Source organism: Ananas comosus, linkage group 2 (assembly GCF_001540865.1).
Source record: "Ananas comosus cultivar F153 linkage group 2, ASM154086v1, whole genome shotgun sequence".
Taxonomy (NCBI): Eukaryota; Viridiplantae; Streptophyta; class Magnoliopsida; order Poales; family Bromeliaceae; genus Ananas; species Ananas comosus.
Window position 1 is genome coordinate 13,446,187 of NC_033622.1, and position 56,425 is coordinate 13,502,611.

Here is a 56,425-nt window from a genome sequence, read left to right on the forward strand (position 1 = left end):
AAACACATGTTTTTTTTTTTTTTTTTTGGGTAAATGAAGTTTCTAATATTGCTGCAAAATTAACGGAGCATTAAAATAAATGTTACCTAGGCCATTCCATAAATGCAATAGCAAATGCGACAGAGGGCCTTCTTCTTATAATCGTGCCAATACGATAAGGAAATTAGCTTGAATTTGGTAATTAATTAATAATTAATGAGGTAACAGTGGGGGCCAAAATTTCCTATCGCTTTTTAAAGTTTAAAAATAATAATGGGGAGAAAAATAAAATTAAAAAAAAAAGAAAAAACAAAGGCCCAATGAAAGAAGAGCAATGCTAATTAATCACCCCAAGATTAGGGATAAATTTTACGTTTCATTCACTAAAAAGGCCATTTTTTTACTGTTACTTTTATAAACGTTTCCAACTTTTTTTAAAATTTTTTTCATCAATATTTACTTCTTTTTCTTTTTTTTTTGTTCCTCCCTTGAGGCCTAAGTGCTTCGGCTTATAACCCAGTTTATCCTCTCAAATAATGGAATAGTAATATGCTACCTTATTCACAGAAAAAAAAAAGAAGAAGAAGAAGAAGAAGAAAAGTTGTTTCTTTTTACTAGAAATCATTTAGAGTTTTGTAAACCGCTTAAATTTCATAAGTTGTAGAGTTTAAGCTTGTATATAAATATACACACCGTAGTTTCTATGAAAGAAGGCCGGCTAACATTATACAGTACAGAATGAATGCTCCAATCCCGTGATCAAAACTAAAAAAAAGTTAAAATGTGTGGGGTTCAAGTCATTTCAAGAGCTTGAACTTGTATCGAATATAGATAGAAGAGAGAGAGAGAGAGAGAGAGAGAGAGAGAGAGAGAGAGTGTGTGTGTGTGTGTGAAGGAAGAGGAGGACCTGGAGGAAGGTTCGGGAGAGGGCGACAAGGAAGGTGGCGGCGGCCCAGAGGAAGGCGCCGAGGGCGATGACGTGGGCGCGGTTGTGGCGGGAGGCCATGTAGGCGGCGAGCGGGTAGCATGCGGCCTGCACGATGGAGCGGAGCAGCGTCAGCGACCCCAACCCCGTCGGCGTCGCCTGCAGCGCCGCCCCCACCTCCTTGTACACCGCCGGCAGCAGCGCCTCGTCCGCCCGCTCCATTATCGACGCCGCGTTCACCACCCACAGCGTCCTCCATCCCCCACCCCTCCCCACCCCCATTTCTCCTCCTCCGACCACCACTCCTCAAAAAACTCGGAGGATCGATCCAGGACTTTATTTATTCTTCTCGTTCGTGGAGGAAGGAAGAGGGGGACCGGGAAGTGTACTTCCAATACGGACCTAGCCAATTGAAGAGCCCGGTTTGATCAATTGGGGCCCACTTTTTTTTTTTTTTTTTTCTTTGTTTTTCTCCTTTGTAGTCGGTGCGTTTTGGCGTGGAAATGAGGGCGGGTTTAATCGGATTTTCCAGTTCCTACAAGACCGGAGCCTGTGTGGGTCAGTCCCCTCTCTCTCTCTCTCTCTCTCTCTCTCTCTCTCTCTCACTTTTCTTTCGGGAAAAAAGAAGAGCGCACTAATAATTCGAGGAAAAATAGGAAGTGGATTTTATAAGGAAGTTGATATCCATGAGATATGTATTTATGTTCTGTTTTTTTGGACGGTTATTTGGAAGGATATGTTAGCTAATAAGATTATTTTTGTAGCTTTTTACGCCGACTATACAAATTGGTTGGTTAATTGATAAAATATTAAATAGGCTGTTGCGTACCTTATCACTAAAAGGGTTGACCCGCTTGTCTCGATATAACTGATCCAATTAGCTTATGACATACATCTATGAGGAAAAGAGTGATTATTATATTATTATTATTATTATTATTATTATTATTATTATTTCAACACTGGTGCCACATGGAATGGATCACAAACTGGCGATGCAAGATTGTTTAGAATTACTTAGGTTGGAGGATCAAGGAAATTATAATAATTCTAAACACATAAGACGACAAAGAAAATAAAATTATTGTTGTTAATTATAATAACGTCGTTTGAGGGAATTGCATGTGACTATGATTCAGCACGCCTAACGTGGACATTATTACATAGGAAACTTTTAATGATAGATTCCTAAAATTAAAAACAATCCTATGTATAAACATAATAACGCTAAGGGCCTGTTTGGATACACAGTAAAATATCTCCACGGAATTTTTAAACTGTGGTTTCGGTCTAGATAAAATAAAGAATCCTGCAATTCTAAAAAATTCCACGGATTCAATTTTTAAACTGTTTGGATACGCATTGTACAATTTTACAGAATTTTTCTAAATTTTAAGATTAAAAGTTAAAATTTAAAATTTCAAAAAAAATTTTAAATTTAAAATTTGATATGTGAAATGTGAAATTTTGAATTTTGAATTTTCAAATTTGAAATTTACAAATTTAAAATTTAAAATTTAAAATTTAAAATTTAAAATTTAAAATTTAAAATTTAAAATTTAAAATCTATGTTGAAATTGAAAATTTTATGTTGAAATTTAAAAGTTAGAACTTGATGCATTTTTTTTAATAAGGGAGCTCACGAATGGTGGAATTTTTTTTCCTTTGATTAGAGTGGATTATACTTTTACTCTATTTTTTGGAGTATAGTTTAACTATACTCCAAAAATTACGTTACTTTTTTTCCTCCCAAACACTTCATAGAATATTTTTCCTACCGCCGTAGTATAGTTTAACTATGCTACGTTTTCAGAAGTATCCAAACGGGGCCTAAGTCTTTTAAATCAGGATCTGGATGATAAGGATGAGACGAATCTCATATCACTTGTTGCTTATAAGTATGGGCATAAAGAAAAGAGGAATATGACACTTCCTGAAAGTAGGGTGTCATATCTAGAGTCTTTTATTTTATGAGAAAGTCCTCAGGCTTATTCAATGCACGTCAGGACTCTATTTGAATACGCTAATATTTTATTTGGTTTATCTTTTTCAACTTACTTTAAAAACTTATATTATTTAATAGATAAAAAATATAATCAAATATTTAGAAAGAATATTATAGTCGATCTTTAAGTTATTTTTTAGGACTAAAATAAATTATTTCATAATTAATTTTAGAAAAAACTTCAAAAACCCCCTCTGTGGTTCCACACTTTTTCATTTTAGTACCCTGTGGTTTAAAGTGTATCAAGTTAGTACCCTGTGGTTTTGCACTTTATCACTTTAGTACCCTGTGGTTTCACACTTTATCACTTTAGTACCCTATAGTTTAAAAAACCACAGGGTACTAATTTGATACAAAATCAAAACCACAGGGTACTAAAGTGATAAAGTGAGAAACCACAATGTACTAACTTGATACATTTTAAACCACATGGTACTAAAGTGAAAAAAATTGAGACCACAAGGGGGGTTTTTGAAGTTTTCCCTTAATTTTAGTTATCCTACCAACTTTAAGGAATAAAAATCAAACTACTAACTTTCAATCATACAAAAATATTTTTACAATAAATAAATTATTATTGAATATTTTATTTTGTCATCCAAGTAGAACTTAAGTAAGGAGTCCGACTACTATACTCTTATGAGTATAGACCTTTTTATACTCAAATATTTTCGGCCGTTAGATTTATCCCTTTGACCATACTATTAAACCAACCAACCACTCAATCCTAATGAACCACTATCATTCTAACCACACATCTTTTTATTTAACGGTCGAAAATTTATAAGTATAAAAAGATCTATACTCATAAGAGTATAGTAGCTCTAGCCCTTAAGTGAGATCTAAGTTTACAACAAGTCCTTTAGAAGGGAGGTGCCTTACCATCCAGAATACCAATTGAGGTGCGAGTTAGTCGTTGATCCCTCCTTGGGCTACATCGGGTATGAGTGCCCAAATCCTGTTTCCGTATCCGAAAAGCCCAACACGAGAGACAGCTCGGCCTTCTATAGACGTACTAAATGGGCCCCAATTTATCTCGGACATAATTGGCTTTTCCTGGACCAAAACACGTTAGCCCACGGCCCGTGCTTGATGCGTCCATTTACTTCTCTAAAACGGCACAGTTGAGCATGCTAGGCTTGAGAGCAATGCATGTGTGTGTGCTTGGACAAGGTTCAGTGGGCCGAACCAGAAACACTTCTCTGTTTTAAACTTGTTTGGCGCGCAAGAAGATCATATTAGAGATTCCTAGATTAACATGCAGGTTTTCAGTTTTATATTCATAAAACTATAATGCGGTTAGCTAGAAATTTTATTTAAATCTAACACACGCAGATAGAAAATCATTCTGAATACGGAGAACATAATTGTTGCATCCTTCTGCAGTAATTTTCTACGCGCACGAATGATCGATGAAATATTATGGTGCGCAAAAGTTTCACAGCGGAGGCCAGACTGTAATGGACGAACCGCGTCGGAGAGTACGACGAAGGTGGTGGAGGGGCGCGTGGGCGTGAAGTTCGGTCTTGGGATGGTTTGTTTTCAGACTCCGTACGGATGCTGTAGCCTGCAGGTAATGAAGGGCGCAACGCAGCGGCCACGACACTGTGACGTTGACTTCACCGACCCCGTTACACTGAACGGGTGTTGGAACGGAATCGTTCCGCGCCCGGCCACATCATAACAAAGCACACGTGTACACTTTCGGCCGCAATTTTCGCCAATCTTCCTGCGGGCCGCAACAAGACAAAACGGGCTGACAATATGGGCCCACCAATCTTTACCCCCTGGTCTCGTCACTCTTATGCTTTCGTAATGTCATCGTTCACTACCGCGCTTTATTCATTAAAAATATAAATCAGACATTAGCGCCAACGTAAAAAATTTTCTATGAAAAAAAAAAAGTTCAACCGAAAAAAAGATGTTTAAACGCGAGAATTATCTTCCACTAGGATGCCAACTGTCTGATTTTTACCATCGGCGACAGAGGGTTCGCAATAGACTTTCTAAATTTTTCCTTTTTTACTAATATTTTTAATAGATTGTTAATTAATTTCATACCACATCTTAAATTTTATACGTAAACAAATCAAAACTCTTCATGTTATTTATGTCGACTTATTTATAATTTATAAAGTAGTATTTTAGCTTTGGATATCCACAGCGATACTCCACGTCGTGCGGGGAGACTAAATTGCACCAAAGACATAGAACGCACAAGAGTCCAATCAGACTCGACGGTCACACACATTATACTTATTTAAAGCATGTTTAGGTGTTGGGACGAGTTATTCCGTAATTATTTTTGTATGGCACATATCAAAACACTTTTGTGACTATAGTTAAAATTTTGATTTAATTTGTCTGTTGCAAAAATCATATAATCTTGATTCATTAGAATTTTTACTTTATGTGAGAAAATAAGTGATCTCATGAGAAATACAGTAAAAAGATCATTATTTATAACTAACACATTTTCAAACCAGGTATCTAGGATACCAATTATCAAACTCTTAGCCAACTACACTTGATGAAGTCGGCATTAGGAATCTATTTGAGCCTTCTAATAATTTTCATATGACAACATCAGTAATTAATTAAGATTTCTTCATCCAGCAGTAGGCTAGGGAGACACTACATGACTCATTGTGATCCTCCACATATTATTCAGATGTGAAGCACAGTAGCTTCTTGGAAAGAAGCTAACAAGTTTGTATTGCCTTTAGAGGACATGCAAGGATCGAGGTCCAAAGCTCATGAACACATACTTTGTCATACCCTTAATAGAAGCAATAAGGCAACAACAAGGTAACATGCATGTTATAGAATTGATTGGTGGTATATATATAGCCTAGCTCACTGGAGCATGTATAGAGGAAATTAAGAGGCACATTTAATGGGATGAGACATGCACGTACCCCCTCCCCTATGATTTCCTCTTCTTGACTAGTTGGTGACTTAATGGAAGCTTTGTTGGAAGCTATCTAAGCTCTGTTTCCTTTTCCTCAGATAATATTTGCTTGCTATTAAAGTTTATTCAGAAACATATAATTAAAGTGTTTTCACTTTTGAGACTTAAAACTGATCTTATGTATCGTAATTGGGTAAAAATTTGATGGTTGATTTTCGAAATCTTAAGTTTGATAAGTTTAAAGCCTAGTAGCCCGAACTATCTTTCTCTTCCTCTCTTTCTCAAAAAAAAAAAAAAAAGAAAAAAAAGAGAAGAGATATTCAAAATTCTATTTTTTTTTTTTTTACTGTAATAGTAGCTAGAGATTTTTTGTTTATTGCAAAGTAAAAAAGATCACTCTATATACATAGAGAGAGAGAGAGAGAGAGAGAGAGAGAGAGAGAGTAGGCAATTAGAATGAAAGAGTAATTGCCAAGAAAAGTAAATAATTAAGATCCTTATAAGTGTGATTAACAATATATCAGAGAGGAGCACTGGGAGTCAACACAACACCTCAATGTTCACGCTTACAAATTGTTTGATGAAATGTCCTCCAATGAGAAGTGTCGGGTAGTTGGGTAACTACCGTGTTGGACAAAGTCAAGTCAAAAGTAAGACCAATTTAATTTACGGTGCATTAAATAAGCCAATATTAATTGCTTCCGTAGTCTATCTACAATAGCACTACTATTAATTTTGGAGAGAGAATTTCTTTACCGGTTACTAGAAGGATCGATACAGATTTGTTTGATTTGGTAGTAGTGGAAAAAGATAATTTTGATTTTGCCTAAAATTTTAAAATCTAATTTTATTTATAGGTAGAAATATTTAGTCTTACCCAATGGATCGATAATCCTAGCATATTAAACCTTCGGAGCCGTTAAACTTATTTTTTCTAGTATCAAACGAGGCACGTCGCATATTTACTCTCTGTAATATATATAGATACTGGGGCCGTACCTAGCGCAGTTGAGTACAAATTTCATAAGTCATAAATCTGAAATCTAACTTCTTCATATTCCTAGATGAGTTTATTTCTAACAAAATAAATAAAAAAAATAGCATGCTACTTTTCTCTCTCTCTCTCTCTAAAAAAAAAAAAAAAAAGAGTAAGATCGATTAGCACTTTGGAGAGAAAGATGTGGATTTCTGACGCGACCTAATTTGAGTAGTGTGAATTATTTATCCCTTAAATTAGGTTGTAAATTTCTCGCACATTAAGTTACCTAACTCCCGCAAGATTGGGATGTTAAAGATGAAGACCAAATTCATTTAACTAAATGGAAAGATAGCGTAACGATGTAAGGTGATAGAGTGAAATATGAGAATTAATGTAGGTAATGATCCATTGCTATACCCCTCTACTCGTAATATTTTTTCAAAAAAGGTTAAACTCCTTTCTAATACAGCATGATCTAAGTATGCATAAGTTTTGGTTCATTATGAACACAAGAGCAAATTGTACTATATAGTTTCATTCCCCTCTAAATTAGAGATATTCCTTGTACATATAATTCTATACATAATTTGCTTTTCTCTCGTGTACATTAATTATTGTAGTATCTAGAGAAAATTTTCGATGGATTCTCAATGAATGGGTTGTATCTGAGAACAAATCTAAAATTTTCATTCTGTTCATCTCTCGCCTAGAATTGCACCAAATCCTATCTCGAATTCATCCGAATTCCGAAGCAATTGCACCAAAAACTCGAGTTCCTTTTAAAATTAGAGGACCTCTCTGAATTTGCTTCTGTTGCTTTCCATTATTCTATAAATTTCCCAAAACCTTTAATTACTTTTTTGTCAAGTTCAACTAACCAAATTTTCTGAGTTAGAACCTTTCCTAGAGCACACTAGCTAGCATATACGACCATATATTCCATTATTCAATGAGAATATAAATATGCTAGAAGAATATTTTTTAAATTCTGACGCTGTGGTTTCGAAACGCTCAGTGTACGTACGTCCAAAACTAGTTATGTATGGAACCATGGCCGCACGTAGTTTTTGAACTCATCGAATTGTTCTTTCCACTACTGCAGAAGAATAGCATCATTATTTTGCTTATTCTTTTTCTAAAGAGAAGATGAATAGCATGCAATATCCTTCGTTTGTTACTGTACAATTCTTTCTAGAAGTATAACTGATCACTAAAAAAAAAGTTTATGCAGTAGACTAGGAATAAAAGCAGATTATGCCCATCACATAGAAGAATCTTAAAAATTAAATTTGACAAGACAAAGTGCCATTTTTAATCTTTAGAGGGGTAGTAAGATATATATCATTTTTTGAGATGTATAGATAGCATAGCTCCTTTTAGCTAGAAATTTATATTTGTACATGCTAAAAGGAGGATGTAGATTTTACATACCTCATCGTGAAGTTCATAAAATTCAATAGATTCTTAGCATTGAGGAAAAAAAAAAAAAAAAAAAAGACAAAATAAGGAGTCATTCATATCCCTTGAATGAGGGAGTGTTTAGAAAATTTTACATGTACTTACATTTCCTACTCGTATAGAGTTTACAAAATTCACTAAATTTTTAGTTTAAAAAATAAATTAAAAAGAATAACTTTGACAAGATATGAAATTATTGAGATTGGAAGGAGTGTAAGACATACATTTTGTTTTGAAATGCATAGGTGGCAAAGCTCTTTTCAATAATGACAGCTTGAGTACAGATCTACATCAAAACAATCAATATTGATTGATCAAGAAGCTAGAGAACATGCCCCCTAAACCCGTACTTATACATCACATTTTGAGTTGCTATCAATGAGATGTCATATGATTTTTTCATTTACCCTAGTAAAATACTAATTTTTTATAAAGCAATGCGCGCCCCTGCCTGTTCATATATACTGTAGGTGTAAATCTTACACTCTAGTCCGTCCATGACTATTATCTCTTGCCTCATCTTTTTTTTTTGATAAAAAGTTTAAATAAACTTAGCCGGAAATAAACTTTTTTTTTGGTAAAAAGTTTAAACTCTAGCATGCTAACTGCTTCGTTATTATAAATAAACTTAGCTGAAAATGTGAATCAATTAGAATTCGAACTTAGATCTCGAGTACCAACCATCAAGCTTTTTGCCGCTCTAGAGACGGTTGGTTTTACAGGTGTAAAATTTAAATTTAATTTGTATGGAGTGTAAGGATAGCCTTTTTTATTATTGTTATTATATCGCATGCCATAAATTAAGAGACTAGGTCGTATCATTGCACCATACACTGGTGAAAATCACTAGTGAGCAATAATACCTTCAGCGTGTTGTCGCCATAAGGAGCTAATCCATAATTTGTATGTTGCAGTTCAGCGAAAGGGAACAGTGATGGATCACATAAGACTTCACGAAAAAGTCATTGTGCATCAAATTTATTAAATCTGATAAAATTCATTAGCTTCTTAAGTGATAGCACTCTCCTCTTCGAATTAAAAGTGTGGTGATGCAAACGTTACTGATTTAACGATAAATATGTTTATTGATCAGTTTAGTTACTAGTTGCTAAACATAACACTAATGCTCACTCTTAACCCTACTCCTAGCTCCGAACCCCAAATTAGTCGACTCATTTATGACCGTAAAATATTGGAATTAAAAAGCTATATTTCAAATTACTTATATCATGTAGTACAGAATAATAAAAATATAATTAAAATAACGTTATAAATTTAATTAAAATATATGTAATTAAATATTATTATTTTATTATAGAATAATTATCACAGGGAAAACTTCCTCCGCATGCTGTGTGTGGTCCACGGCACGAGAGAACCTTCTCCGCGGGGCCCACACCCTCACCGTGGTTGACTGGTCAACGGGATTTTCCCTGGGTCGGGTCAACCACATCGCTGTTCGGTCCAAGTCACACTAACGCACGGGTTCGAATCTTCTTTCATGGACCTGGGCGCGTCAGGGTACGGGTCTCATTTTCATCACAGCTTACGTTTAGCTTACCACATAACACTAGCTTCTAGAAACGGCTTATTAAATTCCATCGATTAATTTACTTAATTGATTGATTAGAAGGAAATTAAACCACAAACCTCGCTGTACCTTTCAACGCTGCATAAGTTGACGAATGGCTTCGATCTTAAAATAATTCAGCTCACAATTCGGGGTCCAACTGTTCTATTCTGCACCCATACTATATGACACATACATATATAACATTGGTGGGACATCAATCCATTAATTGTTTTTAAATTTGCAAAACATGTACGTGTCTATTCTAAAACCCCATGAAAGAGAAAACTTGAAGGCCTAATAAGCCTGGAACATAATTTTGAACGCTGCTGCTGCTGTTGCTTTCGCCACTGATTGAGACACCATTAAAAGGTTTTATTAAATTTTTCTAAGAACTTCTTAACCGTAAAAACATAAGCCCCATAATAAGACTCTTAACTTTTTAGGCTTAGAATTTCATTTTAGTTTTTCGAGACATGGCTAAACATCTGAATTTTTCAAAGAGAGATGCTATGATAAATTGACCAAAACTATATACGTGACTAGTATTCACACAATAGCGTTATCAATAACAATTAATGACCACTCTGGTAGTCTGTGTGTACACACACATAGAGATGTCAACGGATCGGATTCGGGGCGGATTTTTAAAAACCCGACTCGAAACCCGAGACCCGAACCCGAATCGGAACCCGACGGATTTTAAAAATCCATATCCAAACCCGAACCCGACCAAAAATCCGAAATCCGAACCCGAACCCGAACCCGAACCCGAAACAAATATTTTTTTTTTCAATATTTCCAAATATATTATATTAAATCTAAATTTTTAAAATACAAATTCAAATATAACATCAAATTTTTATATATATATTATATATAATACAAAATAAATTCGGATTCAGATCGGGTTCGGGTTCGAATTGGATACAATCAAAATCCATATCCGAATCTATATCCGTCGGGTTTCTATTTTTGATATCCATATCCGAATCCACATTCATATCCATCGAATATATCCGTTTTATTCGGATTCAAATTCGAATTCAAATAAAATTTCGGATATTCATATCCATTGACATCCCTGCACACACACAAAAAGGTGCAGGTAATTAACATACATTTCATTTGGAGCAATGGTCTATGGGTATGTAGCTTTGATGGGAATCCTCTGATCTAAATCTAGTGGACATGATAATGGGACAGGAGAAGAGACAACCCCCCATCTGCTTGTCAGTCTGGTTGCAGACATTATGCCCACTTGACTTTAGTTGGTGGGCTGCTTTTGGTTGCACCAAACCATCTCTCATCTCTTTATCTCTCGATCTCTCTATCTCTCTACTATCTCTCACCATGGTGCATACAAGTCACACCCCAAGAAAATGAAAAATAAATAAACAAACAAAATAAAACTAATTTTCCAGAGAAACTGTTTCCTGCACAAGGCGCATTTATGCAACCGTGCACCGCACTGTTGTTCAGTGGTACGTGTCTCGTTATTTACATTAATTGCTATTTAATTTGTAACTACAAAATACTACATTGATAATAATTGCAATGAAAAAAAAAGATACAGGACTCATGGAAGTGCAAACTGTGCAGTGTCCAGATGCATGGGTACGACGGTGCGGGCGTTAGTTTCTGCATTTGTAGATTCCTAATATAAAACGTTTTAATCATGAATTTTATATGGGTAATGTCCGAAACACTACTAGATGATTTTTATCAATATACATACATCAACATTATTATTGGGAACTGAAGTAGTTAGTACTCTACTTTCCCACTCCGCAAGTGAAAATGTCACTTTTTGTGAAGAGAAAAGCTTTCAATCTTTTTGGATTTGGCTCGGAATTATAGGTACTCAATTATGTAAATAATAATAATGATAATAATACTAATAATAATAATAAGAGTAGGGGAGGCCCCAGGCCTTTCTCTTTTGTGTAGCTACTCCTAAGCAGTCTCCTTCACATGACCCCGAGAGGGAAGGGAAATTAAAGTCATGATGGCTAGAGAACGGATTATTCCATTTCCCTACCACAGGTGATCATGATTCTAATTTTTCCCCAATAAAAAGAGTCACATGAGACACATAAAGGGGCCAATTATTCACTAAAATCTTATACCCAATAACCCTACCCTTGTAGAACCAATCAAATTTGAAAAATTACCAGGCTTTCTTTTAAAAGAAAAGCAAAACCTTTTTACCATCTTTTGCTCACTATCCTACGTACAAACCTATTGGTAATGATATACAAGATCATTCTAAAAAGCAGGAACTTAGAAGGGAGAGAAAGTGTGCAAATACCAAAAAGAATCGTATATTATTAATCAAATCTCTTTTTGTACATAAATAAAGCAATCTCTCTCTCTCTCTTCTCTCTTTTTTATTGGTTTGGTTGTGATTTAAGTAAGTTTAAGTGCCCATTGAAAAAAATTTTTGCTAAAATATTATTTGAACGTAGCTATCTAAAAGTATTATAATATTACATAACTATCTACCCTAGAAGCTAATTTCAGCCTTTTCATTTGGATTTTTTTTCTTACAAAAATTTATTCAGTTTTACTGTTTTTCGAAATAGGAAAAAAAAAATTAAAATGCCATCGAGCTATGTAAAAAAAGGCCATAATTAACACTCATTGTAACAAACCTTAATTAGATTTGTTGAATGAGTTGTGTGATGATCCAAAGGGCAAGATTGCTGCCACATGCAAGCATTTGTATCACACGCTGCTAATCCCAGGGTCCTTATTGCACCTCATTTTATTTATCATTCTTTGCTGAAAAAAGTGTATCAAAAGCACAAGATATTTTCCTTTATTTTATACCTTGTTCTGAAGATATGGGTTCTTCTACTTTTGTATGTTATAGGGTTTAGTGCATTCTAGGGAAACATTCATGTGGAGCAGTTAGAAGCCACGAAGAAGGGGTTTTCCCTTCGTGGGGTCTTGCGCTTTTTATATCATCTTCTACGGCCGGGGGAAGCAGCAGCAGCAGCAGCAGCAGAAGCAGCTGCAGAAGCAGCAGCTATATATTCATTCCAGTTCCAAAATTTAAAGCTTTTTGGCGGCTATCGATCCCCCAAATCTCGCCACCAATCACTCCCCCTCACAATGAGCCAAAGGAATAAAAATTATTAATAAATGAAGCATTAAAAGAGAATCACATGAAACTAACAAATCGATCCCACCTTACCTATTGACTCACTACTAGTACACCACCACCACCACCACCACCAAACTATTCGTGAATCTAGATCACACCCTCCCTCTCTCTCTCTCTCTCTCTCTCTCTCTCTCTCTCATCAACCATATATTGCATGGTTCATAAATTCTATGCAGAATTAAGAGTACAAAAAATTTCTGCACACTAATAATTTAACACCGTCCATTCAAAATATAGAGCGCAACTCAACTGTTGACGGTGATCTTATAGCCGGCCTAGCGAGTGATCGAGATGCGCATGATATTGACCTGATCTGATCTGATCAGCGGACAAAATTTTTTTGCACACTGGTCCGAACGCAATACAAAATATTGGCACATGAAAACAAAGCAATGGGACGCACTGAATACGAAGACAAAGACACGAGGACTGTTATCGAAATTTGTCTTAGATTGTATAGTAGTAAGAAGAGTCACGAAGAGAAGAAACCATATATATATATGTACGTCCAAATAGAAAGAAGAGCAGAAGAGTATGAAAGTATAACACTAACTGCTAGTCAACGACGTCGTGTATCCTTCTCTTCCATGATCTTCTTCCTCCTCTACAGCCGCTAATCTAACTAATCTCCTAATGATCACGACGAGACGAACAAATCCAAGAATCCACCGTACCTTCGCCTATCGTCGTCGTCGTCGTCGTCGTCGTCGCCGCCGCCGCCGCCGCCGCCGACCCCGCCGCGGCATTCTCAGACCCCTTCTCTGCATTGAACTGATCCGGCGCCGACGACCCCGCCGCCGAGGAGTAGTTCACCTTGCAGCTGCTTCCCCTCTGCTGCGGCGCCGACCCGGCGGCGTAATTTGGACCGGCGGGTCTCGATTGGCTTGCGGCGTTCCCTCCGGCCCAACCGGATAAGTCCTCGGACCCAATTAGCCCCGGAGGAAGCCCCACGTCGCCCGAGCCGTACTGGGTCGACGAGACCGTGAAATGAGGCGGCCTCGTGGAGAAGGTGAGCATGTTGGGCATGGCGTAGTTGGAAGGAGGCTGGGATTGGAGGAGAGATTGGAAGCTGAGAATGGGGTGCTGGGTATTGAGAAGAGAGTGCTGAGGAGAAGGTAGTTGGTAGTTAGTATTCGTTGGAGTAGTTAAATTACTACTACCGCTACTACTACTACAAGTAGTTAAAGTAGCTGTTATGGGGCTGGTATTAATAGCAGTCGAAGTAGAGGCGGTGGCGGTGGTGGTGGCCGCGGTATTAGCGGAAGTGGGACAAGAGGGAGAGGGCAAGGGGAGGAAAGGTTGGAGCTTTTGGGCGAAGGGGCGGAGGAGGTACGGGGGCTGCTGCGGCTGCGCGGCGGGGTCGGCGGCGGCGGCCGCGGAGGAGGAGGATGCGCCGCCGCCGCTGAAGAGGTGGCCGCCGAAGCGCGCGGAGGAGCGGTACTGGAGGGTGGTCGCTGCCGCCGCCGCCGCGGCGAAGGGCGGGGAGGGGATGCCGGTGAACTCCTGCACCATGGCGCGGAAGTTGGTGGTGTCGGTGGTCAGCACCGTCGTGGGCGCGCGCCGCGACGCGCGCGTGCGCTTCCGCGAGCTCCGCTGCTGCCCGGGCCCCGCCGGCGCGCTCGCCCCGGACGCCGCGGCGGCCGAAGCGGGAGCAGCGGGTCCGTGAGAGGAGGAGAGGAAGGGGCGAGAGGGGTTAGGGTTTGTTGGGGGGGGGGGCGGCGCGGGGGCGGGGGCGGGGGCGAGAAGGGAGGAGAAGGGAGGAGGGAAGTAGTATGGAGAAGGAGTCGACAGGGTGGGATGAGGCCGGGCCTCGGTGGAACAAGGCGGAGAGAGCATCGGGGCGAGAGTCGAGCTGCGTCCGTCGCCGGCCCCGCGCCGCGCGCATAGAAATTGAACTCCCGCTCGGGCGAGTCCATGGCTTGTGCGAAAAAAGAGAGCGAGACGAGAGAGAGAGAGCGAGAGCAGAGAGAGAAGAGAGGTGGAATTTCATGTAATAAATTAATTAATTTAATTAACTAATAATTATTAATTAATTAATTGACTTAAGCGAGGAGAAAGGGAAATGGGGAGATCATACTAGAAGATTGGAGAGTAATACGAGGGAGTGGAAATAAGCAGGAAAGATGAGAGTGTTTGTTTGTAGGGAGCGTGGATTTTATTATGGCACATGGGGGGGGAGAAGGAGGAAAACTTTATGAAGAGAGTGGGGTAGTTTTAATTTCGCTACTGGGAACAAAGAGGAGAAAGATCTAATAATAAGGGATGGAGAAGAAGTGGGAGATGGAGAAGGGCGAGGAACAAAATAAACAAAGGTGCTTCTTTCGACTTCTGATGAAAGAGAGTGAAAGAGAAACGGAGGCGGCTTCGACTCACGTTCCAATTACAGGATCCTCCAGATATCGCATTGGTGTTGGCCCACCTACTATTTTATTGCCGCGCGCCTGCTGCCTCCTATTTCTATCTACCATATATTGCTTCATCGCCCCTCTAAATTATTGTATATTATATATATATATATATATATATATATATATATATATATATATATATGTTATTTCATCTTTAAAAATTATTTATTTAGATATACATTTTTTTTTCAAATCCAAAGGTTTAAACAATAAGACAAGAAAAGGTAAAAAAAAAAAAAAAATCTAGTTATAGAGATATTAGGGTGTAATATTTATCCCTATAGCATATAGGTGTACATGTAGCATTGCTTTAGAATTTTTGTTCAGTGAGTTATTATTATCTTTTTTTGTTCCATAAAATAATAAATTAAGAAAAGATGTACATACACCTCAACTGTGGGCTTCCCAACTTTTATTTATTTTGTTTGGACTAACATTACTTTTTAGGTTTTATTTACTCTATTTTAAATATTTTGGTTAATTGCATTAGGAATTTGCTTTTATTTAATAATAAATTTCACATTTCTGAAACATAATAAGTATCACAGTTTATATAGAACTTGTTAATTTAACAAAACCTTTGATTTTATTATTTGAAAATTCTAAGTTAAAATTAATAAAGAGAATAAAGGGTGATGATGCATCAATAAAAGGAAAAAAAAATATTCAGAAGCCTATTTGTAAGTAGTCATATTATGAGATAAAATTTAACGGATAAAAATAATACACAAATTTATCGATTTATGCGGGACGAGCGATAATTCTTCTTTAGAGTTGAAAAGATTGTATTGAATCACAGTCAGTCAAAATAAAAAAAAGAGAAAATATTATTCAGCATTCATTGCATCCGCACATTTATGAACCGATTATCCTCTCACCTTTTTATTCCCCGTTATAATACATATTATTATAAATTTGATATTAAATTAATTAGGTTAAAAATTTGAGCTAGAGCACAGGTGATCGATGACCCAATGGGTAGCAATAGCATGTACTAATGCACGGAGTTCACGCAATAATTTCTCCATAGGGAGCCAAAGGGGGCTATAATTGGAAAGCGAGGAGTAATTGTAGATGAGTAGTACGTGTGAAAGAGGCTGTGAAAAGTGTTAATAAGTCGCAAGAGTATGGGATTAAAATAACCCACCCAAAAAGAAAAAAGAAAAAGAAAAAAAGAAGACGTGTAGAAGTGTAGAGGGCAAATATATGTTCCAGAAGAAAGCTAATGTGTAGCACCCTATAATTTTATCTCGATCCTCTAATATTTTGGTTTCTAAACATTAAATTATTATAATTTTTAACTTAAAATTTTTAAATTACTAATTTCATAATTTAATTTAGTTAATTAAATATTAACGTATTTCTGATATAAAAATAATATGATATTTTTAATTATTATGGAATTATAAATTATAATACTGCTATATTTTTTTTATCAGCTAAATTGCAATTGTATGGCTTAATTATAACAATTTTAAAAATTTAAATTAAAAATTATAATAAATTAAAATTTGAGAACTAAAATATCACGTGTCTAATAGTTTAAGGACCAAAAGTGTAGGTTTTCTTTTATGAGTGCAAAATCGTAAATGAAAAAAATAGAAAGGGTTAGTAGTGCAAGTTATTATCCTATTATAATTTTCTTTTTCGTTAAGTTGACCTTCTCATTACCACAACCAGTAGTAGCTATCCCATGGAGAAGTAGACGTAATGGGTTATTGTTGGAGCTTAAACCAGTTTTAACAATGTTACTTAACATGGGTTGGAAATTTGTTTAATTGATATGACCGAATTATATTAAGTTAAGTACATTTAGCTACCGCTGTTTAATATTGAAAGCGGAAGAAAAAAAGTTAAGATAGGGTACAACTACTATTCTTTTAAGAGGACGGGGGCTTTCATCTTTTCGAGTCGCTTTAAATGATAGAAATTTCGAATTGATAATCAAACCGTTAAAATTGATTTAAAATATTTACAATATTTAGAAATTAAATTTTATAAATTTTAAAATCCGTTATCAAATTTATTAAAGAGCTAAGAAATGAACAATCAAAATCGAATAATCTTATAAAATAGATGTTAGATCTTTTCAATTCATGATCAGAATTAATTATCAAACGTTATCTAAATAGCATAAAGAATTTTCTATAAAAAATATAAACTATATATATAAAGAGAGATATTTCTATATTTTTAGATAAAATTATAAATTTACATTGGAATTGAACCGTTATGGTATACAAAATGTGGTAAATTTTTTTAAAATAAATAAAATATTTTTTTTATCATATTTTCTAGGGAAAACTTCAAAACCCCCCCTGTGGTTTCACACTTTTTCATTTTAGTACTCTGTGGTTTGAAGTGTATCAAGTTAGTACCCTGTGGTTTCTCACTTTATCACTTTAGTACCCTGTGGTTTAAAATGTATCAAGCTAGTACCCTGTGGTTTTGCACTTTATCACTTTAGTACCCTGTGGTTTCACACTTTATCACTTTAGTACCTTGTGATTTAAAAAACTATAGGGTACTAACTTGATACAAAATTAAAACCACAGGGTACTAAAGTGATAAAGTGCAAAACCACAGGGTACTAACTTGATACACTTTAAACCACAGGGTACTTAAGTGATAAAGTGAGAAACCACGGGGTACTAACTTGATACATTTTAAACCACAGGGTATTAAAGTGAAAAAAATTGAAACCACGAGGGGGGTTTTTGAAGTTTTCCCATTTTCTTAAAAAATATTAATTATCTGCTCGTTAGCTGAGCGGGGCATTTGTATAAGTACTATTTACGAAAAACTTAAAATAATAATAATAATAATAATAATAATAATAATAATTTTTTATTATTATTATAGAATAACTTTTCTAATAGTAGAAGTAGCAGCGCCCACGATATTAGATTTTTTTTTACTAAGAGCTCGCTTGATTGGCGTAATTATAAATACGGTGCAGTTGAAGATACATATAGTTAAAAATATAGTAATTATAATTATATTTTTTTTATTTGGTTGGATACAGTAGATAGCACTGTAGGTTGGTTAGATACAGTAGATAGCACTGTAGGTATAAAAATTTTATTTGATTACATGCGATTGAAAAATACATTTACGAATTTTATCATTTTATACATGAGATCGTAACATTATCCCTTAGGTAGGAAAGAGAAAGAAAAAATATCAATTAAAATGGTTATTAGAGAGAAAACTTATCTTTGTTTGGAATTATTCTTTCCAAATGTTGCAGTTGAAACTACGATTAATTCTGACGTAGTTTTGACTACATAAGCTGAATTTAAATACATAAAAAAAATATCAAATTTGAATATGTATATAATTACAATTTAACCATATGCAACGAAACAATTCCTAAATATCTTCAGAGCACAGAGAAATTAGAGTGCAAATTGACAGGCTGTAAATGCAAGCTGTGTGGAAATTAATCAAGCTTTAATTATTTTTGTAAAACAAAAAATAAAAAAGTTACGGGCTTGTACTCGAGGCTATATATTAAACCGCTAACAAATGTACTTTCCAACGCAATTGATTCATGTAAGTTCATTTGGGATGGTGTTAGTAGCTAGATAGTAGTACCCTCATTGAAATCACAACTAATGAATCAGGCTTTTTATTGTCGTGGTAATTGCCCGATCTCAATTCGATCAAAATAATATAGAGTATATCACAGTACACACATCTTGGACCTTCTCGCACTTTAATTATCTTTTAATTGGATTTGATTCATTCTTAATTGCTCAGTTTGGTGGAGACATCTGCACCAAACTTGCCCCCACCTCCATGGCTCTTGACCCGGTCGCAAAACCCTAACTTTAAAACAGATGTTACTTTCGCTGCAATCTTAATTTATTCTTTCTTCTGTTCAGATGAACCGCATTGAATTCGACAGTGAAAGAGTCTGATTCACCGCCTTCTTAAGCTGCTTTAAGATTCGAGCGCTGCATTCGATTCTTGTTGCGTGCAGTTTATGGGTCTAAGCAGCCTCTTAATCCGAGCTCTTTAGTTTATCGTCATTGCGGAATTCGTTTTGGTATTTGAGAGGTCCTTTTCTACAAGGGGGACCTATTGAAAGGGTCGTGTGGAATATTGACCGGTCAAAATGAATTTGTGCAAAAATGTGAGGTGGAAATGAATTGAATTCGCTTCATTATGAGGTTGGAGTGTTCAAATTACGGTCCTGAGTTAGTCGCTGCGTTATTTGTACCTTCCCTACTAAAATCAAGCACCAACTCAGCATTTAATAAATTTTACAATAACTTACAAACATTTAATTCGAGATTGAAATCTAATCATTAAATTGTATAGTTTGTAAAGTGCTGAGAAATTTGTTGGAAAGAAAAAACATTTTCAGGCGGAGGAGGTCATGTGGATAAATATAGCCAGCTCGTACTAGACTGGGGCCCTCTTATTTAAATATTTGAGTACCTTATTCATCGACAGCAAAGTTAAATATTGGTGCCTGTGGAGAAATTATTGCCCATACTAAGTGCATTATGTTGATTGTGGATTGTCGAGAATCTGAGAGTAAACAACTTCCAATGACAAGAATAATCTTAACGCGCGTACCTACTCGTGTGCATGATAGATATCTCATAAGTTATGCTAATTAAAGAACTCTTGGAACGAAGGAGGTTTAGGACTGACATTCAATCTTTTAATTTTCAAGATTTCGAAATTCATTTTAACTTCATATCATTACATAATTCAAATACAAACAGCTGCTGCTTAAAACAAAAAAGTATTATAATAATGAGATGGCCAAATAAGCACTAAACTGGAATCTCTTTTTTAAGGTTTTGTAAATGTAATGGTCATTGCAGCTCTAATTAATTCCCTCAGGAGAAGGAAAAAGGAAAGATGGATTATGTTTTTGTAGTCAAACTTGGAAAGGGAGTTTTACGGTGAAAGCAACTCACGAACCTTCACCACAAAACCCTTGCTTCTTTTATCCTCTTTTAGGGTGTTCTTTTGTTAGGTTTGACATCTTCTTAAGCAACCATTGTTGGCTCAATCCAGGTATTTTCTCAGGATGGGTGGTAAATTGGTGAAACCATCTATCCGTCCTCGGCTTATTCGACAACTAGATTAGTTTGATCAATTTGAAATTACTCTAAAAAAATTCATAAGTTGATTTGACATTCCTAAGAAAACATCCTATTAATTATCATGCCGTGTCATATTCAGATCGTGTTGTATTGATTTTACGTGCAATTATAATAACTGCACGTGAATCCCGAACTTTATTGGACCGGGCCTAGTAATTGAGCCCATTATTAATGTGCCGTAGTGGATTTTATTGCTCTTTTCAAGAACGGGCCATGGGCTTATTTTAATGGGCCTTACTAGAAAAAATTGGGCCGAGCCTCTCTTGCGGAGCAAGTATCACATTTAGCTGGGCGGAGACCGCTCGAGCTCTTCTTCTCAAACCTCCTTAGTCTCTTCCCTGTCGCTCTCTCTCTCACCTCCGATTCTTCTTTTGCTCTCGTCTCGATCTTTTTGGAGTTTTCGTTCCTTCTCTTATCAAAATCCCATCCTTAAACCAATTCGAGCTCGTTGCAATGGCGGGTTTAGGCTATTGAGCTCCCCTCTACATTCCCTCCGTGATCATGCTCAATAGTCGCCTCGTCGCCCTATCCTTGCGCCACGGATTGAGTGCTTCCTCTTGGGTACCTCGGCCCACTCGGTAACCTTTTCATGTTTAGGGTTTCGTTCCTAATGCTTGTTTGATTTGCTTGGTAGTGTAGGTTAGGTGTTTGTGTTAATTCCTGAGAGTGTTTTTAGTCAGTGGAATACGCGTATATAATAGTTGATTCGGAGTTGTTTTTTTTTTTTTTTTCCTTTTTCTTTTGCGTTTTTGTGAAATTGGGAGATCATACTAATTACTTAAAAAAAAGAGGCTAAGGATGTTTACAAGAAGATTGAGGAGACACGAATTTGGGGGATATGAAAACCTACTATTACTCTTTGGCTTGCTATTGAGTTGGAGATTATGAACCCTTTTGTAGCTCTGCAGTAAAATGTTACGGTTCTTCTTTTCTAGCCTAAACCCTATCGGTTGTCTAGTGTTGACGTTTCAATGCCTTGGCCTTCGTTAATGGTTGCAATGTCAGTGTAACAGAATCTGATGTTACTACACTTAGATATTACTGAATGAATTTTGGAAACTGTAATTGAATTTTGTGTTTCTTATACATTTCGCGCGGTTTTGTCTTTCAATTTTATCTGTTGGGAGTGGTTTTGTAACTATCATGGCTTACAGTTCATCGGTGGTCAGATGTAGAATGTGAAAAAATAGTGAAGAAATTTGGGATAAATTTTGATGGTTACTTTAAAAGAAGCATGAGATAAGGGAATGGGTATTAGAATTGCTGGGAAACTGATATCTGAAGGTACGATGAGGAGTTTCCGGCTTGTGAACACATGGTCTGTCTTGATTCAAATCTCTCGTTTGATCAAGTTTCCTGCATATGAGTGATGGATTAAGAAAAGATAAAGAAAATAGGGTAAAGAAGGTATAATGCTGCATCATGTTTAAAGATCAGGAGCTCTTATTGAATTCGCAATGAGAGAAATGAAAGGAAGGACTAGCAGAACATGAGAGAGATAGAGAGGAGGAGATACAAAGAAAGGAAATTTTAAAAATAATATAATAAGCAGTTTCCCTCTAACTGCTAGGGGATCCTCGGTTGCATTTGTTCTGGCATACTCTATATCTTATGCTTACCCTTTTGACAGATCCTAGTGAAGAAATCCAAATCATATGTTTCTCCTATATATTTATCATTTCAAATAAGATTCTTTGATAACTTTCATAAATTAATGGTCTTTTCCTGAGTGTAAAAGTATTCTACTAGAAGTTTGTTCTCCTGTAATGGTGAATATGTTGATAGTTAACGGTGGTATTCTCATTTCATTGTTGTAGGTCTTATCCTTTACGGAGTTTTGTGTCTCGCGGTTATTCTAATGGAACACGCCGAAGGGATCACAACTTGGCAAGACAGTTATCTGATGATAATGAGCTGTCAAATTCTCAATCATGGATATATTATGTTATTGTACGTTATCTGCAGAGTATCTTATCTCTCTTTTTTCTTTGTGATTGAGAGCTGTGTCCATCATCTAGTGATTTTTTTCCTTTTTCCTTTCAAGTAATTTATGCAAGAGAATATTAGCGACATATATGCATGAATTGATCTTCTGAATTATCTATCAGCGCTGAGTCAATTTTGTTCTTGCAGCCTACAGCTTTATTAGTTCTTGCTGGAGCAGCCACATTTATTCACTACAATGATGAGAAGCGAGTAATATCACAAGGTCTCATTTTGTTTAACAAATGAAGGTTAATTGTTCTTTCTTACATAAGTAGGTTTTGGATTATAATGCCTTATATAGTCCTTTGAAAAAATTTTTTGTAATGTAAATGTTTTTTGATATTAAGTATTTCTTTCTTAATTACTATGAGTCATGACCCTATAGAGTATCTTTTAAACCAGGATTTTTTGATTTGAGCCCTAGTTTTGTACTGACTCTGACCTAAACTGGAACTTTTCTCGTCCAGTTTCTTACTTTCATCCAAAACTCCAAACCATAGCTTGGTACTTCCCTTTTTCTCGTCCAGTTTCTTACTTTCATCCAACCAAACCATAGCTTGGTACTTCTGTACTTGTTTCCTTGCTTTTTTTGGGGGGCCGGGTGGGGATTGAGGGGGGGTTACAATCGTCTTTCTAGTGTAATTTTTGCTTGCTCTAGCTACAAAGTGTTATGATTCTATTCAAAGATTCGCCTTTTTTATCATTTAATAAAGTAACTTGTCAAATGCATACTTATTCTACTTAGAGATACTTTCCTGGCTTGCTCTGAGGAAATTCTCTGCGTCGGATTTATCCAATTTCTCTCTCTGATACATTTCCATTCTACAGAATCAAAGCAAGATACTATTACTGCAAGACAAAATATAAACAGGCCTGCTATCGGGGGGCCATTTAAGCTGTATGATATAGAGGGTAATTTGGTAACAGAATCAGACCTTCGTGGAAACTGGACATTGATGTACTTTGGCTATACTTCTTGCCCTGATGTGGGACCAGAAGAAGTTCAAAAGATGGCCGATGGTATCAACATACTAGGTGGGAGTACTTTCATATTCTTTTCATTGTCACTATTAGCTATTCGATACTATATACATGCTGGTCTTCTGGTTTCTTTAGGTTTTGAGATCTTAAGCAGAAGTTGGGTATCTGTTAGGGAACTTATTTGTAATTACTTTATCTGCAAGGATATTGGTATGCTAGGCCTGGATGTTACTATATACACGCACATCTATAAAACAGAATTAGCTATATATTTTGTAGTCTGATGGCAACCTTGCCCATTTGAGCCCATAATATGGCAGGGCCTGCCTTGGTGAGGCTAGGCCCGGGCCGTGGTTTTGAACTCCATAAAAAATACGGGCTTCGCCTGAACTAGAACTGGCAAATGGCATTCCTGTACTTGAAGAGAGGCTCAATCTTCAAGTTCTGCTAGAAGCATAGTTACTAATTCATGAGAAAAATCATTGGACTGAACTTTTGTTTTGAAGTTTCTTAACTTTTCATTCTAATGATGATATAGATAAACAAGAACAAGAATATTGCTGTTTTTGAATTACTAATAATGTTATAGAAAACTGACACTTGCGCTAGTAAGTGAAGCTTTATGGATTTTTCTCACTTTCTCCTTTACAGTTATTTTTCATCTAGTCTCGTTAATTGTGATTATCTTACTGAATTTGAATATGTTTCCTTGTGATTATCTAATGAGTTACTGATTATTTAAATTTCTCTTTGAACAGAGTCCAAATACAATATAAAGATCACACCAATTTTTATCACGATCGATCCTCAACGTGACGCACCTGCTCAACTAAAGGCATACCTTCAAGGTTAGTTGAGATAGTGTCCTCATTATTCTATTCTGTATGCAACTTCTGCAGTGCTCCATTTGTGAGGTTTGTTATATTCTTGCAACACTATAAATGCAGAATTTGACTCGAGAATAAAAGGATTAACGGGCCCTATTGATGCCGTAAGACAAATTGCACAGGAATATCGTGTTTTCTTCAAGAAAGTTGACGAAATAGGCCAAGATTACCTTGTGGAATGCTCGCACAACATGTAAAAAGATACTATTTTCCTCCTCTTTTTTTTCCCAGAAAAGTTATCTACACTATGCTTAAAATTTCATTGACCACCAAGAAGACTCGTTTGACTTCAAATGACAGGTATCTTTTAGACCCAAACCTGGACACTGTTAGATGCTTTGGTGTCGAATACGATGCTTCGCAGTTGTCTGATGCGATAATGGCGGAAGTGAGAAAAGCATCAAAGTGACATCCCCTTTGATAATTTTTTTTCACCTCTATTTTAGATTTTCCAAAGGTAATGGCTTTGTTGTTGATTGTTATTGTTCTTCCGTTACTCTGAAGAATGATGCTTCTTCTTTGTGTTTCAAACGATTTACAATTATGAGTTGTCATAGCATATACCATAAGATATAGCCGAAAGATAGTCCCTTTGGTACGAGGTAATTGTTATTTGTTTTGCACAAAGCAAAGAAGATATATCTAGATTTTAATGAAATATCTGTGGCTTTTCAATTTCTGGTGGTCTGGAAGCGATTCTGGAGGTTAGGAAACAAATGTCTAGTGGGATATTATCTTCTAATTCACTTCGCTTTTGTTCCAAGAATATTTTGATCTGCAATAAACAAATGGTCTAGTTATTATTTGTGGATAATCAGCAATTAATACCAACTTGTACATGGCTTATTCCATTCATAATATATTTTAGGTGTAGCAACCATCACAAGTTCAAGAATAAATTTGACCAGTTAACAGGATGGTGTTCTAGACTTCTAGTTTATCTTTTTTATCCTCCTCTCCCCTCAATGCTGGCCTCCTGAAAATCTTTAGAAAGACTCAAGGAAAAAGTTAAACTAGCAATTCTCTATGCATTACTGGAAAGATTATATACTTTTTTTTCTTAACTGATTATGATGTAAATTGTGATGGTTGTTTTTCTGTAGGCTTTTATAAATATGCAATTTTTGAGACCCGTTACTCATTAAAATCATAAGCTTTTATTTGTTACTGTTACTTCAATGTATTCTGCTTAGTTCAAGAGCCAAATAGGTCCCAAATCCATTAGGCTTGATGAGTAAAGAAATACATGCCATTAACTCTGACTGGATCCTTTGCCCTCTGCTAAGGTTCATAATTTTTATCCGCATGTACGAACTCCGCTTCCTTTGTTTATCCTTGCAACTTAACAAATTAACTAATCCTTTTGCAGGTGCCTGTTAGTTTTGTAGAATATCTGAACGGTCTTAAATAACTACCTCCTCACTATGTCCGAATTATTGATGCCAGATTGTAACTTGGACATTGATATATTCTTTCCTTTCTCTATTCTTGATTCTCTTCTACTAATTTTGCATATTAATCTTTTAAATGTCATCCTCGCTACTAAAGTGGATGCTTACTACAACGACCCGACCCGTTAGCAACAATAACTCGTTGGGCCTAAACAACCGGTCCAAAATGTTTAAGCCCAGTTATTATTATTAGCGTGTAGGTTTTTTATAAACTAATCGAAATCAGTTGTGGGATTATTGGGCCGTTACAAACTCTCCTTGTTTAGACCCTAACGTTCTCGTCAGGTCCAAACCGGATCAGACGATGTGAGATTCTAGAGGTGGCTCCTACCAAATCCGTCGGTATAGCACTTTGTCTTGCATAGCACTTAACTCTTATACTTCCGACTGATATTCGGCTTTGATACCAATGCAACGACCCGACCTGGTAGTAATAATAACTCGTTGGGCCAAACCACCGATCCAAAATGCTTAAGTCTAGTTATTATTATTAGCGTGTAGGCCTCATATAAACTAATCGAAATCAGTATCTCATCCGATATGGGACTATTGGGCTGTTACACTTACAAAACTTTTAAGTGAGGGTCTTCAGCAATCACAAAGTATGCTAGAAGCATTTGTCCACTTGAACAACCATATTTGAGCCAGGACACTTGAGCATGTTTCTGTTTTGGCATTACTTTTTCTACAATTTTCAAGCATCTTAAAGAGGGAAATCTCATCAAATATTTGTATTAGTTACTGATTCTGTTTTGGCATTACATGTTAGGACTTTGCAATGTTCTCAAGAGACAGGGATTTTTCTAAGAAGGTTTGATTATGCTACTTTTCCACACTAATATGAGTTTTATGGTCATCAGATTGCTCGTATGCTGACTGTGAAAAGAGAGGGAAATCGAACAGGGGATCAACAAAAGACTGTCCAGGAAACTTGATAAAAGAATGGAAGCGAAGCATCGTTGTTAGGCCACCACCATCCCGGGGAAGAAACAGAAGGAACAAATAGCGGCGGAGTCGGAAAAGCCGTCATAAATCTTAAATTGGGGTTCGCAAGCACCTCTTTTTTTCTCAGTTGAATTTTTGTTGCCTGTGGCTTTATTATTATTTTTTCTTTTTAACCAGATTAATTACTTTTTATCAAACATGTAAAATGGTAACCTTGTGCTCTCAAAATTCAAGTTATGTGATCATGTCCAGATCATTTTCTGATAAGAAAACACGCTATTTTACGAAAGAACGTAGGTAAACGTCAGTAAGATTGTATGTATGTAAATTAGCCACTGTAAAATGTTGTTCCTCTATATTGCTGACACAGGTTACTGTGAATGAAACATTAACCTTTTGGTTGATTAATGCCTACGCTCCAAATTAGGCGCCTAGGCCTTTTCTTTTGAAAAAATATTTCAATTTTTATCATTATACTTTTTACTATTATTATAATAGAAAAAATTTTAATTATTTGTTTACAAACATGTTAAATAAATTTAATTAATTTATAAAAAAATTAAAAGTATTAAACGTATCGGGCTGGTAGTAACGGCCCACATGGCCCTGTTTGCCACTCAAGTGCATAATCTCGGATGGGCCAGATCTTGAATCTCTCTTGCAACTCATTCGTCGCTTTTTGTTGTCAGAGCTGTGCATCGAATAGCTCTCTGTAGGTCACCCATGCACACTAGTTTAATTTTAGGAGTTTTTGGAGGACAAAATTGTAGAATTGTAATAAGAAAGAGTGATTGCAGGACTAGCATTGCTTTTTAAGATTAACTTTAGGGTGCGTTTGGTTCGCGCTATCTTTTAAAGATTCCTAGTAATCCAATGGGAATAAAAAAATATGACGGTGTTTGGCTAAACGTACTAAGTAATCTAATTGGTAATATTGGATTCACTTGGAAATAAGATTCATCCCAAAGTACTAATCTCATTCCCTTGAGGGAGGGTGGGTATCCTCATATTAATAGATTGGGGTAATCATAATATGTCTAATCTCTTTCTTTCTTCCTACCCGCCGGCTAATTGATATTATTTTTCTTTACACTCTAACCTTATATCTCTCTCTAAACTTATTTTTCTCTCTAAAATTCAACTTTTTTTTCTCTCTCTAAACTAAGCTTTCTCTCTCTCTCTCTCTTTCTAAAATTTCAACTCTCTCACTCCCTCTAATTTCGACTATATTTTTCTTTCTATTTTTTTAATTATACTCTCTCTCTCTCTAACTTATACTCTCTCTCCCTTTTTTCTAAAAAGATATTGAAACTTTTGGTAACATTATCTAAAATTAAATAAATAAATAAATAAATAAATTGTATAATTTTTGTAATATTAAATAACATGGCTAATTAATATTACTGTGTGAACCAAACACAGGAATTCCACATTCTTAGTAATAGGATGAATAGTAATAAGATTCTCGGATATCTTTTATTCCTAGTAATCTTTTATAATGCGAACCAAACGCACCCTTAATTTCTGCTGTAAAGTTTATGCGGAAATAAATTACAGCATCACTACCAATGATTAGTTTTTTATTTTTTGCGTAGGTTCTCAAATTTTCGTGTTAAACAGAAAAAGTATTATACATTAATTAGGTCCATGGAGAAATTCATTTGATTGACTTTTATAATTGAAGTTATGCGATTTGATGCTGCCAAAGCAAAGCAATTATCATTGAAGGACAAGGATTTTGATTATGGGAGAAATTTTGTCCCGAGCTGGGATCCGGTTTTGCCGTTCTAAACTGGTCCGGCAAAACCATTTTTATATATTTATGAACCGAAGCCAGTCCAATTAGATAATCAAAATTTTTCCAAAACTAACAATCAAATAAAAATAAAACCGAACCGGTTCCCGGTTGGTTCTGATATGAATAACGTACCTGCTTTTGAAATATAGGCAATTATTATTTTTATTAAACTTTCAAAGTGACCTAGACAAGATAGATATTTCTCCTGGGGTGACAAATGCTCAATAAAGCATCTTCCTCGTTCACATCACTGACGTACATTTATTTCGCACATTCTTACCCAAAACAAGAAACAAAAAATCCACGAATCGAAGATATTATACAAGGAAATACCCTAATCATGCGGAGAAGCCACCATTTCTACGCCCCCATTTTGTTGCCGCATGTCAACAAGAGAGTCCTTGCAACAGCGAGTTACACGGATATATATATATATATATTTATATATATATATATACTCCGATTAAAAAGAATTAAACGCTCCTCCGGTTACCATCCCAGCTATCGCCGGCTGGGAGAAGTGTTTACCGAACAACGTTGCGTCGAATGAACGTGCGGAATACATTTATAAAATAACTAAGAAAAATGCTTACCGCTTTGTGTAGTTGGCGAGCGGCTTGATGGTTGGTATCCGAGATCCGAAATTTGAAATGTAGTCGCTTCACATTTTTAACTGCGTACATTTTAAAAATGAATAGCTTGCTATCTACTCTCTCTCTAAAGAAAGAAAAAAGAAGAAGAAGAATACAGTAGAAAGGAGAAATGTGATCTTAGGGGAGCGAATGAGCTGCAGATGATCGATCGAGTTGGTGTATATTGGTTGGAACCACCAATAATTAGTTGTGTATATATATATATATATATATATATATATATATATATATATATATATATATATATACACACACACACACACATTCACATTGCACTGCGAAAGTGGTAGACTTAACCACTCCCCCGTCACCCAATTTACTTATTTCTTGTTGAAGCTACGTACGTGGATGGCACTTTATCAATTTGAAACTTCATTTATTAGTTTTTTTTTGCTCTTTCCATTCCTCTCTCGGATTATAGCTTTTTCCAAGTTTAGACGTTGCGTTGCGAGCAAGCGTTGCCGTTGTGCCTTAATTCTTCATTCATCTACTCGTGAGTGCTCAACTGCCCATTGCTATCTATATATAGCACATCCACTTAATTCGAACTACAAATGAACAAGTTTTGAATAGAGAGGAGGAGATAGCTAGGACTTACTTAGCTTAGTCTCTCGTAGAAGCAACACAAAACTTTACATGTTTAAAATAATAATAGTCAACTAGTTATAGCGTCATACTGAAGTTATTAGTTCAATCCGGTGATTAAACCCGTGAACCTTAACCCAGTGACATTTGCGATACGGCGTGGGTCTTGGATTGTAAGACATTGTCTAAACGCGCTCGTAATCACATCCACACATAAGAAAAATTGGGCCCAAGAAGAGAGGGGAAGGGCCTTGAACCGATCTTTTAACGGGCTATGCCTGACGAGTTCGAGCCCGGAGTTTAATAAGAGGATTCTGGCTTGATAACCTGAACCACAAACAAGCTGGGCTATCGTTTACCTCTGAAAATACGGATCCGGACCCGGCCCGTCTCGCGAGATGAGGTACGTTTGGAGCTAGGACAGGGCCTCTTATCAGGTAGGCCATAACTGGGCCTAAGATTTTATAAAACTGAGCGGGCTGACCCGGGCAGATTGGGAGAGAGAATGAGGAGCCCATGATCCGGCCCATCGTTCGTTTGCAGACGGCTCACTTTGTTTCCTTCCTCCCCGCACGGAGGGCGGAGGGCGGAGGGCGGAGGGCGCAGAGAGAGAGAGAAATGGTGTCGGTGGTTGAAGCGTTGAACGGGCCGGCCACGTGTTACGTGGGAAGCACGCACTATCATCATCTATCTACGTGCTGAGCCGGACATGCCAGCGACATTCACATTCCTTAGCTGTATACCAAATATATATATATATATATATAAAGCTTAAAACTGCTTCTTTTCAAAAATCAACCAACTGATTCCAAGTCTCCCCCGCAGCCCGATCTCATTCTTATGAGCAGGATCACGAGAGGAAATATACACCAAATATTATCATAAGTTATTATATATCCTAGTTACATTTTCGTGGATAATTATTTTTTTTTTTAAAAAAAAAAACCCCACGGGAAACAAAAGACAGCCCAATTCCCGCCATCCTCTCTAGCGCCCAACGGCTACCTGCAAGTAAAATGGAGGAGCGAAGGCCGCCAGGATGCACCGTGCTCTTCCGTGGCGGCATCTTCCGGCGTTGGAACCGCCACCGCCGGACCGCCTCCACCCCACCCACCATAGTCCCCGACACAAATCCTCAGCCACCGCGGGGCTCCACCCGGCCTAAACGTACCGCCGGTCTCCCACCCGCGCCGGTTGCCAAGTCTACTTCCGTACCCGCAAAGCGACCGGCCGATCCGGTCGACAACCCCCCGCCGGCCCCCGTACCGCACTCAAATGCAGCGCTGGTGCGGGCCACCTCCGGCAACGTGATGATCTACGGCAACTTGGGCAACCTCAGCGGCTACTGCCGCAGCAGCACACCTCACGCTCCCAACCGCAACGTGCTCGATGTCCTCCCCAAAACAGCGAAAGAATTGCGCATGGATTCCGCGACAAAGAAGCAGCCGAAATCTAACGGATCGATGGCTAACGAAGATGCGAAGAAGAAGAGCAACACACTGGAAGAGGCGGCGGAGGAGCCGAGAGGGGAGCTGTGCCGGGCGCTGTCAAGGAGGCTGGGGCCGGAGGAGCTGAAGGCGATGGGGAGCGAAGAGTGCCGGAAGGGGAGGCTTGCGGAGGCGCTGGCGTTGTACGAGAGGGCCATCGTGATGGACCCGAATAAGGCCTCCTACCGGTGCAGTAAGGCCGTGGCGCTTGCCGGACTTGGGCGGCTTCTCGACGCAGTCGCAGAGTGTCGAGAGGCTATAAGGATCAACCCTTCTTACTACAAAGCGCATCATCGGCTCGGCACGCTTTATCTCAGGTGAGAGCACATGCTGAATTGCGGAGGAAAAGCAGTGTTTGATCAAAATCAGCTCTGCCGCCTCAGAAAAGAACACAGCAGGTATCCATCTCAAAAGAGCAAAATATATTCATACTCAACAATTCTTTTGGGTATGCATCAATCTTCAGACTGGGGGAAGCTGACAGAGCCATTCACCACTACAAGCAGTCAAGAAGAGAAGCCGGCGCCGAGGACATTTCGCAAGCGCAAGCCATCAAGACCGATATCGCTATGTGCTACGAAGCCCGCAAGATGAAGGATTGGATCGCTGTGCTGAAGGAATCGCAGTCTGCCGCTTTCAAGGGGGCTGATTATTCTCCACAGGTCTACAGTCAAATAATTCCTCTCTGCTAGATTGCATCATTGATTAACATTTGTTACATGACATGATATTTGGCACCAACTGACAAAAGAAAAAGGTTGCAAGAAAACAAAAAAATGTAAAACCTACATTTGCCCTGTAAACTCACCTCCTTCATTTATCTTCCACTAAGCAATGTCTATCAATTTGCCCATAGAGTTTATGAGGTAAGATTAGATTTTAGCCTATTTACCTCCCATCTAATACATTTAGGTAAGTGTCGACTGATCGATGAGCATTGTGAAGTTCAGTACGAACATCATATATGAAGATCTGTATTTCAGTGGAAAAGACAAAACTGTAATTCCTGCACATTTAAGGTGTTCTTTACGATCATATGAGATTGAGTTTAATTTGGTAGGTATTTGCATTGCAAGCTGAGGCTCTTCTAAAGCTTCAACGGCACGACGAGGCAGACACAGTACTTAACAGCGCGCCGCCGAAGTTTGATCTTGAAGCCTCAACTCAGTTGTTTGGTACCACCCGAACTGCTTATGTCCGAATTATCCGAGCACAAGTTGACATGGCTTCGGGAAGGTTAGTTTCACCTCCTAATACACAATTTAGGGCTTATTAGCTAGCACATAGTGTATAAGTGCTTTTCTCTCTAAATCAAAGGTTCGAGGAAGCCGTCGCAGCAGCTCAAAGGGCTGCTGATCTTGACCCAGGCAACCGCGAGATATATACTGTGGTGCGGAGAACAAAAGCAGTGGCATCGGCGCGATCCAAAGGTAATGACCTTTTCAAGGCCTGCAAGTTTGTGGAGGCCTGCAAGGCTTATGAAGAGGGACTTAACCAAGAATCGCATAATGCCGTTTTGCTTTGTAATCAAGCGGCGTGTCGTTCCAAGCTAGGGCAATACGAAAAAGCCATCGAGGACTGCAACGGTGCTCTCGCCATGCGGCCCTCGTATAGTAAAGCTCGCCTCCGGAGAGCAGATTGCAATGCCAAGGTAATTTCATTTAACCTATTGTGTAATTCAACATTGTCAAGAGGTATTGGGAGGCAAATAGTTGATTGATCAGCGTGCTATATTGTTGGTGTGATTAGTTGGAAAGATGGGAAGCTTCGATTCGGGATTACCAAGTGTTAGTTCGAGAAATCCCAGGAAATGAGGAGGTGTCCAAGGCACTAGCTGAGGCTGAAGCCCAGCTCAAGAAGAAGCAAAATGAAGAAGCGAAAGACACATCGCGGCCCTGATCTTCTTATAATATAACCTCGTACGTCTTCTTACTAACTTGCGTACACTTGTTTCTCTGTGTTAGACGTATAGATAAGTGTCATTAGATATTCTATATTATAGATCTTTTTAGTGCTTAATTTACAGTGTTCTGAACATATTTCAGAAAAAGGAATATGTTTCTAAAGAGTTCCTCTGCTGTGCCATGAAACCAGTCCTTTAAGCAATCGAGTGCTATAGAGATTTTAGAATAATTAGTTTAACACTCATTATTTATCTAAATGTTACTATATCAAATATAAGGAATCTAGTATTGATGAGCTTGTTTAATATACAATTAGTGAATCTACCAGAGCTTAGTTATGCTTTAATTCTTTTTCATTGTCAGGACTCAATTGTGCTAATACAAATTCCTGCAATTCATGGTAGGCTACTTCAATAGCTTTACCCTTCTTCACAGAGAGAATATGGTTTTGAGTTCCACCCTCGAATACCCTTCCAAGGAGAAAAGATCAAAAGATGCGCATAAAAATGTACATACTAGTGTATTATTAGGTAAGCATTTCCGAAGTACTTAAGCTGGAAATTGACTTCCTTTATGGGAAAATCACACAAAATCTGTCCAAACTATTGAGAAATTTCCGTCCGGCGGGAGGCAGCTTCAAAACGCGCAGAACAAACAGCATAGCAATGTTCAGTTTGTCAGAAGAAACCTTGTTTTTCAATTTCCACTATTTTAACTAGAACTGTCAAGATGAAATCCTTCAGTTTGTATCTGATTGATGATATATCTCCTTCTCAAGCCTTTTCCACTCTGAATGATTTCACATGCTTGCTTACACACCAAGTATTGTCCTTCACTGTGGTTTAATCACTTTTACGCATAATAAACAATTGATTAATGAATCATACCCTGTTCATCGCATGATGAAAAGCATATATTCCATCGGGACGATATGATTAGCATTATAATTGCAGCACGATGACCTTTCTTGCGGTTGAGGATAGTAGCATTGAGGGTCCCTATTCATCATCATGATGAATGCATATGATCAGCTAACGGCATATTAAATTAAAATGAACTCTTCATATTAAAAAAAAAATTCCTCTCTTATTTCGTGCTGAGGCTGATTTCTTTGTCCTGGTGTCTTTCCCCTGTTAGCCACATTTTCTTTTTTCTCTTTCACTTGCTACTGTATCTGATGGCTTTGCCACACTAAACACAAGCTGATAGTCCAGATACTGTAGTTGCTGAATGATTCTCCTCTCTCTGTCTTTCTTCCCCCTTAATTCACCAGGTTTCTTTTTTCCCCTTTATTGGGATAATTTTCTTGTACTACTTGGGGGAAAAAAATGACGATTACAAGGTCCCGTAAAATTTTACCATTTTCTTTTCGATTAGAAGGCATGGAATTACGTCTTGTGCAAATTTGCACCGAAAACAGTCAGTACAGAAAGATTATGGTGAATCCAAATCAGCCTACCTAATGTAAAATCTTCCATCCATCGTCTCAAAGTGCCTCTACAATTCTGCAGCAACTTTCTTCCGACAAAGTTAATTCTAAAGCTGAAGTAAAAGCCTATTTTACCCTGCTTAAGCCCACACACAAAAGTACTAAATGAGAAGAACTGTTTAACAGTCCTAAGTATTTAACATTTCTGCCGTATGGGTCGAAGCGAAGAACTTCAAATTAGAGTTCAGCGTCAAATATCATTTCATTAAAATCTCTAGACCTTGCTCTATATCTGACTTATGCAAGAAGCTGTTACAGAGCAGTATATGTGATAATATAACATACAAGTACTAGTATAAAAGAGGAATTATTTATTGGTATTTATTTACAAATATGCCCGTCATCCTGCATTACCTCTTCCAACTCCGGCTCCTCCCCAACGGATCAGCGCTCCCAACAACCCAAGTCTCCTTCGCGATATCCATTGAGAGCTTACAAAAATCCGGGCCATACCTCATCAAAATCAACTCCTCTTCATCGTCATCATCATCACCGCCCTCCTCTCTGATCATCTTAACGCTGGTACTGCCACGCATCTCCTCTCCCCCACCACTCGTCTCTTCATCATCTTCCCCCACCCACCCTTTGGACGGCTCTGATTTGCTCCTCATCAAATGAAGAGCATTTGGTGGTCGTGTTGATGGTGGTGGTGATGGTTCCTCTTCAAAACCATCATTTTCCTCTTCATCATTATCACCATGATCATCATCTTCTGCAACATCTTCTTCATCCGTAATGTAATTGTCAAAAGAGCCGAAGCACTTCATGCTGAAGCGGAGGCTTCCGAGGGAGCTTAGCAAGTGCAAGAAGTGCTTCTGGAGCCGCTCCATCTCCTTTGCAACGGAGAGCCAGTTCTTGGACTTGGGCCTGAGTTTGGGCTTAGTATTGGGCCGGACTTTGATTTGTCCGGCGCATGTGACCTTCGGGGACGTCGGCTCGTCGATGCCCTCTGAGCTCACATGCTTTGGCTTAATGCCGGACTGGGCTGGGCCATAGTGCTTGGTGGGTCGTGAAGGGTGTAGGCGCTTGAGAGGCTTAATGGGCCGGGATGGGTCATACATGGGTTTTGGCATCAATGAGAGGTGCCCTCCTGAGGGGAAGCATACCACAAGCTCGGCTGGAGACCTTCCATTAACTCCTCTTGCTTTCATGGCCTCTCTCTCTCTAATCTAATTAGCCTTGGTACTGTGAGAATTGTGTGGTTTTAAAGTGCTACTAGACTAGGCTTTTAGGCCTTTAACCTCCTGCATCAAATATATAATAAATAAAGGACCCACAAAAAAGCACTTAAAAAAAGCGTCTAAGCAAGAATAGTAAGATGACAGTTCAGCTTCGAAATTGCAGATTATCTTTTATCCTTCTTTTTTTTCTGCCACAATTAATAATTAGATTACAAGGGCACCTTAATCCTTAATAACTATATTGTTGGACCATGATGATTGACCGGTAATGATGAGCAACACTGCTTGATGGGTTTTAGCCTGCCTTTTAGAAGTAAGCAATAAGGAAAAGTAGGGGTAATCCTTCAAGTGTAATCACTATGATTGCTTCAATTGCTTCAGACCATTAAAATATGGATTATAAATTTGATATCATCTTTGTACTTGATATTCTATTAGACATTCGTAGGAATAAGAAATAGAAAGGGCTTAAAGAGAAAAGATTCAGGCTTACTTTTCCAAACCAGTATGCTTTGGTGATCTCTAAGAATTTTTTTTTTAAAAAAAATTAGACATTAGTCAATAATAAATCAAGACGGCGTGATAAATATAGCATCAGCATGGAAACAAAGTAGGTTAGTTTTATATCATCATGAGTGCAAACCCACCCGAAAGGAAATATTTGAACTAAAAGAGAGAATAAACATCATATAGGGTGTTCTCTTCTCGAAGTACCAACAACTTGATAGGATGTTTTCTAGTAGTGAAGAGTAAATCCATACAATGTATATTCTTGAGAATTAGAGTGATGGTACCCTGGAGAACTAAAGATGCTTGAGTGAGAGTGATTAAAGAAGTGATCAATTATGAAAGGGATAACGCAATTGAGAACATAGGGTTAGTGAGCCTCCACTAAGCTTATAGTGGTTGATTTGCTTTACAGCCTTGTGGGGAACCTTCTCTTGAGGGTTTTTTAGCAATTAATTTGTAAGGAAAGAGTGCAAAGAGCTATAAATACCAGGATATAGAAGGTCGCTTCGAGAAGATTCAGCTTGCATGTAGTAATTCCAATCGATCGATCTGGTAAGAAATGTCCTAGAAATGATTTCTAATAACAGTTCCCATTAGAACAACCCTTTCCTATAAGCGCATAAAGTGAATATCGATTCATAGAGGTCTTTCAGACATCAACAATTCAAACACAAGCTTTGGTCATAAATCATTGGTTTAACAAGAATATCGATTCATGCTGCTAGGTCAGAATTCTTAATGGTCTCGAAACAACCGACGAAAGACAAAAGACAAGTTGCACGTATTATCAATTACTAAATCTCTATGTTACCTCACATAAAAATTTATAGTGAAAAAGAGATTATGATTACATGCAAGCAATGATGAGAGAGAGATTACCTTACAAGATCTAATTTCCATCCTTCCACTGTTGCACAGAAAAAATCTTTTGACATCTTTTCAAACTAGTGGCTTTGTGTCATGGCATGTTGAACTGCAATGAAGTATCTCTGAAACCGCCTTTACTAGAGCCAGAGCTCAGTCAACAAGAAGCCTTTTCAACCTGATGTAACAGAACACTAGTTTTGCATTAAAGATGCAAATAACTTTGCTTTAGAAAGAGTAAAGATCAGGATACTCTTTGCAAGATAATCTGGATTAGTTGAATTCTAATAATGCTAAAAAAAAAAAAAGAGGAGCCTCACAATGTTTCAATTTTGTCATATTGTAAACCTCAGGTTCCAAGAAGCATATAGTACGATATCTATACATAGACTCAAAGGGTTAGAATAAGGTTAAAATCTCATGGTGCCAGAAAAGTCTGATTCTTTTCTATGCTACAATTACAAATATAAGATGAAAGAATGTCATGCACCATTTTAAGAATGCTGACGAAAAATGCATATATGACCGATCTGACTATAAAAGACACCAAAGACGGTAATACATGCATATCTGTTCTACTTTTGCAATCTCCATCTTTGAAAATTTAGGAGACTCAGTTATTTATAACATATAAGTGAACCGGAAAAAAACCAACAATTCCATATGGTTTTCATATTAATGTGGGATTTCACAACTTAAAAGTTAAAACCAAATAAGCCATATATTAGTGGTGGATCATCATGTGGCTCAATAAGTGACATGTAGTTCGTGATAGTGGAAGTATTAAAACTAATATAATTGAAAGATAATAATATAACATGAGGTCAATCTTTAGAAACAAGAAGCCAAGAACTTGACCATTTTTTATTTTTGCTGATATATAGAAACCTCCTTCATGGGCATAGGTAAGGAATATATAAATCACTCTGCAACTGATCGGAGTTTTGGCCACCATGTAAAAGATTGTTTCTTGTTCCTATCGAGCTATCAGCTGCCCTGCTCTGCAGCCCTGCCCCAAGGAATTAACATCTTATCGGTGTTAGCTTTCCTTATGACTTAATAACTACAAAATTTGTGGCGTCAGTATCATCAAACAGCACAATGTTAATTTGTAGATCATGGAAGTGACCTTATTGGAGTCAACTCATGGTAAAGAAGGTAAACACTAACCTGGACCAAAGCTCTGGCAACAAAGGATGGAGGCTTTACTTTTGAGACATAACTGCATTTGAAAGCTGGCAATTGCTTCGCCAATACTGAAAACATCGGCGTCTTCAAATAGGGTGTGATGATGGTAAACAATTTCCACCGGAAATTGAACTCTAGAGCTTATGCAACTCTTTGAGCTACCCAACATTTGGAAGTAGACCATCCTTCGCCATCCCGTTTAAAGCATTCAATACTAACTCCATATTACCTTCCTTGAGATTTAGATCAACAAGATCCTTTGAAGTTTCAGCATCTGATAAGGAACAACCTCTCAGCAGTTCCTGAGTAACTTTATTCAATTCAACATTCATCCCCTCTTCAGAAAGACTCTTGACAAGAGATATGCTACTTGATGCATTGGGAACAAAACCAGCCTGTATCATTTCCTTGTGTAATTCAAGTGCCTTCTGTACATTTCCTCCTCTACAATGCCCACGAATAAGAATACTATAAACAGCTCCATCAGGCTTCCATTTTCTCTCCAGCATCAACTCGAATACTTTATCAGCTTCTGAGATCAAGCCTTTCATACAAAAACCTTTTAAGAGAGATACCACACTCTTAAAACCTGCCTTAGTACAGCAATCCATCAGTGCATCATATTTGATATTCTCGGGAATGGACTCCTCATAGTACATCCTGAACAGCAGCCGTTTTGCTTCTTTTGTCCGAGCTGCTTTATTAAGCCCATTTATTAGCACACTGTAAGTTACAACATCAGGAAGTATCCCTTTCTTTATCATCTCATCGTGAAGAAGGAAAGCCTTCTCCACATCCCCTCCTTTACAATGGCCATCAATCAGTGTAGTGTACGTGAACTCATCCGCCTTTAAACCAAGGTTCAGCATTTTCTCAAATAGCTCACGGGCGTCATTTAATCTTCTCGCCTCACAGAGAGCTCTAATGAGTGTGGAGTAGGTAACACAATCAGGCGAAACACCCTTTGCAAGCATTTCCTCGTTCAACTTAAATGCTGCATCCAAATCCCCATTCTTGCAATACCCACTTAATATAGTACCATAAGTCACCACATCAGGTACTAACCCTTTTCCCTCCATTTCTCGAACTATTTCCAATGCTTCATCCATTCTCCACGACATACAATACCCATTGATAAGAGCATTATAGCATGCAACAGAGGGTGGAATTCCACTCTCCTTCATCTCCCCCATAACCAACAGAGCATCATCCAAGTATCCCTTCTTGCAGAAACCATCAATTAACGTCGTGAAAGTTATCTCATTTAGCCGAAGCCCCCTCCCCCGCATCTGGGTGGCGAACTCCATCGCCCTCTCCAAATTCCCTGCCTTACACATAGCGCTGATCAGCGACGTATAAGTAACGACATTGGGATTCACTCCCTTCTGGGCCATCTCGGCGTGCAAGACGAGAGCTTGATGAACATCTCCTTCCCGGCAATAACCGTTCACGAGCGTGTTGTACGTAACGGCATCGGGCGCCAATCCTTCCTTCACCATTTCATCAAACACCTTATGAGTCTCCCTCACGAGCCCCTTCCGGCACAGCCCATTGATGATCGAATTGTAAGTAACCAAATTGGGCCGCAACCCTGCCTCCTTCATCATAGACACTGCGGCAAAAGCGTCATCCGTCCTCCCCAATTTAAAACACCCGTCAACGAGCGTGTTGAAGGTGACGACGTTCGGGGAGCACCCGCCGCGCTCCATCTCGGTTAACAATTGAAACCCACGATCCGATTCTCCCCAAGAGCAATACCCACGGATCAGAATGTTGTAGGAGTAGACGTTGAGGGAGACGCCGGAGCGGGACATGTCGGCGAGGAGGTCGTCGGAGGCGGCGGCGGCGCCGCGGCCTGAGCGGAACACGGCGTCGAGGATGGAGTTGTAGGCGAGGAGGGAGGGGGCGAAGCCGGAGGACTTGGCGAAGGAGAGGGTGGAGAGGGCCTCGGAGACGCGGGAGAGGGAGGCGTAGGATCTGATGAGGAGGTCGAAGGAAGCGGAGGGAGGAGGAGGGGAGAGGAGGGGGAGGGAGGAGGAGAGGGAGCGGAGGAGGGAGGGGTGGGGGAAGCGGGAGGCGAGGCGGCGGGAGAGGGAGAGGGCGGAGGGGAGGCGGCGGAAGCGGGAGAGGAGGAGGAGGGCTAGGGTTTGCGGGGGGAGGGAGGAGGAGAAGAAGGGGAAGGGGGAGGCCCAGCGGAGGAAGGCGAGGGCGAGGGGCCGCTCCGATTGGGCGAGGGCGAGCGCGCGGGTCGCCGCCTCCGGGGTGAAGGAGTCGGCGAGCTGATCGAGCCGGCGCCGACTCCTGAGGAGGGCGATGGCGCGCTCCGCGAGGTCGTGGTCGGCGGCGGAGGAGGAGGAGGGTTCGGAGAGGAGGGACATCGTGCCGCGGCGAGAAAGCTGGGCCCACGTTGGATTGGGTGCGACGAGAGTTGTATTTACTACCCTAATAATGGGCCGAATTAATTGTGTTCTATTTGGGCCTATGTGATTGACCCTAACTGGGCCGGACTACATCTCGCTAAAACCCATAATACATGGGTCTACTCTGGCCCCCATACCTCTATCCTCAACAAGAGATGAGCGCCACATAATAATACGTTTGAGAGTGTTGATGTATACATTCACCATGTTTAGGTTGATTTGAGTGCAGCTATTAATTAATACAAGGAGTGTCATATATATCTAATTTTTTCTGAACAATGGAAACTGCATGATTTTTTTCTGAATGTGCATGATCGATCTTCATAACTCCCAACTCTTGATGACTTATTATTAGCTGCTTAATTATGAAGGTCATATAATATCTAATTTAATCAAGCATTTTATATTTGGAATTAAAAAAATATATATAACCTAATGTTGTAATTAGTAATTAAGCTGTACTCAATATATGTAGTGCCATCATGTACAACTTTTATATATATACTTCATAGCTGCACAAACTAATAATACTAGAAATTATTCTAAACTATATTAATTAAAGGAAACATTCAACAATTACTACAGTTAGAATAATCCTCTTAAGCAAAACCACGTAATCGCATCGCCACGAGTCTCCAACTGATCTCTTATATATGACGGAGTGGGCAGCCTCTGAAGCACATGCAGCCCCATGTGACAAGTGGATGGGAAGAAGAGTTGAGCCCACAAAGGCAAAAAAGCCAAGGCTCAATAGAAGCTCAAAACACAATCAATCAATGCATATCCCCACCCCCACTAGTCTCTCTCCCGTGTAGCCATACGCATGGGAGAAACTTATCTCCCATGCCACCTCCATGCAACACGTGGACTTTGAGGACCATCCTCCTACGATCCTGAAAAAAATAAGCTTGTTCTAAATATGTTTTGATCAACACTTCTCCGGCCCCCTTTAGATTAAATAACTTCATGAAGGACTAGTAGACTTGGTGGGTGACATGCATGGATTATGAAAATGAAACAACCTTTTCTTTTCTTTTTTTTTTTGTTAATTCAAAGCTTAGCCAAATATTCGGACACTATACCGTATCTAAACCGAGTCGAAACCGCCTTCTTCTTCGCTGGATTTCGCCTTTCAATATCACTATCTAAAATGCTTTTGGATTAAGAATGGGGTTCAATGATCTGTGTTGCATACTTTATATGCTATTAATGGTGGGTTTGGTGTATATAGGGAGGCCTCATTCCACCAATAATGGAGCCAATCCAATTGGGCTTAGTTTATTTGAGCTTCGGCACCAATTATGAACTGATCACAGTGGGCTCTCCAACTTTCCACGCAAGAAAGGGAGGGGAGAAGAGAGAGAACTATGTCAAAGGGCTTTGGATGCATGTTAGTGTTCCCATTCACAAAGAAAAAAGAAAAAAGAAAAAGAAAAAGAAAAAAAACTAGTGCATGTGTGCAAAAAAATGTCATGCGAGCTTAAGTGGATTCCAACTCCTCCCCATCCATTATCGATAGATTCCTTCTTCTAGAATGCATGCCTCTCTTTCATGACCTAACCTTAGAGAGCGTCAACAGAGAAATTGATGTTGTCAGAATATTTTTTACAAAAATATTCAGGTCTTATATTAATACAATGTATCTGCATATCAAAAAGAACAGTAATATCAATTTTTATGAAGAAACACTCCAAGTTGTACACAAAGTAAGGGGAATCATTGGTAATGCTGAGATTCCACTATATCTTTTGAGGTGTGGGGGACTCACTGATGACATCCAAGGTGGCCAATGGTGGAGGCTTCATACTATGTTCTTCTAGAGCAATTAATGGTTGTCAACTTCTATGCCTTGGGATAATATCCTTTTGTGGGTGTTATTAGGGGCCATGTGACCAGTGGTTTTTGTCTATGTTTCTTGGGTCAGGAGCAATTAATATCTCAATTTGTTTCTTACAATTCATTAATGTGTTCTCCTGCACCCTGTGATGGTTGCATTTCATATTATATTTGGACTACAATATCCATAATATTAGGTGTATTTAGCGTGCTTTATTTAATCTTTGGATTGAGGTTGAAGAGGCAGTTGAAAAGGATGGAAAGTATTAAAAAAGATTGCTTGTAAGCAGATGAAACTACTCACAATGGTTGAATAGGATGGAAGAAAGATTTGCGATACTTTAATGAGAAAAGGAGACTACAAGATTATATAGCATGAGGAGCTAGGTTACTGTCACTAATAATTTAGGTTACCCAAAAGGAGATGTTCTTTGATCTGACACCAAAAGCAAAAACTTTATAAAACACAGCATATATAAGATAGCTATCATAACATCTTTTGATGCATACATATTTAGCACTCTACTCATGATCTCAATTGCCTCATCTTAATTTACTCCAAGATATAGTTACTATTGAAATGTTTTGGCAATTGAAAAGTTTAAAGTTTTATAACTTCTTCCTTTGTATAACTCTTTTTGTTTTATGAATTTACATAGGACCAGGTCCTACGTGAGGTCCTCAAAAAAAAAAGAATAAATATTTTAAGTTTTTTACTACAATGTGAAGTTGTAATGAGCTTCTAAGCTCCGGAAGCAGAAGCTCTATTTTCAAACTTAAGCTACAATGAAAAGCTATTTGAGAGATTCTAATTTAAAACTCGTTATTGCTTCTCTTAGCTACGTTAAAATAATTAGTACTATTGCAAAAATTTCGATTGGGCCAAACCAGCCCTCAAATCAATAGACATTTCTATGTACATTTTCCTCTGAGAAGATCGATCTTAGCTTCCTCTGATTCGACCCTTTTGCATCAATGAAACATGTTGATCAGGTAAAGGTTGGCTGTTGGAAAACCAAGATAGTGTTCAAAAGAAGTACATTTGACCCTCTGGCATTGCCCCTATTAATGTACAGGGGGGACCAAATCACTAGCTGGTGCTTCCATCAGGAACTCTTGTGAATGGCTCATGGGGAGGGATGGTTTGGTTGGTATACATGAATGTGAGAGCTAGATAAATTAAGTTGATAAGGTTGTATTCAATTCACAGCAACTTATTTGCTGGATCCTTTCTAGTATTGGAACAGTTGCCTACTACGGTTGAGACCATCCAACTCATACAAGCATGAACTCAGGAGACAGGAATTCGAAGTCACTTTCAAACTTCTTACACAAGCAGTGATCGTGATAAATAATGTTTAGATTGAAAACAACCTAATTTTGTTGTATCTACTCTGAAAAACCCCAACTTAAAAGTAAAATACCCTATTAAATATGACGCGAGAGAGCGCAATCAGTGAGATCTAGCATACTATTTGTTGATGAAAAAGCCTGATCTGTATGATTGGGACCAAAAGCCTTTGAAAAGCAACTGCCATTTTTTTCAACAGAAGTTAAAGGACCACTTTGAAAGAATGGCTAGCTATCATAAATGATTAAACTCCAATTTCCTCACCCATCAGTTATTTACTGAGATTTAGCTGTTACACATGTAGCAAATATTGCATTAAGTCAAAAACTATATTGCTCAGAATCTCCATGAGATCTGAAAGGATGAATGATGAGTTCAGGAAGAAGCTCTTCAAGGGAGTTGGTTGGTTTATTCCTGATGGAATTGTTAAAAGTAAAGAGCACGTTCTCTCCCAGCCAATACATTTCCTAATTTAACCAACACTACGGAGTTTGAAGTAGTTAGCTGTTAATCTGCAATAATTAGGCCAATAATGGTGAAGAATATAGACTAAAAATGTGGATTTGCAAGCTAGCTAAATACTAGTTGGTCATAGTCACAATTCTCCAAAATTTGGTCGATTTGATTAGTCGAATTAGAAGTTAAATAAACAGTATAAAAAAGGTTAAGCCAACCTTTGAACCTAGGACCACTAGCTAGGACTCCTAAGTAGTGACTTGGTTTGTACCACTGTTCCATTTAGATATTAATGTTGATTGGTTGGTTAGACATACTTAAGCCATGCATTAAGAAAATTAAGTCAAGGGAGAGAGTTTGAGTAAATAAAATAGATAATGGCGTTAAGTCAAGGGAGAGAGTTTGAGTAAATAAAATAGATAACGGCGTTAAGAACACGCATGTGCATGGGATAAGTGGTCGCAGTAAGTTTTAAATTTGAAAGAACCATCCACTTGTGCATTTCTTGCAACACATTCAACAAAGACTAAGAAAGACTAAGAGAGAGGGATAATGTAATGATCATTAAGAAAATGGATCAACCAACCATAGAAAATGAAATTTGATGTATATTGTCGAGAATCATATCATGGTATTATGATGCGGAACCAATCACCACAAATTATACAATGGATAATACTGCTATCAAAGACCCACTCAAAGATCACATAACATCCAAAAGAATTGATTAGAGAAATGTAATTGCATAACACAAAGACAATGCTTCCATTCTCTTCCTTTCATTTTTTCCATAGAGATACTTACAACACTGTACCTTCTTGTATTTATATATATATATATATATAAGGGCAAGAAAGCTAATTTTGCATGCTTTTTTGCCCAGGAAAAGGCCCAAAAAAGGAGGGGGAAAAAAGTAACAAAGTACAGTACAAAAAGAGCTGTATTTCCCTTTTTTTTTTTTTTTAAATCCCCATTTTCTTTCTTCCTAATTAAACAAGGTAATATATATATATATTAAACCCCCCCATCCCCCATTGAAAACCACCACACAAGCATTAACAGTGGTGGTGGGGGCAACCCCTGCTATACTATACTAGTTGCACCTTTGGACGAGTCGTCATTGAGAGGCGCTTCCACTCCACAAGCCGAAGCAAAAAGTCCATAACCTGTTGAAAACCAACCAAAGAGGATCAAATTAACATCTTGGCAACGTATTATACAAGAATGGTATATGGAAAATAACATGAGAATTGCTATAATAAAGGGTCCAAAATGTTCAAGAGTGGACCCTTTTAATACCCTCAAACCATCTGAAAATAAAAGGCCCAGAAAATTGGGTCACTGCTACTTGCCTCCGCGGGATCTCGGAGAGAATAGGAGGCGTTTGTCTCCTTAGGGAACTTTGAAACAAGTATGCCGAAACCTTGTCCTCTTTCGCGTAACACCTATTCTCCAAAATAGATAATATTTTTGACGTCGTATGACAAGTTTAAATCGACACGAGTGAATGATACAGAAACTTGTAGCTTAGGATACCTTGAAAGCATCCTCGTCGGTGCGGTCGTCGCCGATGTAAACAGGTAATACATCGTTGCAGTTAGCAAATCCTAGATATAAATGAAGTTCTAGTTACAACACGATCGCAACGAGGATAGGGACTTGATGTAATGAGTTCGGGTTACCGCCAACTAACCAAGCGACTCCAGCAGGAACTCCAATGCCTTCCCCTTGTCCCACTTAATAGTAGGGCGAATCTCGAGTACCTAACGGGGAATAAAAAAGTAAATCAAAAAATTACTTTTGCCTTTTCTTTCTTTTTCTTTTTTTTTTTTTTTTTTTGCTGCCTAATTCAATAAACTTAATGAATGAAGCACATAACATGCTATATTTAAAAAAAAATAAAAATAAAAAGATAAAAGGACACACCTTTCTTCCTGAAGTAAGTTTTAACTTGGGGTACTCCTTGAGCACTGACTTGACTTGCTCAGCCAAGCCACTCCAATGCTGCATAAAGTGGATTAGAAAGTTAATGATTTAACTAATCAAAAGGAGATTTTTCCTTTCCAATAATAGCAAGAAATAGGAAAGTAGTTGGAGCTCAAATTAAAAAAAGAAAAATTGACCTCTACCTTTTCATCTACACATCTGAAATGGACAGATACACAAAACTTGTTGTTCTCCACCTTGGCTCCAGGTGTGGAATTGGTCTTTTCCAACAAAGCTTTATAAACCTGATCCGAAGAAACAAAAAGGAAGAAAAGCCCCATTCGAATTAGTTTCATGAATACATCATATTCTGATGCTGATAAGCTACTCCAAAGCTCCAAAGGGGGAGGAAATAAACCAAACCAACCTCATCTATCATGGGGAGGAACTCGCTAGCTGGTTGAAAGAGAACTGCTTTGGCCTGAACCACACGAATCGACGAATCGAATAAAAAGATAAGTATGGGAGAAATCTCAGATATGTTAGAAAGGGATGTAGTGGAACTAGGCTATTTTTTATTCTATTCTATTCTATTCTATTCGACAAGGAAGAAGAGCACCCACCTTAGCTTTTTTGAAGTTACGGCCTTTGGCGGGGCCTTTGATGTCCATGCCATGGCTACCCGCATAGTAGAGCTCCGCTAACTTCACAAAGTCATACACCTACGAATGATAAAGCCAATATAGGAGTGAGAGGAAGCAATACAAGATTGAGGAAACAAAAAAGATGAGCTTTTTGGGTGTGGCGATGGTAATGGTGATAATGTACCTTGTCCAGGCACCTTCCGCTTACGATGGCGGTGGGGAAGTGCCTCGCCACGCTCCTCAGCGCCGCTCTCATCTGATGACTCCACAAGGAAGAGAACCCATGAGCGAAAATCTCATCTTTAGCACAAGAACAGAGCGTTGTAGAAACAGGGGATGTTAGGGTCCTACCGCATCCGACATGAAGGCGGAGTCAGGATCGTCGACTATAGGAGAAAGGGTTCCGTCGTAGTCCAAAAACATTACGATCTGCTTCCCCTTCGATGCACTCACGATTTGTTGGAATCTGGACAAAGCCGAAGGATGCCGCATCTAGCAACCCCAAAATAAAAAAAAAATAAAAAAAAAACCCCAATCATTAGCGCCCGACATAACGAATACCGGGATCGAAAAATCCGATTTTGCAGCAGGGGGCTCGCTCACCATCCACTCGGCGTCGACGGCGGAGGCGAGGGGCGGCGCCGCCGCCTTGGCGTGGGTCGGGGGGGTAGCGCGGCGAGGAGTTGGACACCGCCCCCACATTGTGCTTCGTCATCTCCGAACCGAATCGAAATGGGAGAAGAGATGATGGGTTCGGAGAGAGAGAGAGAGAGAGAGAGAGAGAGGGATGAGAGAGGATGGTCTAAATGGCGAAGTGGGAGGGGGGGGATGCTTATTTTGGGTGAGTTGAGAATCGGTTAAAACGCGAGAGGAAGTGGAGAGGGAAGAGATAGGAGGCGCGACAGGGAGCATTTAGAGCCGCGGGCAGGGGCGGAAGGGAGAAATCCATGCTCGGGCCCAGCCGTCGATACGGAAAACTCGTGAGCCCCAACCAACTCACGTGGCCCCCAGACTAATCCTCTCCGTCTCCGTTCCATCTTCTGCACATGGCCTGTCGCCTCCTCTCCCGCGTTCGGCAACTGCGGCGGAGCGGATCCGCACCGGCCGCCAGCTTTGCAGTCAACCGCACATCTCGCCCCACACCACAGTGGACCTCGGTTTTGCCGTCTCTCACATCCTGCGCCCACGCAACGCCGTATTTCTTCTTTTCCCCCCCCGACCCCCCCCCCCCCCTCCACTTTTTCGTATGTTACTATTAGGCACACAAGTATTTCGCTACCATCTATAACAAAATAAAAATAAATATATTTTGTACATGGTAACAAAATAAAAATAATATTTTAAGATAAAAAGGCAAAGAAACAAAATATTTTTGGAAGCTTTGTTTTCAAGTATTTCAGACTAATTCTAACACAGCTCATGAAATTTTGTATTAGAGTGCATTTGTAACATTCATCTATCATTTGGTCTTCACTTCATCATATACTTGGATTTTTGGGGACATTTGGTTCGCAGCGTATATTATGCAAAAAAAAATTTTAGTTTAAAATATTTGGATCATTATTAATTAATTTAAGTTGGATAGTTATAAAAAGTGTTAGTAAAATTTTGAAATCATTGAAAATTTTTAGGTAGTAGTAAAATTCACTAAAAGAAATTTATTATCAAGACGTTTTTCCTCCAACGTCTCTCTAATATAACAAATACCGGGCTTTAAAAAATATCGTTATATAAACCGTTTATTATATCAAAACTATTTCATTAAAAAATAAATTTTACTTTTTTTTTTTTCCGACGCTTTACGTCCGAACTTTTGAAGTGTTGAAATATATTGTATCCATACTTAACATAAATATATATGCAGTGACTCTTTACTTGTAGACACTTTAAAAAACTACAGTGGACTATTGTGCAAGTACTTTTTGGCATGATTAAATACTTAAAAAATATCCTTAAGTGCTAATTTTCTCACAGTTAGAAAATATTCTTATTTTTATACTTGACAGAAATATTTATTAATAAAAAATAGGTTAATTTTTAATACGTCTCGAGTATCAACCCAGCTGTCTTAATAAACTAGTAACAAACTTATCATTCTAAATATATAATTTTAAAATCTTATATATAAATTTTCATCCAAACGACCCCGTTAATGTCTTGGAGATTTTTTTTTTTTTTCTATTTGAAATTTAAATGATCATATTATTAATTGGTATAATTAGATGTAACATAGGAAGGTTGTGATGGTGTGTGCTAATATATAAATGTTTAAATTTAGAAAAATTTCCCCAACACTACAACGAAGTGCTAATAATTAATTAAAATTTTACAATAATTAATGAACAATTAAAATACAGATACTTAAACTTCAAATAATTACTTATTTAAAAATGGTTCATAGTTTGGTTGACTTGATCTGTTCTCTAAACGAAAGGAATATTGAATGCCTCGAACTAATTTCTCACGAATATAGCAAATAAGAAACAAAGTACGTAGTTCCTACTATTTCGGGGAGCACAATGAGATGCCCATTTTTTTATAAAAGGTTCGCCTCCAAAACTTAAGGTTAGAACTAATACTATACTATAATAATTTCGATATTGAATAATTAATTAGTTAATTATGGGTATTAGACAGCTAGAAAGATTCTTAAGAAACGCAGTTAAGCCAGTTTATTACTAAATTCACATGTTATCTACTTATTTTGTGGCCAGTTGTGAGATGAATACTGGTCGATTAATTAGTGCATGTCAACCTAAATGAGTGATAAATTAAATAGATAGAGGTCAAAAGTTTGATTCTCTTTCTCCCTCTCCAAACTTTTTATCCAATACGTACGTAGACTCAGTAAATAATTTTTGGTTTTGATGATATATAGACTTGGGATGCATCCAATTAATAAAGTTTTTGTCCAATGCGGACACTATTGTATACTATAATGTAAAGATAAATGTTACTTGTACATCTAATAAATGAATTAATTAATGTACATTTTATGCCCTTTCATACAAGATTTTAAATAGTTTTTATACCACCTTTCACTTGTATAAGTAGCATTATTGCGCATATATATATATATATATATATATATATATATATATATAATTGAGCTTCTATATTTTTAAAAGTATTAAGTTATTAGTACTTGTAGATTTTTTATCATTAAATCAAAAGATGTGCGGTTAGAATGATGTGGGCCCCCTAGGATTGAGTGGGTGGTTGGTTGAATAGTATAATCTAACGGTTGAAAATGATCAAAGAGTTAGATTTAACGGTAAAAAATTTACAAGCACCAAATGCTTGGTGCTTTTACAAGCACCATAGCCGGACTCTCTCTCTCTCTCTCTCTCTCTCTCTCTCTCTCTCTCTCTATATATATATATATATATCCTTTTGGTTATCAAATTTTTTATTTTTGGATGAGAAATTGGAGAATTAAGATGATATTAGTCTCTTAGAGTTGAGTGGCCCCCCTAAGTATTGAGCGGTCCCCATTGTATTATAATATTTAATCAATGGTTAGAAATAATCAAAGGAATTGATCAAAAGGCTAAAAATGATAGCAAAAGAGGTAAATACTATTAATAGTATTCTAACCCAACTCTCTCTCTCTCTCTCTCTCTCTCTCTCTCTCTCTCTATAGAGGACACATGCGCTCATCCATAAATTATAATAGCAAAAAATTTGTTTATTTTTTTGAGAGATAGGTAGCACGCTACCCGCTTCGTTTTATTTCATTTAGAAATAAACTTAGCTGAAAGTATGAATCAACTTGGATTAGAACTTGGGAGCTCGGGTACCAACCGCCAAATCCTTTGCCACTTACTCTAGAGACGGTTAGTAATAGCGAAAAAATTGTGATACTTTAATTTGCACGATAAGACTACAAATGCCATTAAACAAATAAATAAAAACTAGATAATGAATTATGAGTGAAACTAATAGTCAAACAAAGAAAATATTATATCCTTGTTTAAATAAAACTTTTCATGGGATCGAAGCTCGGCATCTTGCCAATTTCAGAATAATAAGTTTACATAATAGGGGGGAAAACAATACAGGACAAGTCCAATATTATATGCATAGGATGCCCCTTTAAGGCTCGCCACATTAATTTGTACTATGCAGAAACCAGAGTTATTATTATTATTATATATATGAATCTTATGATGATAATCTGGCACCGCATTGGACATGTGACATTATACGAGATGTGTTCATACGATAGACAATAAATAACGAACGTGTTCACGGGATAGGTGATAAATGTCAGATACATGTGATGACTCTTCATGGAATGTGCTACGCAATAGGAGACAAGTGCAGGATGCAGCCTAAAAAAGTGTTGTCAAATGTGAGCAGTACTTCATACTACAACGTAAATGCGCGCTCATGAAAAAAACTTATTATAGGCGTCTCCACAAACCATACTAGTGAAAAACCCTAGATGCAATGCAGGCCAAGACTACAATTCTGATCTAACAAAATTTTTCATCGCAAAAAAGTAAGGCATGTTGACGATGTTTTTCTGATATGTAAGTTTTCAAAATAAAATATATACATATATGTATATAGAATTATGTTACTATACTATCGATAGCCTAGTTGGTTTACATTTCTAGCTAAGTTTATTTCTAAATGAAATAAACAAAGCGGGTAGCGTGCTATCCATCTCTCAAAAAAAACAATAGATTGTTATGAAAAACAATTTCGTATATCTAAAAGTTTAAACTTTTGAGCTGGACCCGAGCTTTTTTAATGCGACTTATAAATCTAATATTGATCNATATATATATATATATATATATATATATATAGTGTAGAATTACTATGCTATTGGAAGTATAGAGGGCTCTTCCAACTTTTCGGTCTTTGGATCAAGGATTGAACGGTTAGAATGAATGCTGTTGCTCTAGGGTTAAGTAGTCCCCACAGGATAATAATATTAATCTACAAATTAGAAATGGTCAAAAAGATTGATTTAATGGTCAAAAAGTTGTAAACATCAAATCTTCTATGCTTCTGATAGCATAGTAGCCTTACTCTCTCTCTCTCTCTCTCTCTCTCTCTATATATATATATATATATATATATATAGTTGAGCTGGAATTCTATCGATAGCAAATAGGCTTCATTGTCATCCATTTGTTTTCAATGATAGAGCCTCCAAATCGACAATCGGCACTGTTGAAAATGATCTATACCACTTGAAGTATCTATAAATCAAATTTCATACTTTTCTAATATTGTTCTCGTCCATCAAGTGGGCGTAAAATGAACGGTTGAAAATGAATGTCCTATAAAAAGTGATGATAGGAAGCTTATAATCAAGATCGAGAGTGCAGATCTTGCTCTAAATAGTTCAAAAAATTTTCTAATTAGAATTCAATTGATTTAGATAGCTTAATTTATATCGTTATACAAGAAAACGACTCATATCTGCAATTAAAATTATAAATTTTGAAACCCTTTGATCATTAGATCAATGTTGTCGAAAAAATTTAAAATTTGATTTTTATATACTTCAAGTAGTATTGATTATGTTCAACGGTACCGATTTTAATCATCGAAAATAAATGATTGATAACGAAGTCCGTTTCTTACTAATAGCATTCCAGCTCATCTCTCTATATATTTTATATTATATATATAATGCGTCATAGTAGGATGCACGCTCCACTAAAAATTGCCAAGTGGTGGATTCTATGCAGAAACCATGCATGCACAGTTGTGACGATGCATGGTCCAATACTGTATCAAACATGTGACTCCGCGCGTGATGTGTTCACAAGATAGATGACAGATATAGAACATGTTCACCCCACAGCCAAGAGGTGTAGGATGCATGTGACCCGGGACAAAATCAGGAATTAAGGTTCGAAGGAAGGCCAAGATTTAGATTTAATAAAAAAAAAATTCGACATCAAAAAATAAAAAAAAATAATTATCTATATTTACTAATTTTCTATTACTAGTAAAAGAAACGATAATGTGCTCAAAAAGGGAAACTGAAAGAAAGTTAAGGACCAAAGAGTTCAGAAAAAAAAATTGGGACACAATTAAGCTTTATTGAGAAAAATTAATTTAAATTCCTAAATTAAATTTTATAATATTTTAATTTTTACTCTAAAGGATTTTTATATAATTTATAAAAGTTCAGGGGCCATGGCCATTGTCGGCCCCTAAATGATTACGTCCTGCATGTGACTTCCCACAAGATGTGTTCACGTTATATGTGGTACTCACTCATATATAGGACACATGTTGGATGCGAAACACACGTGATTTATTCAAATCCATTTTTAAGGTTGTAATTGATCCAATGGTTAGAATGTATCAGAGCATATTATTCATGAACAGACATGATTAAAATATTTTTATATTAGATTATATATATATTTAGAAATTGAAAGAAGTAAGCTGATAAGACTTGTAAAAAAAAAATATTGGTCATTGTATAATAAAATAATACAATTACAACATACATTTAGTTGTAGGACTAGCATTGTTAAAAAAAATTTGGTCATTGTAGCTACCATATGCTATAAGGTAAATGCTCATTACATTCACTACAATAGAATTAGGTTATAGGGACACATGTATGGGACACTTTTGAGTAAGTGTCCTATTTATCCTAAAACTTAGAAAAATATCTGCTAATGTCTAAATATAAAGTCCAATCCAACCAAAAATAAAAGATTACTCTACTTAACCCACCACACCTAGTCCATTTGGCCCGATTACAAACAGAAAAGAAAAAAAAAAGAAAAATTAATTACCATCTTTTCTTCTTTCTTCACTCAATCTACTGAAATTCTAGACGAAGAGCCTTTCCTGTCGTCCTCCTCCGCCACCGCAGCCAACGAGATAGAGTTTCGGCGGTTGCTAAATGCTTAAATAAGTGTTGGTAAATTAGCAGCACTCTTTTAGGTTATAGCGACACTCTTTAACTGTCACTATATACCTAGCGACCCCACATATAGCAACACTTTTTAAAAATGTCGGTAATTTTAGCTAGCAGCACTTTTTTGACATGTACCTACATTTAAAAGTGTCGCTATAGACCGTTTTTGTTGTAGTGATTAGACCCGTGCACTTATTCACAAATCATAGTATGAAAAACCCGTGATGCACTGCAGGACAAGAAAGTAAAGACTAACCGACCGTTCCTACAGCAAGTGGTAAAGGATTTGATGGTTGGTACCCGATGTCCCAAATTCGAAGTCTAGTTGATTCACATTTTCAGCTAAGTTTATTTCTAAATAAAATAAAACAAAACGGATAGCGTGTTACCTATCTCTTTCAAAAAAAAAAAGAAAGTAAAGACTAGTAAGTAGAAAAGAAACAGGTAAAATAGATGAGAAAAAAAAAGAGAGTGAAATTATTAGCCTATTAAAAATTATTATGTACATTATGATCTAATAAAATTTTCAGTCGCGAGTCAGATGTTGCTATTTTTTTAAAGCAAAGTTTACATAATAAGGGGAAAAAAAAAAAAAAAAAAACTATATAGGAGGCCCTTCTAAAAGTTGCGAAGTGGTGTGCTATATATGCATAAACCATATTTGCGACGATGATAGATCGAGCAGCGTATTGAATAAGTGACTTTGCACGAGATATGTTTACGCAGTAGCAACGTACAGGGATGGAGAATGTATTCACGCAATCGACGATAGGCGTCCCTAATAAAAAAATAATAATAATATAAGAATACTTTCTAGACGATGTTTGAAAAAAAATGTCGCTAAACATCCGTACAATATAGCAAATACAGATACTTCAAAAAGCGTTGTTATATAAATCTTCTATTATATCAATTAATTTATTAAATAATAAAATTTATTTTTATTTTTTATTTATTTTATCGACGCTTGACATAAGCGTCGGTATATACGTAACAACTCTTTATTTGCCGACGCTTTCAAATATAACGCTAGACTATACTGGAATACTTTTAAAAATTATTAAACGTAAATAAAAATATTCTTAAATACTAATTTTCTTGTAGTGTGTGGTATGACTTTGTGTGGGATATGTTTTTTTTTAAGAAAGATAGCATGTTATATATTTATTTTGCTTATTTTTAAAAAAAATAAATTTAGCTAAAAATATAAATTAATTAGGATTTGAGTTTGAAACTTTAGATACCAACTATCAAGCCTTTTACTATTTGTACTAGGAACAATCGGTTTGTGTGAGATATGTTCATACAAGAGTGGGGTGGAATATATATATTCTATAAAACTTCAGTCCAATATGTGCACTACTATATATATATATATATATATATATTTGAGTTAGAATACTATCGATAGCAAACGGGCTCCGTTGCCACCCATTTGTTTTCGATGATATAGTCTCTAAATCGACGATCGGCATCGTTGAACATGATCTATACTACTTGAAGTGTTTAGAAATCAAATTTCAAATCTTTTCGATATCATTTGTCTAATGATCAAAGGGTTTTAAAATTTGTAATTTTAATGATCGATGTGAGGCGTTTTCTCGTTTAACGGCGTAAAGATATTCAAATCAATTAAATTTTTTTAAAAAATTCTTTAAACTATTTAAAATAAGATCTATACTCTTAATCTTTATTACAAGACTCCTATCATCATTTTTTAAAGAATATTCATTTTCAGCCGTTCATTTTTGTATCCACTCGATGGATAAGAGAACAATATTGAAAATGTATGAAATTTGATTTCTAAACACTTTAGGTGGTATAAATCATGTTCAACAGTGCCGATCGTCGATTTGGAGGTCCCATCATCAAAAACAAATGGGTGGCAACGGAGCCCGTTTGCTATCGATAGTATTCTAGCTCAACTCTCTCTCTCTCTCTCTCTATCTCTCTCTCTCTCTCTCTCTCTATATATATATATATATATATATATATATATATATACACACACTAGTAATACTTTTCATAACTTATTCGCCTGGAGAAAAATTACATGGTGGAGAGTCCCTAACCAAATGTCCACTATTAATTATGAAGTGATCCATAGTCTTCCAAACTAATGATACGGGATCTACTCGGTTCGTATGTTATAAACTGTCGATCATACAATCTTTCTATGGATAACTGGCCGTTCCTAACGCAAGTGGCAAAAAAATTTGATGATTGGTATGCGAGACCTAAGTTCGAATCCTAATTGATTCATATTTCTAGCTAAATTTATTTCTAAATGAAATAAACGAAGCGGCTAGCATGCTACCTTTCTCTCTAAAAAAAAAAATAATTTTTTATGAATAGATTTTTCATAAAATATTTTATATTTCACTAACGTAATCTTATTTTACTGTTGCTATATTTTTATAATTTAAAGAAATTATATATGACATGTAGT

The 56,425-nt window shown here is 37.3% G+C and overlaps 6 protein-coding genes and 1 pseudogene across 12 annotated transcripts; 2 read left to right on the plus strand and 5 right to left on the minus strand.

Moving 5' to 3' along the window:
* Window positions 1-1,189, minus strand: part of LOC109706681 — a 3,123-nt pseudogene extending 1,934 nt beyond the window's left edge.
* LOC109727939 (mucin-5AC-like) lies at window positions 13,300-14,832 on the minus strand. The gene has a single exon (XM_020258174.1). It carries the CDS (start codon window positions 14,830-14,832, stop codon window positions 13,627-13,629), a length of 1,206 nt encoding a protein of 401 aa, XP_020113763.1. The 3' UTR covers window positions 13,300-13,626.
* Window positions 20,852-27,072, plus strand: LOC109723192 (protein SCO1 homolog 2, mitochondrial). The gene is made up of 8 exons (XM_020251477.1): window positions 20,852-21,108; window positions 22,348-22,480; window positions 22,664-22,739; window positions 23,345-23,551; window positions 24,256-24,345; window positions 24,445-24,577; window positions 24,685-24,841; window positions 26,696-27,072. Exons 1-7 carry the CDS (start codon window positions 21,032-21,034, stop codon window positions 24,791-24,793), a joined length of 825 nt encoding a protein of 274 aa, XP_020107066.1. The 5' UTR covers window positions 20,852-21,031; the 3' UTR covers window positions 24,794-24,841; window positions 26,696-27,072.
* LOC109706965 (pentatricopeptide repeat-containing protein At5g39710) lies at window positions 30,620-40,850 on the minus strand. Of its 7 annotated transcripts, none has more exons than XM_020228007.1 (4): window positions 38,422-40,850; window positions 38,110-38,260; window positions 37,267-37,429; window positions 30,620-31,988 (listed from the first exon to the last, which is right to left on the minus strand). In XM_020228007.1, the coding sequence occupies exon 1, from the start codon at window positions 40,815-40,817 to the stop codon at window positions 38,598-38,600; it is 2,220 nt and encodes a 739-aa protein (XP_020083596.1). In that variant the 5' UTR covers window positions 40,818-40,850; the 3' UTR covers window positions 30,620-31,988; window positions 37,267-37,429; window positions 38,110-38,260; window positions 38,422-38,597. The 7 variants fall into 7 exon arrangements, with proteins under 7 accessions (XP_020083596.1, XP_020083593.1, XP_020083592.1 ...); XM_020228004.1 differs by having other exon boundaries at window positions 30,620-31,633; window positions 31,741-31,988; window positions 37,267-38,260; XM_020228003.1 differs by having other exon boundaries at window positions 30,620-31,633; window positions 31,736-31,988; window positions 37,267-38,260.
* LOC109727948 (inactive TPR repeat-containing thioredoxin TTL3-like) lies at window positions 30,833-33,909 on the plus strand. The gene is made up of 5 exons (XM_020258183.1): window positions 30,833-31,620; window positions 31,770-31,965; window positions 32,364-32,539; window positions 32,621-32,954; window positions 33,053-33,909. The coding sequence occupies exons 1-5, from the start codon at window positions 30,833-30,835 to the stop codon at window positions 33,200-33,202; spliced, it is 1,644 nt and encodes a 547-aa protein (XP_020113772.1). The 3' UTR covers window positions 33,203-33,909.
* On the minus strand, window positions 34,894-35,847 carry LOC109727955. The gene is made up of 2 exons (XM_020258195.1): window positions 35,051-35,847; window positions 34,894-34,945 (listed from the first exon to the last, which is right to left on the minus strand). Exons 1-2 carry the CDS (start codon window positions 35,845-35,847, stop codon window positions 34,894-34,896), a joined length of 849 nt encoding a protein of 282 aa, XP_020113784.1.
* On the minus strand, window positions 45,244-47,863 carry LOC109706966 (probable trehalose-phosphate phosphatase 6). Its single transcript, XM_020228010.1, has 11 exons — window positions 47,676-47,863; window positions 47,424-47,564; window positions 47,257-47,328; window positions 47,052-47,150; window positions 46,856-46,909; window positions 46,632-46,733; window positions 46,429-46,506; window positions 46,196-46,265; window positions 46,039-46,109; window positions 45,855-45,947; window positions 45,244-45,668 (listed from the first exon to the last, which is right to left on the minus strand). The coding sequence occupies exons 1-11, from the start codon at window positions 47,772-47,774 to the stop codon at window positions 45,591-45,593; spliced, it is 957 nt and encodes a 318-aa protein (XP_020083599.1). The 5' UTR covers window positions 47,775-47,863; the 3' UTR covers window positions 45,244-45,590.

What these genes read in the sequence shown, in the direction of transcription:
- LOC109727939 (XM_020258174.1), bottom strand. Translation starts at nt 14,832, where the DNA reads ATGCTCTCTCCGCCTTGTTCCACCGAGGCCCGGCCTCATCCCACCCTG.
- LOC109723192 (XM_020251477.1), top strand. Translation starts at nt 21,032, where the DNA reads ATGCTCAATAGTCGCCTCGTCGCCCTATCCTTGCGCCACGGATTGAGT. An exon ending in TGGGTACCTCGGCCCACTCG is followed by an intron (nt 21,109 to 22,347) that starts GTAACCTTTTCA and finishes TCATTGTTGTAG; the next exon opens with GTCTTATCCTTTACGGAGTT. An exon ending in GAAGCGAGTAATATCACAAG is followed by an intron (nt 22,740 to 23,344) that starts GTCTCATTTTGT and finishes TCCATTCTACAG; the next exon opens with AATCAAAGCAAGATACTATT.
- LOC109727948 (XM_020258183.1), top strand. Translation starts at nt 30,833, where the DNA reads ATGGAGGAGCGAAGGCCGCCAGGATGCACCGTGCTCTTCCGTGGCGGC. An exon ending in CTCGGCACGCTTTATCTCAG is followed by an intron (nt 31,621 to 31,769) that starts GTGAGAGCACAT and finishes ATCAATCTTCAG; the next exon opens with ACTGGGGGAAGCTGACAGAG. An exon ending in GGGCTGATTATTCTCCACAG is followed by an intron (nt 31,966 to 32,363) that starts GTCTACAGTCAA and finishes TTAATTTGGTAG; the next exon opens with GTATTTGCATTGCAAGCTGA.
- LOC109727955 (XM_020258195.1), bottom strand. Translation starts at nt 35,847, where the DNA reads ATGAAAGCAAGAGGAGTTAATGGAAGGTCTCCAGCCGAGCTTGTGGTA. An exon ending in AGGAGCCGGAGTTGGAAGAG is followed by an intron (nt 34,946 to 35,050) that starts GTAATGCAGGAT and finishes GCTCTGTAACAG; the next exon opens with CTTCTTGCATAAGTCAGATA.
- LOC109706965 (XM_020228009.1), bottom strand. Translation starts at nt 40,817, where the DNA reads ATGTCCCTCCTCTCCGAACCCTCCTCCTCCTCCGCCGCCGACCACGAC.
- LOC109706966 (XM_020228010.1), bottom strand. Translation starts at nt 47,774, where the DNA reads ATGTGGGGGCGGTGTCCAACTCCTCGCCGCGCTACCCCCCCGACCCAC. An exon ending in GCGGAAGGTGCCTGGACAAG is followed by an intron (nt 47,151 to 47,256) that starts GTACATTATCAC and finishes TATCATTCGTAG; the next exon opens with GTGTATGACTTTGTGAAGTT. An exon ending in GTAACTTCAAAAAAGCTAAG is followed by an intron (nt 46,910 to 47,051) that starts GTGGGTGCTCTT and finishes CGTGTGGTTCAG; the next exon opens with GCCAAAGCAGTTCTCTTTCA.